This window comes from Lotus japonicus, chromosome 1 (assembly GCF_012489685.1).
Source record: "Lotus japonicus ecotype B-129 chromosome 1, LjGifu_v1.2".
Classification (NCBI taxonomy): Eukaryota; Viridiplantae; Streptophyta; class Magnoliopsida; order Fabales; family Fabaceae; genus Lotus; species Lotus japonicus.
Window position 1 is genome coordinate 108,581,908 of NC_080041.1, and position 70,368 is coordinate 108,652,275.

The following is a 70,368-nucleotide window of genomic DNA, read 5'->3' on the forward strand; positions in this document are numbered from 1 at the left end:
CTTCGGCTGCCATCTCTCCACAAACGCCGACAACATGGCCCTGTCCACCGAGGGAAAGTTGCATGTCATCAGAGGCAATAGACCAGCAGCCTCCACCCTTCCCTTTACGTACTTCGAAAAGCATTTTAACACATGTGGTTTCTTCTCCTTGTCGTTCCCAAGCAAAGCATTCCCATGGTGGTAAGTCTTGATGATACCCCGATCATGCATTTTATGTGGGTCTTTGTAATGCTTGACCGAAAAAGTATTATTTGATGAGGCAGGGAAAGACTTCGTTGACGTTTTATGCAGCTTCTTAACATTCCCTTTAGCAACCGTGGTAAGACTTGTGCAGGAGGAGTCGACCATAGGGCCAGTCACAATTGGTTGTCTCAATTCACTCTATTAAAGTTTGGAGGATCACAAACAGGAGTGTATGCTTGACCCTGTGGTAATTAAACAACTGCCATTGAAGCCGCCGCCATCACAATCTTATTGTACGAATCTGAAACTCAACATAGATGACACTGACCCCACGTACTTTACATGTCCCAAAGCTAAATGCACTTATAACCTGGTCACCACTTGTGAAGATAAAAAATGCTCGTGTGGGGAACTTTTGACCCATCAAGTTTTCATGATAAATTTCCGCGGAGGATTTGTTAACGATGATCTGACTTTTCTCATCACTGACGACTTGACTGTCATGCCCAACTCTATTGAACAGACAAATCTGCTCCTAAGCACTAGTTCGGTCAAGGAAGTGATTGTGGCAAGTTTATAGTAACCCAAATTCTCTACTTTGTCATGTGTTTAGGTCTGTTTATTACTTTATTTCTCTCATGGTAATATTCTGACAGCGAGGAAATCATACAAGTCAAGCTCTGGTTGGAGCAATATTTACAAAGCAGGTCAAGTTATGCATGAAGGGGGTTCTTGACGTATTTGCAATGGACGATGTGTAAAACCTTGGGAGAACTGTTGGTTACCCCAAGAAGCTTCTATGATCTATCGAGAGGAGGTCACCCAATTATTGAATATTATTTGGTTCACTGATTTATTGGCAACTTCTCTTACAGCTTGGAACCAGGATCTGGTGGAGTTTGTGTTATGGCCTCCTACAGGCTACATGCCATTGTGTGTTGACTATCCCTCTATTTTGCACTACGAGGATGATATTTTTTCTAACCCTATTATGTGGATGACCAGTATTCAACAAAAACAAGCTATCATTTCGTTAGGAAAAATGGGTGGGCGACCATGGCATCTTCGTTAGGATTGCTCTTCCTGTCGGCACATTGTTGGAAAAGTTGTGGAAAGCATATTCTTTCCCTCGGTACAAGGAGACAGCTTGTCGTCCTTGTTTGAGCCTTCTTCCAGTGCGATCTAACCTTATTGGCTGAGGGACGAAGATGAACTTAGTGTTCTCGTAGTGTCTTTCCTCTCTTGAAACAACAAATAATGCGCTTTTATTTGGAATTGTCTTACAACTAATGTGGTTTGCTTGGTTCCTTGGTATTAGAGTGGAGTGGATTGTATTAACTTTATGCATGAGTTTATATGTGAATTTTTTTTTTACTTTGGCTGATGTTGATAGTGCATGTACTCTTATCTCCTTGTTTTACTCTATTTGGGAGGACCAAATTAACATGTTGTTCCACCACCAACTTGTTGCATTACTGGATTCTCTGTTGCGAAGTTTTGCTACGCTACGTTTTTCTTTGATGGCTTCCAATCCTCCAATCTGACCGGTTTGAGGGAGCTTCCTTTGACGTGGGCACGACCTCCTTTAGACGTGGTGAAGGTCTCTTTGATGCTTCTGTTACTGCGTCTAGCTTAGATGGTTTTCATTTTATAGCACAGTATGTTTGTGGGGAGGTCCTTGCGGCGACATTTTATCTCTTTTGCTTGCTTAGACTATGTGTTTTCGATTGACTCCTTCAATGGTCATAATTTTGTGACGGATGGTTTGGCTGAATTTCTTTTTTGTATAGTGACTTTGTTTGGATTGAGGAAGCTTTGTCGGAGTATTTCCTTGATCCATGGTGATGTACTGACCTTTGTGCCTAACGTTTCTTTGTAATCCATCTCGATCAGTTTCAAAAAAATCATACATTTTGTTTGGATAGAAAATAATTAGATGATTTTCCGATGTATCAAAAAAGAAAATAATTAGATGATGAATATTTTTTTCAAAAAAAAATGAGTCCAAGAAAATAACAAAAAATCTACATGTCACTTGAGTAAATAAATAAAGAATATATTTTTTGTTTAATTAGATATAATAGTTTTTTTAAAGAAATTAGATATAATAGTTAAAAGAAAAAACATAAAATTGATATGATTTCTTTTTTATTGTAATAAAATGAAAAATATTCAAGTGACTCAACCTAAATACGTAGATAGATGTTTTCCAAATGTAACCAAAATACGTTGATAGATAAAAACATAAAACTTTTTTTTTGAAACTAGATAAAAGCATAAAACTAGCCATATATGATTTACAAAATACCTTCACTTATAACATATTTTCAAATAACATATTCTACAAATACTACTCTGATTAATCCACAATTATTCTTCAAATACTACAATTCTACAAATAACAAATTATACAATAACCTTCATTTTATACTACAGTCTTAGGGAAGGAAATGCCCCAACAGATTTTATGGCTAAGCTTGGTGCAGATATGTATGTGGTGTGAACGGTGTTGTTTACAGCTCCGCCTGCGGGCCTGGCCCCTCTCTTGTTGGCTGATAGTCTTGGTGTTCCTCACTTGAGGCCTTAGTTTTTCCATTCCTTTGCGTCATCTACCAAAAAAAAATAGAGTCATTTTAAACTTAATTATGAATTAAAGTAAAGCTAAGGATTAGAATAGAAAAGTGTAGAATAAGAATTATAAATTGAATATATAAAATAACATAAGGGTTAGATACTGAATAATAAATATGAGAGAGAATAAAAAAATTAAGAAAATGATTTGAAACTGAATAAAATTAGGGAAAGTAATAGAAATTGAATTGGAATAGGAATTGTATAAAAGATATTAGTATAGTTTATGCTTCGGAAAATAAAATAATGAGACAAGCACGACTCAGAGGAACAGACCGAGGATCTCTCAAGGTAAATGTGAGAGATCTTTAAGATATGAACATCTGAGGGAGGAGAGTGGGCATGCAATCTCGCAAGCCAATATGCAACATATCACACTATATCTAACTAGTGCAATTTAATTAAGATTATTTGATAATAGGTGATATTCTTTTTTTTTGTTACAAGGAGGGCTTAAGCCCACAATAGGTGATATTCTTGGTCAACCATAATAAGTGATATCCAAATAAAAAGTATACATGAATTCAGATAATTTTGATATTCTGTTAATCTCACTTTCATAAGTTGTGTGTAAATGAAGAAAATTAAATATTTAAGGTAAAAGGTTGTTGTGAGAAAGTATATGCGATCTTCCAAAGTGAATCTCAAATTCATGATTTAAGAAGAGTTAGCAAAAGAAGGAAAGGCAAGGACTAATTCCAACGTGTTATTGTATATAAATAAATGCATGCATTCCAGCCAACCATATATACAAAGAAGCTGTTACGGTATTCCATATATTTCTACCCCTTCTTTCCTTCAAATTTGATTAGTTTCACTAATTGGGCCGTTTCAAACGGGGAAGTCAAATTAAGACACGTTATTTTTGCTAACCAACCTTTTAGTCTCACCCTCACATTCATTATGGTAAAATTTCTATTTCTTTTGAATTTACTATAACTAAATTTACATTATACACTCATCATGATGATGATGATGATATTAAGGAATCTATTATAATTCAAACTTCCTCAGTCTCTCTTCTAATTAAGGCCATAAGTACCCCCCTTGATTTTCTAACTTATTGTAGACTTTAAAACTATATATTTCATTAGCTTAAGTTTCTTCATCATCATTCATTCCAATAAACAAAATATACAGAGTTTATTCTTAACCTTCTTCCTTAATGTCATTTGCATTATAGACCAATCCATTCACCATTCTCAGTTTACTCTTGGTAAGTCTATTTTCCCCCTCTTCCATTATTATATCAATCATTTTACCTCATTCACAAAACTAAAACTGTATCTTTAACATTCACATTCAACCTCTTTATGTAATGTTTCCCTGGGTTTGTTTATTTGTTGCTATATTCCTTTAAAAACAATGTCACATCATTTTTTAAAAATTAATGAACATTGTAAATTTTTATGGTAGATAATAATATATTTCCATTATCATCTCTTCTCTATTGCACTTTCCCTCTGAGTGCAGCAACAAATATTGGAGAAAAGAGAACAAGTTTCAGTTTCCTTGAACAGTGACAACTAAGAGAGAAACATGAAATTTTTATGGATATTATGCGTATTTATGTAAAGGTAAAAGATTTAGTATTCATGTAAGGTGATGTGGAATATCAATATCATGCTATGAATACAATATGAATGTCATGTCAGAAAGGACCTTTCAGCAATAGCCTCTACATAGGTCGATGAAGGGTCTTATGTTCATTTTTATTACCAATGCCTAAGAGGGTACCTGTGTTTTCACCCCTTTGTTTGGAAAGGCCTAAACTTTAATGGCTTCTTCTTCCTGTTACATTATAATAATTGTGGATTGTTTCAGTCCTCAACCTGCTTCTGCATGGTGATTTTAATGTTTTTTTTTGGAACATGTTCTCTCTTCTTGTCGGTGAAATTGTATATTTCTTTCCATTTTTTTAGGTGAGTGCTGATTAGTAGCACTGAACATTGCAGCATCTGTGCTTGTTTTCTTCTTTGTTTTTGTTTTTTTGTCTGAGTCATTTACTCCTTCACACGTCATGCATTGTTTCTAAACATCAAGGTTGTTCTTGTTGTTGAAGGATAAATGGTATCAACATCTTGTGTTAGCAATAGTCCATTTCCGATGAAAGAGGCAGCTCCGATCTCTCATTCGTATCCGGTACCTCTTGCAAAGTATGAGGAGGTTGTGGCAAATCCCAAGCTCTTCATATTTACCTTGGAGAAGCTACATGCTTCCATGGGTACCAAATTCATGTAAGTCATTTTCTTTTTTTTTTCCCTCAAAGTTACTCTTAGCACATTTGGGTCAACTTCATTTTAATCAGAATAAATTCTGAAACGCAGAACCTACTCATAGAAGCTTCTCCCCATAATTCATTCTTGCTTCAGAATCAATTGTAGAACAGTTTGCAAACATGCACTCTTTTGAGTTTGAGTTTCTCTGAAGTCTATTTGAGAGTTTATTTATGCTGTTACTCTGCCATTGTAGGTTCAGTTCACTATTTTTTCTTAGGAAAAAAAATGGGGTGGGGTTTTCTCAGTTTCATGTTTTCCCTGAGATTTATGATAATGCTATTCTTTTTTTGTTTTTTTTTTTGGTGGAGCTTTTTGAGATTCTATTCCATTGTCGAAGATTTGAAAACCTTTCTGCGCTACTGACTGACATTTTGTTTCAGGATTCCTATTATTGGTGGAAAAGAACTAGATCTGTGTCGCCTCTTCATTGAAGTGACTTCTCGTGGAGGGTTTGAGAAGGTGAGATGTGAATATTTAAAATTTGGCTTTCTGCTGTTGTCTTTACTAACTAATGTGTTCAATTGTTGAATGTTCTGTACTACTGTGTGTGATTTTTTTCTTTCTAAATCTCTTTCTATTTTGAATTCAAGATCAACATTTCTTCCTTTAAAGTATATGGCAATATGCTGAGCTAGAAATCATGGATTGTGTCCAAGTATGGACACATTAGGTGGTTTTGCTAATTGCTTGATTTTCAGACAGAACAACTTTTTAGCCAAAAGTTCTAACTGTGGCATTTTGATAACAAATTTTCTTAACACATATAAGCTCAAAGACATTCTATCTATCCTCAGCTGGATTGAAATTTGGAATCTGCGTTGATAGTTCAATTAAGATATTCTGTTTGTGCTTGTCTGCATTTTAGCATAGTAATTTAGGAATATATGCTAAATTTATGTGGTTTTGCTGGTTAGTAGACATTTTTTTTCTGATATAAACATCTTCATTTCTTCTGTTGATGGACAAACAAGTGTACTATAAAGTTCTCATTAATTCAATTCAGTGGTTATCAAAAGTTTGTTTGAGGGATAATTAATTCTTGAATAAGCATTTATATAGCTGACCACAAGCAATTGTTGGCATTTTGAGAAATATGGTTGGAGTGAGGTATGCTCTCAGGAGAGTTGATTGGGAGAGATTATTCTTTTGCAGCTGATCACAAAAAGTTTTGACTGATTAATATGTTATGGTGTTGGTTGTAGTTAGACTAATAGCATGTTTGGATCAACTTATTTTTCTTATTGATAGCTAGAAGCTGCTCATAGAAGATTCTCCCCATAATTGATTACGGCTTTAGAATCAATTGTATAAATATTTCCAAACATGTCTTAAGTTTTTTGGCCACAAACAAAGGAGGTTGTTGTTGGCTGCATATGTATAGAAACTGGAATCCACTCACAGTAAAGCTGGCCACAACAGACATATTTTACTGTTAAGGAAGGTTTCCTTTTAGTTTTTCCTCATATTGATGTTTATAGAGGGAGACAACTTTTCTAAACAGTCTGTCCTTTTCATCTTAATTGGGGCTGGTGAAATACAGAAGGTTGTATGAATGAATGAGAATTGGAATTCAAATCACACTCTCCCTCTTTCATGCTTTGCCATTTAGATAGTTTTATTTTTTTCACATCACACTCTTTGTCCTTCTATCTGATGTACCATGTTTTGGTGCCTTGTTTGTGAGATGAGCAGTGCTGGTTGCTCACCAGGACTTTTTTGTTATGTGGGTGTAGTGTTTAAAAGCAGTGTTTAACAGGTTTTGTGTATGTTGATTTGGTTCTGGTGTGGTTGTTATAACTTATAATAGCACTCTAATATGTCTTGCAGCTTATAAAAGAGAGAAGATGGAAAGAAGTAACTTCAGTTTTCAATTTTCCATCAACAGCCACAAATGCTTCTTTCGTGCTGCGGAAGTACTATGCTTCATTGCTTTACCACTATGAACAAATCTACTTTTTTAAAGCCAATCGATGGATCCCTCCAACTTCTGGTCCGTGCTTCTTCTATATGAAATTGCTTGTTTGAACATGAACTATTTCCACGGTATGTTTCTTATGAATAAAATGGAAAATGCACTTTTTGTCAGGTGCTCTGCAGAGTCACGCAGCCCCGCCAGTTCCTGCTCGAACGACACAATTTTTGCAGCCTTCTCCAGCAATTCAACCAGTTGTCTTTCATCAGTCAAGTGCTAATGCTGCTGAATTTTCTAAAGGTCATTTTTCAACTCAAAATACAATTGATACCACAAATAAAGGAAAGGGGAAAACTGGAGTATATATGATCGAATAATGATTCATAGACATTGATACGGTAAAAACACCTTCAAACACCCCTTTTTCCTGCGGATTTGGCCAAATAATACACTGAACTAACCACCTAAATACACATGACTAACCATAAAGCACATAACCGTGTAAAGTTGAAATTCCTAAATTAGGAATTTGGCCAAATAATACACTGAACTAACCACCTAAATACACATGACTAACCATAAAGCACATAACCGTATAAAGTTGAAATTCCTAAATTAGGGATTTGGCCAAATAATACACTGAACTAACCATAACCAGAACCGTATAAAGTTAAAATTCCTAAATTAGGGATTTGGCCAAATAATACACTGAACTAACCACCTAACCATAAAATATGGTTAGTCATGTGTATTTAGGTGGTTAGTTCAGTATATTATTTGGTCAAATCAGCAGGAAAAAGGGGTGTTTGAAGGTGTTTTTACTGTATCAATGTCTATGAATCATTATTGTATATGATCATAAGAATTTTTAGCCTCAGCTTTTAATCCTCTTAGTCATATTGGAGATTAGGAATTGCTTACGAAAAGGTGGAGTAAACATGATGACAAAAATATCAATCTAAGACCTTCTCACACACATGCTACCTGCAAAGTTAATTAATCAATCTGGTTAACTAGATTGGGTCTAGTGTCCTATCTTTGGAATGCAAGTGTTGTGTCTCATCTCCATGTGGGCTTGAAGGATAAATGAGAAAGATGAGGAGCATGGTTCCTAGAACCGGTTTTTAAATGATGAAATTGTTGAGCCTGAATAATGGATGACTTACAATCAAAGGTTTGTTTGAGACAGGTTGTAGGGATCCTCACCTGCACATTCTATCTCCACTCCAGCCTCTCAGTTGTTGGATACAACAAGCACACTAAAAATTTATTTATGTATTTATAATACATGTTAGTCAGTTAGTTTCTTTTGATTTTCTCCATTCTGTTAGTAAGTTGTTAGTTAGGTGCAGCATTAGTTTAGCTTTGATAAATGAATCAGACTTAGTGAATGGATCACTTGTCTTTTCTCCCACTAGTATGTATAGTGGCTATAAATATGAGAACTAGCAGAAAGTAAACTTATATAAAAAGAAGTAATAGAATAAGAAGCATCACAAGCATGATAGGTTGAAGGTGATTTATCAATTCATATCACTCATTTTCCAAGAATGAGAAAAAAATAGCACAAACCTTAGCTACAAATTACAATATATTCACTTCAACAAAATAAGCTCTATCCAATAAAAAAGAAGTTAATTGAAAAACTGTTCAACAACTGAGGAACGGTGACAGGTAGCTAACTAACATCCCTTCCCTTCTTAGTTCTTATGCAATCAAAAAGAAGTAATATGTGTCTGACCTTTGATAGATAAGATTCAAATTTAACTTCTCTAAAAGGAAAGTGCATTTAGAGCAGTCATAGACTCATAACAATCAATAGAAAAATGAACTATTAAATATTTCAATAAAACACTTGTAAGAATCTAACACCAGTATCATTGTGTTTTTAGCAGTTAAGCAGTTGAGCGAAAGAATGAACTGTATATGGTGGGTCTTTCTATTTATTTTTCTACAGTATTAATTTATGGCAACTGCGACATATCCTTCTATGGTGTTACATTTTTGTTTTTGTCTTGGTTTTGTTGATGACAAATGCACTACATAACTTTCTTGAATATATTTCATGGATCAGTTAAATAAGTAGTAGTGGTTGTTGTCAATTGTCTTTGGCAGGATCTTCAGTGGTTGGAGTCATTGATGGGAAATTTGAAAGTGGGTATCTAGTTTCAGTTTCTTTAGGTTCAGATATGGTCAAAGGTGTACTCTATGAATCTCCACAAACCCCTATGTTGCCTGCATCTGCATCACATCATCAAAGCATTATAGCTAAGAACAACAATACCCCTGCTGTATTGGGTGTCCAGCGTCGCCGTCGCAGGAAGAAATCAGAAATAAAAAGGAGGGATCCTGCTCATCCAAAACCCAACCGAAGCGGCTACAATTTCTTCTTTGCTGAGCAGCATGCAAGACTAAAACTACTAAACCAAGCCAAGGACAGGGATATTAGCAGGATGATTGGAGAACTATGGAACAAGTTAAAAGAGCCTGAAAGATCAGTAAGCAACTTGTTAAATCTTCATACTTCTTTTAGTATAAAACTACAAACCATTCTCCATTCATGCTTCAGTTCTTGAGTTTAGTAACATGTTTTGTTTTCACTGATATTAAGGTTTATCAAGAGAAGGCTATTAAGGATAAAGAGAGGTACCAAGCAGAAATGGAGGGTTACCGTGAGAGACTGAAGATGGGCAATGTCATCAGTGATGCTGTGCCACTGCAACAAAGGCTCCCTGAATCAGATGCATCTTTGGTGGATGTGGACATAAAATTGATTGGTTCTCCTCAAACTCCTGTGGAAAGCACTTCTAGTGGAAGTGACTATGAAGATGATGATATCAATATGGGTGCCACCTCTCCTGAAGTAGAAGTGGGTGTTGAAGCTACCTATGTGGGTTCAGACAAGCCATCACAGGATTATGAGCTTCTTCCCCAATGCCAGAGAGAAGGGGATGCTGGAGTTCAGGATGTGCAAACGATGAATGAGAGCAAGACTATGCTAGCATTAATTTAGTGCAGAGAACAGTTTTTTTCTTTATTCATGTAATAAGACCAGGTAGGATTTATTTCCAGTGTTTAGGTTTGTCACATTTAGTTTTGTCTTTTCAAGATTAATTCAGGAGTTCATATTCTCTGCATTTTAAAGTACACTAGGATTAGGATTGTACCCGTGCAATGCATGAAGAAACGACTCTTTTATTAAAATGAATTTCGTAATTTATTAAAATTAATTAATCAATTTACATACATACTCATTTTAATTCCTATCTTTTATTCATTTTAATATGCATGTATTACACACATATATACATATATAATTATATATACCTAACGGATGTCGACCGCAGTGGTAAAAAGTGATTGTTTGAACCCCTAGTCGAAAATTTGATTCTTAAGAGCCGCACTCTTCAACAAACATTTGGCCTTCAACACATCTGAGTCGAAATTGCGAGCCATGGATTTTGAAATAACAACTAACATTTTATAAAATAAATTGATAATAGTAATAATGTCCAATAGAACTCTTTACTATGTTTGCCACCAAGCCCACCATTATTTTCAACCTCCATCTTGGGCGAATTTAATTAGAGCTAAATTTCTTCCTCACCATATCTGTTTATTTTTTGGCATATCACATTACAAAAAAAAATTATTGACCATATTTAACTATGGGGAGTGAAAATAAATGTGTATTTAACTAATATTACTCTTACGGACATTTTTGCATATATCCTGACACCCATTGTCCCTCCAAGCCATGCTTTTTCATATGTCTGGACATTTTGTTTTCACAGGATTTCACTTAGATATAATTAAAAATCAAACTTGAGGAATAAAATGAGAAGAGGGTTTTTTTTTAGATAAGCCATAGAAGAGGGTTTGAAAGTAGTAACCTAAAGTTTAAAGACTTGCTGCATTAATTACTGCAACCGAAAGTGAACATACTTTAAATAGAATCCTATTATGTTCAGACTTACCAGGTCTCGTACTTGTCATCCTGAAGTAAAGAAAACCTAGTATCCTTTGTGTGATAAATTAAATTGTGTTAATTGAATTGTTTTCTTCCTTTTCTCTAACTCAGAAAAAAAATTAAAAAATGGAAAATAATCATAAATGGAGTGTTTGTGTTTACATAATCCTATAATAGTGAAAAAAGTTCCCTCATACCATTGAGAAATTTAAAGAGAAGTATGCCTTCAAGAGTTACAGACTCACAGCTTTTATGGAAATCCATATTTACACAAGCTCATGCCAATTGCTTGGACAAGCCTAACTCCTAATCATATTATCTCTATCATCCTCTCCATTCCCAACAATCATCTATGGATTTATTTTGATCCATTGTCAATATAAAATATGAGTAAACATTCAAGTTGATCTTCTAAAGTTACATTTGGTAATATTCCAAAAAAAATTGGTCAACAAATCAATCACTCAAATATTTCAGGGGTTGTCTAAATAACCCATGACACAAATTGGGTTAAATAACCCAAAGTTTAGGTGTTCCAATAACAATGTAACATGTGTCTTTATGAATTACAACTCATCTTATTATTCTTTTTATTTTATATTTTCATAATAGTGATTTTATCAAATAATCTATTTGCATAATAAACCAATTAATTAACATAGTTAAAATAGAGCCCCTTTTCCCAAAAAATAAAATAAAATTAGAACCCAGTCTTCTACGGCTTCTGGGCAAGGGGAAGAAGAAGATTCAAAACCAAACTGATGTAAACCTTAAAATTTATCTTTTTCTTTTCCATCATTGAAGAAATTAAACCTTCCAGAAAAATTTGGTCACTCTAAAAATCCTAAAACATCATTTTTTAACTACTACATGATCTAACAAAATCCAATCCACTACCAATAGTCTGAACAAGAGCACTTGCCATCATTAAAATGGTGAAACCTATATGCATCTCGTAATGTGATTTTCCTACCAATAATTTCACTAACTAGCTTGAAAACAGAGTGGCAATCACCACAAACACGGATATTCTTGAAAATTCTAATAGGTGAGCCTTCTGGACTATTGATCAACCCAAATGCAAGTGCAATTCTCTCACTATGATTCCAAAGATTATGCTCCTTTTGTTCTTCATCTGTATCTTGCAAAACATAGCTTGTGTCAGGCACATAGCCTGCCTCTCTAATCATCTTCTTGAGCTCCTCCAACTTTGCATCGATTTGTGCTACTTGTGGATGAAAATGGTCTCCCATTCCGAAAGAAGTAACCTTGTTTTTCAACTTGATCCAACTACAGGCAGGTTTCTTCTTAATGTTTTGTGTTTCCATTTGCTTTCTCACATTCTCTACATCTCCCCACCTTCTGGTAGATGCACAGACATTGGAGTAAAGAACATATGCTGAATCATCGGATGAGTCCAGCTCAAAAAGACGGTTAGCTGCTTTCCTTCCACGGTCCAAATCACCATGAGTTTTACACGCAGCTAACAGGCTACGCCACACGAGGTCATTTGGTGGAATCGGCATCTTGTTAATAAAAGTTTCAGCCTCCGCAAGCCTTCCAGAACGCCCAAGAAGATCAATTATGCATACACAATGCTCTATTCCAACGGGGACACCAAATTCAGTAGTCATTGAAGAGAAGTATGCAAGACCCTCATCCACCAACCCCCCATGGCTGCATGCAGACAGAAGAGAAACAAAAGTGACATGATCAGGTCTCAGTCCCAGATCAAGCATCTCATGAAAGGCCTTCCTAGCCTGGTGGAAAAGCCCATGTCTGGCTAATGCTGATATTATAATGTTCCAAGACCTCTGTGACCTGCTTCTTGGTGGGGGAAGGATTCTAAAGACATCATCAATTTCCCCACATTTTCCATACATATCCATTGTAGCATTTAGAACATAATCATTTGACTCAAGCCCAAGTTTAATAATCAAGCTATGAAGCTGCTGACCTTCATCCAGTACCGTCAAGTTACCGATAACAGCAAGAGCTGCAGAGAAGCTAAACTGGTCTAACTGAACACCATCATTTCGCATATTTGCAATAAGTTTTAGTGCCTCCTCACCAGGCCCAAAATGACAATGTGCTGAAAGAATGGCATTCCAAGTGCTAGAATTCTTATTAGTTAATACATCAAAAATGTAGTAACTAGAATTAAGATCACCGCATTGGGAATACATTGTAATTAGGGAGCTTTGGATATGTGTATCTAACTCAAAGCCTGCCACAACTATGTGTGCATGGATCGGCATTCCATGTCCTAAAAGATAGTTGGGAGACAAACAAGCACTGAGAAGATTAAGAATGGTGATGTAGTTTACAGGCATACCTTCTTCTCTCAATAAATTGAAAGCTTCAATTGCTGCATTTGGTTCTTCGTTATCAGCATGGCTACCAATCAATGCATTCCAAGTTACCACATCTCTCTTAGGCATAATTTTGCATACCCGACGTGCTTCAGCCATCGAGCCAAACTTCCCATACATGGTCACCAATGTGTTACCTATGATCGAATTGTGATGTAGCCCAAAAAGAATAACATAGGCGTGAGCATTCTTTACTTTTTCTAAACTGTAACAGGCAGATAATGCAGTGGTGAAAGTAACGTAGTTCATTGCCCTTTTTGTTTGGAGCATCTCAATTAAAAGTCGCATGGCACGCTGATGCTTTCCATCCTCAACGTAGCCTGCCATCATGGAATTCCATGAAATTAAATCTTTCTCTGGCATTGCATGAAATACAAACTCTGCATCCTCAGATTTTCCACCCTGAGAATACATACTCAAAAGACTATTGCATACACAAACATTTGATTCTAGTCCAGATTTTACTATTAGACCGTGAAGTCCTCTTCCCCACCTCAAATTTTGTGCAGAGCCACATGCAGATAACAAGGTTGACATGGTAATATAATTTGTTTCTGTGTGAGTATGACGCATCCGAAAAAAGTGCCCTAGAGATTCTTCAAAATGCCCATTATGTACACTTGCAGTAATGATTGAATTCCATGAAATAGTGTCACGTTCCTTCATGTTATCAAACACACAAGACGCCTCCTCTACATCATCGCAATTACCAAACATGGATATAAGGGAGTTTGCCACAGATACACTAGTTTCTAATCCAGATTTGATTACATTTCCCAGTATCTGATAGCCCAAGGTTTTATCCGCGAGCATTCCACAGGTTCTAATAACTGTAGCCATTGTATTTTGATTACAATGTAACCCACTGCGTCTCAAATGCTGGTAAGTATCTATAACTTCTTTTAGATGCCCTTTATCTGCATAGCCAACCATCAAAGTTGTCCACGAGACTATATTCGGTTCATCAATCTCTTCAAAGAGTTTGTTAGCCTCAGAAACGTCACCATAAGTACCGTAAAAGTGCAGCAGAGAAGTAGCAACGAACACATCAGACATCAAACCGCATTTGACAACATAGCCATGAATCTGAAGTGCCTCTTCAGTAATGTACCCTGATCTAGCAAAGGCAGACACCAAACTAGAAACAACATAACCGGTAGGCTTGACACCATATTGACACATGTAGCAGAAGAATTGCATTGCTTCATGGTAGCAACGAACTCGAACAAAGCCCGACATCATGTTATTCCAAGAAGCTTCATTTCTGTTTTGCATTTTATCGAATACGTGATGTGCATATTGAATGTTACCAAGCTTAGAGTACATGGTAACCAAGGTGTTTGCATCGAATGTAGAAAGTTGAATAACACCTTTGACACAAAAGGCATGCAATGCTTTGCCAAGAATTTGTTGAGTGATTTGTGAGAAACCCTTTTGAGGAAAGCATGAAAGTTGGGGGTTAGGGTGGTCTTTGAGAGGGCAATAGAAGCCACCTTTTTGTTTTGTACATGTATTGAACTGGTTCTGGTTCTGAGTGTGAACTAGAGCAAGAGTAGAAAGGTTTCTTCTACAATGCCTAGCCAAATAATGAAGCCTGGTAAATAAAAACTGCAAATGGGTCACTGCCAAATTATTTGTTGTCATCCCATCCCATAGTCTGATTGATCCAACAATGAATATCAGATAAGACAAGCAAGTTTGCAGAATGAAGCAACAGTAAATAACAGATAACAGAGAAGTTGGTTGAGCTGAGATTGATTTCAGGGAGGGGCGCGGGTTGCCTTGGTGTGGTACTGGTACTGGTACTGGTAAGCGGTAGCCGTGTGCTTTTCTTCTCTCTCTAAGGTTGACTAGGCAGTAGAAAAATTCAGAATTATTTTTTGTTCAATGGAAAATCTCTTTATTTTATTTTATTTTATTTTTGTCAATAATGGAAAATCACAGATCATGTCAAAAAAAAAAATCACAGGTGTTAAATTTGATACCCCACTCAACCAATTTAACACCACACTTTGAAGCTTCCGGGATTTAAATCCACGTAATTTTCGGGTTCTAATTCCCGGAACCTATTTTATATTTTTTCAGGTTTTAAAATTCGAAAAAATCATAATCTCAATTGAAAAGTGTTATGGGTTCTAAGTCTCATAACCTATTTTATGTTTTCCGGTTTATAAAACTCATAAACACCATAATCCAAGTTCCAATAACATTTCGGGTTCTATTTCCCGTAACGTTTCGCTTTCTAATTCTCAAAACGTTCTAGGTTCTAAAACTCGGAAAAAGCTTAAATCCCAGAAAAATTAATTAATTAATTAACAACGTGAACGAAAAGAAAGAGAAGAGGAAGATGAAAAGGGAATGAAGAGTGAGAGAGAATGGAGAATGAGAGGGAATGAAGAGCGAGAGTGTAAGATAGTAGGGTAAATTCAATCGGTGATTTTCTCATTCATTAAAATGGGTATAAATATACAAAGCATATGACCAGTCAACTCATAAATATATGAGACTAATTAACCTAATTACAGGAGAACAATTAGCTTAATTACAGGAGAATAATTCCTATTCTATCACACCCCCGTAGTTGAAGCGGGAGGTTCACGGACGCTGAGACTAGTCCTAAAATCATCAAATAGAACTCTAGGAAGGCCTTTGGTGAAGATGTCCGCAATCTGGTGACGAGAAGGAACATGAAGGATGCGCGCCTGACCACGGGTGACCTTCTCTCGAACAAAGTGAATGTCCATCTCAATGTGTTTAGTGCACTGATGTTGGACTGGATTGCCGGATAGGTAGATGGCACTAACATTGTCACAATACACCAAAGTAGCATGAGAAAGTGGAAAATGAAGCTCCAAAAGCAGGTTGCATAGCCAACATGATTCAGAGACCACATTAGCAACGCCTAGGTACTCAGCCTCAGCACTGGACCGGGAAAGAGTAGGTTGTCTCTTGGATGACCATGAAATGAGGTTGTCACCAAGAAACACATAATAACCAGAAGTAGACCGACGAGTGTCGGGACATCCACCCCAATCTGCATCAGTGTAGGAAATAAGCTTCTCGATAGGAGAAGGATATAGATGCAAGTCAAACTGTAAGGTGCCCTGAACATAACGCAGGATGCGCTTCAGTGCAAGCATATGCTCGGTGCGAGGGGCATGCATGTGAAGGCACACCTGCTGAACAACATAAGAGATGTCAGGACAGGTGAATGTGAGATACTGCAAGGCCCCAGCAAGACTCCGATATAAAGTAGGATCATCGCACGGAGTACCAACAGAAGTACTGAGTTTTTGCTTGGTGTCAACTGGAGTGGCAGAAGGATTGGACGAGGTCATACCGGCTCGAGCAATAATGTCACGTGCATATGTACTCTGACCGAGAAAAAGTCCACCGGCATGTCTGGTGACGGCAATGCCCAAAAAATAGCTCAACGGTCTCAAATCCTTCATAGCAAACTCTGAGGCGAGAAGAGTCATGATAGATTTGCGAAGGGCATGAGAGGAGCAGATGAGGATGATGTCATTAACATAAAGCAGGAGATAAGCCATGTCAGAGCCTCGTCTGTAAATGAAAAGAGAGTGATCGGAGGTGCTGTGCTGAAACCCAATGGTGGAGACATAGTCTGCAAAACGCTGGTACCATGCCCGAGGCGCTTGCATCAGCCCGTAAAGAGACTTCCGCAAGCGACACACATAGTAGGGATGGTTGGAGTCACGGAAACCCAAGGGCTGATGCATGTAGACTGTCTCATGTAGATCACCATGGAGGAAGGCATTCTGAACATCTAACTAGTGAATGGGCCAAGACCTGGAGAGGGCAATGGTGAGAAGAGTGCGAATGGTTGCTGGTTTCACCACAGGACTGAAAGTCTCGTCACAATCAACGCCTGCAATCTGTGACTTGCCCTCACCTACAAGGCGAGCCTTATATCGCTCAAAACAACCATTAGCGTTCGTCTTATGACGAAAAATCCACATGCAACGAATAATATTAACATCGCAAGGACGAGGAACCAAATCCCAAGTTTTATTTCTAATTAAAGCATCAAATTCAGACTGCATTGCGGATTTCCAATTTGGGTCTAAAAGAGCTGTCTTAGGGTTTTTGGGAAGAGGTGAGTTATGGGATCGTCAATGGTTACAGAAAGATTGAAGAGTTTTCTGGGTTTGTAGATACCACGCATGCTGCGAAGGAGGTGAAGGAGAAGATGAGAGGGAGTCAGAAGATGAGGAAGAGGATGGGGGGAGTTGTGGTGTGGTCACAGCGGGAGGCACTGTAGGAGTAAGGCTAGGGTTAGGTAAGGTGGATGGAGTAGTACACTGGTGAATGATAGAGGGATGTATAGGATCTGAGAAGCAATCATATGTGGAGGGAGGAGGTGTAGTCATGGTGGCAAAGGGAAACTGAGTCTCATCAAAAATGACATGTCGGGAGATAATGATTTTTCTGTGCGACAAATCAAAACACTTATAACCTCGGTGATGAAGTGGGTGCCCTAGGAAGACACACGGGGATGAGCGTGGTTGTAATTTGTTAATGGTAGTAGAGGGAACCAGAGGTGTAACGCCCCAATTTCTCAACTGAGGAGTCACATTAGTTACCTAACAAAATCTAAGGACTATTTCGTAATCCTAAGAAAACACAATATATTTTTTTCCTTTTCGAAACAACTGAACATAATTGAATACATGACATAGACTTTATTCAACAACCCGTTCCCGACATATAATAATAGTGTCATACAATATCGTAAGCAGGTTTCCAAAATAAGTACGCTCACTGGAACAGTGGCGGAGATAAAGTTTAAACAACAGAGTTTTCAGATGGGGAAAGAAACTCAGACATAGTCCACCAAAAGGAAGAAGCAACTGCTTCATCCATCTCTACTCGACCGCCCACGGTCACGGTCTCCAACTCGAACGGCTAAGCTTCAGCGGAAGGCTCACCATCGCCTAATAGCGTTAAGCGCCCAAACAACAAGTAGCAAATAGAAAGGGTTAACTCCATGCAAATACCATGTATGAAAGAGAAAATCATGCTATTCAAATTTAATTACCTATCATGGTAAATGAACTAGCAACATAACTAAACTCGTATATAAGCTAACAATATAATCAAAGATAGATATCAATAGAAGCAGCAACATAGAATTAGACCAGATATAAACAACTTCAACAATATAGAATCAAATCATATGACAATAATAACCTCAAATCAGATATAAACGATATCACTACATATCATCAAATCATATATAAACAAAATCACTTCTAATCAAATATCAAAAACCTCAACAATATAATACCAATAAACCAATAACCAAAATCCAACAACACAGGGTCAAGTGTTAGTTCCCTATAATGCAACTATATGTTGCTACCAAAATGGATCGATCAATAGTGTCTCTCAAGTCGGGACAGAGCGGGAAACGGACTCCCCTGAACTATCACCAAATAGCGCCCATAAAAGACGGGACAGACGGAGAACGAACCCCCCTAAATGCCACTTAATAACGCCCATGAAAGACGGGACAGTCCTGTGAAAATATCCACTCCACTGCCACTTAATAACGCCCATGAAAGACAGGACAATCACGTGGGACAATCACCACCACACTGCCACTTTAGGACATCCCGAAAGATTGGACGATCACGTGGGACAATCACCACCACACCGCCACTTTATAACACCTTAAAAGACGGGACAATCACGTGGGACAATCACCACCACATTGTCACTTCAAGACCAAGCCTTATATGCCAAGTCAATCAACAACAATGCCCAAACCAATGATTTATTCGGAGTAACCACATGTTATTCTTATTATCAACGAACATAAATCAATTCAATTACATACCAACTCAGTTCAATGACAGAAACCAGTAAACGACCGAAGCCTCTCAGAAAACGGAGACACACGTCTCAATAAGTTTACTCGGCCGAAGCCTTCAGAAAACATTTGGCACAAGCCTCAGAAACAGTCAACATAAGCAAGCATACAACATTGCAAGCATACTAATCATAATCCAATGACAATCAATATAAACATCTTCATCTCAAACGCAGGCAGTGCGATAAAAGCAGGCAAGACTCAAAGACACGCTAAAACTGAGTTACCCTTACCTTCGTGAGTAGAAGTTGGGCATGAAAGTTGTGAACCTAGAACAAGGAAACACAATCATCAACACAAGCTTCACTAGGAGCAACACGTTCTACTAATACTAATTGAAATCGTAAAGAAAACCTCTAAAGCTTCAGGGTTCCTATTTACGCACAAATTGACAACGGAGACTTCGTTCGCTAAAACGAGCATAACTCGAGCTACAGAACTCGGAATGACACAAAACCGGCGCCAAAATTTCGACAATTGGAAGAGCTACGCAATGGCATAGGTCATAGAGACTCAAAAATTATTTTTGGACACGGTACCCTAACAAATAGGTTTCGGCCACTATGGAAAATAGGGTTTTCGAACTTTTTCCTCGATTTAAATCAATTCCTAGGTATTCTTATGCGATATCTAGGCTAGGGAAACTCTCAGAAAAATTATCAGATCGAAAACTGTCGCAGGGGTATTTTGGTCAATATTTTTAGCTCGGAAACTCAAAATCAGAATTTCGAAAAACATATTAGATGGAATCGATACCAACGACGATTATGACGACTAATCCTACTAACGCTAAGCTCAGTCGAAAGTTTTAAGCCCAAAGGACGGAACTTTAGCCAAAAATTGGTTTTTCAAGCAAAATTGAAACTCGGCGGCCTTTCGGCGACATTCGGCAAAATGTAATCCGCTAAACATGCTCAGGGGCGCGTAGAGAATAAGTTTAGACACTAAAATCAAGTTATTTGGACAGTTTTACAAAAAGCTCAAAACTTGGAGCACAGAAAGACATAACAAAAAGCGACGGAATTTAAGATCAGAAGAAAGAAATAACATCAGTACCTTGAGGCCTACGCGTAGCAACGAACAGAGCAACGATCAGGCAAGAACTGGAAAAAACTCTTCCTCCTTTCTCCCTCAAGCTCACCCACGGCCAACAAAGAAAATGAAAAGGATGATGTGATTTTTTTTGAGTTTTTGAAGTCCTATTTATAGGAAATTGAAAACGTGAGAAAATGATTATTTCGCAATTCTGATTTTTCCTACTGATTCCAGCGTATTTTAGACACGATATTCTTCCCGCTGAATCTTCTAATTCTTCAAAGAAATATCAGTATGATTTTTGGTTTTCGAGGCTTGTTTTTAATGTTTACCGGCTTAAAATGCACTTTATGGTTTTGACCTCGGATGCAGAAACTTCCTTCTGAAGAAAGATTTGGAACGTCGATTAGAGTGGGCCTATGCGTGTGGAATCTTCGTTTGAAGCTCCGAATAGAAAAAGTCTTCGTCGTAGGTTAATTTAATAGCTCTAGAAAAAACCAGGGATTCAGTTTCGGCAAACCTCCCGATATCGGAAATGAGTGTTCGTAAATTCCAGGGTTTCGTATTAATCTTCTTGTCGTAGGAAGGATTAAGAGAAGTTCTAACACATCTCTGGAAATTTTTGGAATTAGTTTCCATCGTGTCTTTATGTGCAATATAGTCATTTACTAATGTTTTCGCCCTAAGGCGGAAGGGAATGAAATTCGTGCTATAGCCTATAACGACTATATTACTATTCTTAGTCATTTTCCTGAACTTTCCTCTTCATAATATTAATCCAAACATTAAACGAAAGTCAAGTTCCCCTCACGCTGACACAAAATCCTATGCGTGAGTTGGAAATTAATTATTAATTATTTAATTCTAAAATCCTGGGTCTTACAAGAGGGTAACAAAGACAACCAAAGACGCGGAGATGTGTGTAAGACGGGTCACGACGATACAGAAGTTGAGTGGGAGAAAGATTAGACAGAGCTTTCCGGGGAATGATATTAAGCAGATAGGTAGCCATTTGAAGAGCATGATGCCAAAAAGACGGAGGAACAGACGCATGAGCGAGAAGAATGCGAATCATGTTGTTAATGGTGCGTATTTTGCGCTCCGCCTTGCCATTTTGAGATGAGGTATGTGGGCAGGAGAAGCGAAAAACAAGACCACTAGCAGCACAATAAGCATGAAAAGATTTATTGTCAAATTCCCGTCCATTATCACATTGGAGACATTTTACGGTTTGAGAAAAGTGCGTGCGAATTTGATTGGACAGAGAGGTGAACATTTCAAAAACCTGAGATTTATGACTTAAAGGAAACGTCCACAAGAAATCCGTAAAATCATCTAAAAACAGGACATAATATCGATGACCAACGAAAGATAAAACAGGCGAAGTCCATAAATCACTGTGTAAAATGTCAAAAGGCATCACAGTAACATTATTAGAGGAAACAAAAGGCAACCTAACATGTTTGCCAAAAACACAAGACTCACAAACGGTGCTAGAATTCAAATGCTCATAACTAATAAACTTATTACTACGAAGAGACTGCAAGGCGGAAGAACCGGGATGACCAAGACGGTTGTACCAGAGACTCTGAGCTAGACCAGCAAATGGAAAGGACGGAGTGACTGGGTATAGGTCGCCAGAACTATTACATCTCATGAGTGGAATCCCCGTTTGAAAATCATTAACCGAGAAGCCATATGGGTCAAAACAAACAGAAACATTGTTATCAGTAGTGAGCTGTCGCACAAAAATCAAGTTTTTAACAATTTGTGGTGTGTGCAAGACATGGGAAAGGGTTAAAGGCTTGTGTTTATGGGAGGTGGGGAGGGTGGTGTGTCCAGAACCCTGAATTGGAATACCCTGTCCGCTACCAACATACAATTTCTGATTAAGATGACTTAAATTAGAATAAGACGTGAGATTACCTTGCGATGCTGCTACATGAGATGATGCTCCAGTGTCCATGTACCAGGTGCGGTCTGGAGGAGAAAGCGTCATGGTGTGCATGGCAGTGGCAATGTCAGTGGGCACGGGTGAGGCCGAAGCAGCATAAGCCTGAGGACGCGGGCCCAGAATGTCGGGCTGCCGAGGAGGAGCAGAGGGACGAGTCCACTGAGAGGTAGGGTACGGGCACGGAGGCATGGCCCATGGAGGTGGGGCTCATCCCCAATGTTGGTACGGGAAGTAGTGCGGCTGAGGTGGCATCGGAGGAGAGGAGCCCTGAGAGATGCCACTGCGGGATCCACCACCGTTGCCACGATTCCCACCACGACCTTTAGAGTTGTGGGATCGAGAACGGTTGGAGGACCGGCGATCAGAGCTCTAAGAAGAGACATCAGAAGGACGCAACTGAGTAGCAACATAGGCAGCAGGAGGCTCAGCAGGTTTCATCTTAGCCATACCGGCTTCCTCCAAGGTAAGCATGGAGCGAGCATGATGAAAGGAGGGAAGCGGATTGCTCTGGCGAATCAAAGTGGCAACACCCCTGTAAGCATTAGTGAGGCCGGAGATAAGCTGCAAAACCAGACGATGATCGTTCACAGGAGCACCGACATCACGAAGCTGGTCAGAAAGCGTCTTCAGACGCTGACAGCAGGCGGCGACGGACGGAAATGCCTCCATGCGAACAGTAGAGAACTCCTGCTCCAGGATGACAACACGAGCGTTCTGATTATCATGAAAGAGATCAGCCAAACGCGTCGAAGCCGAGAAAGCAGTGGAGCCAAGCTCCATGATGGTAGACATCAGGTCATTAGATATGGTGGAATAAATCCACTGAAGGACTGTGGCATAAAAAGGGGCCCACTGCTCATAAGTAGGGTCAGTGACTAGCAGAAGAGGCTTGTCCGCAGTAGGGACAATGTGATGCAGAACCCGGTGGGAACGAGCATGAATGCGGAAAATCTCCGCCCAAGTGCCATAGCGGTCAGTCTCCATGGCAAGCATAATAGGAATATTATTCCTAATGTTCGAAACAGCAAGTGCAGGGTGAAACTCAGGCTTGGCCGACAGGGCAGGAGGAGCCACCTGGGTGACCACCGTAGGAGTGGTGACGGTCACGGGGGTGCTGTCCGATGAGGCTGGAGAAGACATGACGGTAAGGAGGAAATGCCGAGAGTGAAGGAAAATAATTAAAAAAAAATAGGAGCGCGTGCTGGTCTAGGCTGAACCGGGTTGGGTGAACCGGATTGGTTCACTAATGTGCTGAACCGGACAGCAAGCAAGAAAACAGAACGTGTGCAGTTCTGGAAGAAGAACGCTGCACAGATCTGGAACGGTGCAGAGATGAGGGGAGCGGTGGAGAACAAGGGAAGCAGCAGGGGAGATAAAACGCGAAGGCAGTGGGCCTGTCACGTGGAGGAGGGAAGGTGAGGAGGTGCGGCGAAGGCAGTGGGCCTAGCGCGCGCGGAGATGCACAGCTGTAGCGACGGGGCTTGGAGAGGAAAGCACAGTGGCGGCTAGTGCAGGACAGCGGTGGCGGTGTGGAGAGAAAGAGCACGGCGACGGCTGAAGCGGAAAGAGGAGAGTAGGATCTTTAGAAAGCTGATACCATGTAAGATAGTAGGGTAAATTCAATCGGTGATTTTCTCATTCATTAGAATGGGTATAAATATACAAAGCATATGACCAAAGTCAACTCATAAATATATGAGACTAATTAACCTAATTACAGGAGAACAATTAGCTTAATTACAGGAGAATAATTCATATTCTATCAGAGAGTAATAGAAAGGGAGTTTGAAGAAGATGGAGTGGTGGGAGGAAAACAGTTGTTTCACGAAGATGAAGAGTGGGGTGAGAAGTTATAAGTCGAAGGAGATAGTTTTAAAAATGAGGTATTTTGGGGTATTAAATTTAGGGGTGGGGTGGAAAATTGGTTGTTTGGGGTGAGAAATTTAATCTCCGAAAACCACTTATCATTACTAAGACAAGCATAAAGCTTGGGAGCCCAAGGCCCATAACAACAACCAAAAAATTGAAATTAAAATTATTAGACAAATCTTATACTATATACTATTTTCGAAATAAAAAAGTGGCAACTCCGACAAGTGTCACCCCCTTACTCTATGTATTTCTTCATAAGTTTTTTCTCTCATACTATAATTAGTAGGTAGATGATGTCATATTTATATTTTCTGATTTTTTAGTAATTTAAATATTAAATAGTTTCATATTAAAAAAACAATTAATGTATTAATATTGCCTTTACTAGTTATTAATGACATTAGAATAATTAAAAAAATAAATTGTGACATTTTCCGAAAGTAATTAATGTATTATTATTCCATTTAATAGTTATTAATGACATTAGAATAATTAAAAAAATGTCAATTGTGTCTTTTTTCCAAAATAATTATTACATTAATTTGACATTTAATGATTTTTAATAACATTAAAATAATTAATAAAAATCAATTGTGACAATTCTATCATTAAGATTTGTGCTGACAAAGTCTTTTTGTTTTAATAATTATGGTTATATTTTATATTACAAAATAAACAAAATTAAATGTAATTTCTCACGTTCAAAATGATATCAAATATGTCATCAAAATAATTGATATCAAATAGTTTTAAATGATTGATTTGAAAATTAACTCAAAAAAATTATATTTTATGTTTTTGTATATACATCTAGAAGATTAAAATGGTTTTGATATATAGAATGTAACTAGAATTAGAGAAAAAAAAAAGAGAGTTAAAGAGGTGATATACATATTTAAAAAATAAGAACGAGAGATGAAATATGAAAAAAGTATGATGTATGCCAGCAAAGTACTCTTAGTCAAGCCGTGCATGAAGCAAGATTAATATAGTTTTTAAAAGTATTTTTATTTAACTCACATGTACGTTACCGATAATCGTGACTAACTCCTTCTCACATGTGTCACAATTCTATATTTTTCTTTTAAATGAAAGCATTGTCATACTTGTATGCCTGTGTATGTTTGAACATTTTATTTAAAATTAATATAAGGGTCATTAAGGTCATTATATTCTTTTGATTTTAAAGATGAAATAAAATATAAAATTATAAATAAAGTATTTATAATAATTATATATAATTGTTTTACATTTTGTGAATTTTATTTTAAAACTCACACCGGTCGTAAGCAGCATTTCCTGTATCCGCAGTGATCGCAATTTAAAACCCTGCTTGAAGGCAAAGGGAACACATCTGAGCCGAGTTTGGAGTGTTTTCGTTAGTTAAACCTTATTTTATTTGGTATGTGAGATTCATCCTATAGTGGATATTGATTTTAATGATATTTTCCTATGATTTAATACTTTTATTTATATGAAACGCTGGATTGATCTATCACTTAAAAAACTGCACGAGGGAGTGTTGGTATCAGAGTGACGCAACGAAAAAAATTAGGAACGCAAAAAACTCATTTTCACTTAAAGTGAAGCCAGGCATAACATAGGTCAGAATTGCTTCGGCCACAACCTTAATAAGTACTTCACATAAAAATATTCCTCTCCTCGTTTCAGTTTCTTCTAAACTCATGGACCATGACAAAGTAAATAGTTTGAATCTTGGACTTGACAATAATATATGGAAGACCCAAACATACATCATATATATTCAAAATTTTATATATTTTAAATTGAAAATTATCTTCCAAAATAAAAATCATCTATATCTCTCCTAATATTTTACTAAAATGTCGCATATCTTTTAAAGTGTTTGATGAGGTATTTTAAGTCAAATTAAGGTGTGATACATGAAATGATGTGTGCCAGTAAAAATTATATGATTGAGTTAACATTCATGTATTTGTATTTATATTTTATTTATCAATTTTAAATGTTAATACTATTATCATTATTTGCTAAATAATTCTTCATAAGATTCCTGACCCTTCATCTTCCCTGCATCACTAAAATTTTGTTTCAGAGCACTGGCTCTGCAACTGTATCACTATTTTCTTTATTTGCTGGCCACAATCTCCAGATATCGTCTTCCCTCCTTGTCGACGACCAAAACTTTATCGCTTTCGTTCATCGATCATGATAATTTATTAAAACACTTAATGTGAGTACTAAAGTCAAAATAATGTATGGGTGTGACAAAATTCACAATCTCTTTGTTTTGTAATTTGTATATCATAAAACTTGATTCTAATAAAAAAGAAGTTTTTTTTTTTGAAGGAACAAAACTTGATTTTAATAAGGCTTAATACATCAGAAGGCCCCTGTAATTGTAAAGGGAATCAAATCCAGGGCCTAGAAAATTTTTGCATCAAATTGGGTCCCTAGAATTTTTTTTTTAATTCAATTAAGGCCAAAGTGTGCCAGCTCTCAATTTTATCCCAGTCAGCATTTCCACGTGGCTTTTATTATTATTTTTTAATTTAAAAAAATAATTAAAAATTATTTTTAATTCCATCTCAGTTAAGTAATCAGAAAAAAAAATTAAAAAACTTAATAAATAACCTAATCTAACTAATAAACTAATCTAACCTATTCTAACCTAATCCCAAATCTAATAATCTAACCTAATCTAATCTAATAATCTAACCTAAAACAAAGCATCAAATTGAACCCAATCCCAAATTCCCAATTGAACCCTAACTGAGGAGAACGAAGAACACGACTGAGAGAGAGAGAGAGCGAAGAACACCTTGATAACATCGAAGAACAACCACCACCATCACGATCGAAGAAGGCAAAGAAAACGAACTCCAACCGAGAGAGCGAAGAAGAAGGTGAAGATCAACAAACTCGAAGAAGCTGGTGCTGTATTTAGAAAGGTCGAACCAGGTATTACGAATATAGTTGTTGATTTGCGTATTAAAATGCTGTCTGGGATGTTCTTACTTCTTGTTGGGGATGAATGGTTGCTTACTTGTTCTTTGTTGGGGATGAATACTTGCTTAGTTGTTATTGGTTTGAATACTTGCTTAGTTGTTATGGGTTTGACTACTTGCTTACTTGCTATGAGTTTGAATACTTACAAGTTAGGTTTTCTTTTGCAGGAATGGCAGAAGGTTTGATCAAAACCAGAATCCACCATAAGGGTCATTTCAGAGGCATACCTTTGAGATATGTTGGGGGAGAGTCCATTGAAATTGATGGGGATGTTGATTTATTCTGTTACTTTTCCATCAAATCTACTGTGAAGGGACTTCTGGGATATCCTGATGATGAGTACAAATTGTGGTGGTCCTCAGAAGTGAATTTAGCAAAGGGCTTGAAGAAGATACTTGATGATAAGGATGCTATGGAAGTTGCTAGGTATGCAATGGATACTGGGGGGGTGGTTGATATATACCTGGAACATACTGTGGAATTGCCTGAAGTTGTTAGGAATGAGATGCAAAAAGAAGATGCTGTGTTGGATGATGAAGATGATGTGTTTGTGGAAGTGACTGAAGTGGAAGTGATTCCTATGACTCAGGAAGCTCCTACTGTTGCAGTGCCTGAAGTGGAAGTGCCTGAAGTGGAAGTGACTGAAGTGGGAGTGATTCCTATGACTCAGGAAGCTCCTCTTACTGTGCCTGAAGTGGAAGTGAATCCTGCCACTAAAGAAGCAAAGGGAAAATGTCTTGCTGACAGTGATTCTGATGACATTAGGATAGTATACTCTAGTGACAGTGACATTGAATGGAGCGGTGCTAGCAACATAGACAGTGAGGATGAAATCTGTAAAAACCTGGCCAATGATGGGTTTGATGATGTGGATGAACCATTTGATGTACAACAGGATGGTGATGGAAGAGATGATGTGAACAGAAACAGTGGGCCCAACAATGGTGTTCAAGATGGTGATGAAAGTGATAATAATGTTGGTTTCATTCCCTCTGAGGTTGCAGCCCAACATAACATTGATATGGAGTATGAGAGTGATGACCTTCTGAGTGATTATTCTTGTGATGAGGAAGATAATGGTTCCAGGGTCAGATACCAGAGGTTCAGGCAAGAGGACTTTGACAAAGACTATAAGTTCAGACTGGGAATGGAGTTTGCTTCCACAGAAGAGTTTAAGAAAGCTATCCTTGCACACTCTGTGATGAATGGGAAGGCTGTGATATACAAGAAGAATGACAAGAATAGGGTGAGGTTTGCTTGCAAACAAGAAGAATGTAGGTTCATTGCATACTGTGCCAATATAAAAGGGACTTCAACATACAGGATTAAGACACTTAATCCTGATCACACATGTGGAAGAACATTCAAGAATAGGGCAGCAACAACTAAGTGGATTGCAAAGGTCATTGAGGACAGAATGAGGAACTCTAATGGGGTAATGCAAGTCAAGGAGATTATTCATGAGATGAGGACAAGGTACAGTGTTGGTGTCAGTTGGGGGACTGCTTGGAATGCAAGAAAAATTGCTAAGGAGGCTGTTGAGGGAGATGCCCTAAAGCAGTTCACCTTGATAACATCTTATGCAGCTGAGCTCATGAGGGTGAATCATGAAAACACAGCAGCTATCATTCTGAGATATATTCCCACCACACTTCAGCCTAGATTTGGTTGTTTTTATATGTGTTTGGAGGGATGCAAATCTGCTTTTAAGCTCGCTTGCAGACCATTTATTGGGATTGATGGATGTCACCTCAAAACCAAATATGGTGGCATCCTTCTCATTGCTGTGGGAAGGGACCCAAATGATCAATACTTCCCACTGGCATTTGCAGTGGTTGAAGCTGAGTGCAAAGAATCTTGGAGATGGTTTTTGAACCATTTGATGCGGGATATTGGGGATAATGGTGAGAAAAAATGGGTGTTCATCAGTGATAAGCAAAAGGTAACCTAAATTAACATATTATATTTACAGCCTATATTAAACCCGAGTCATCATGCCTTACTTAACTTACATTACAATCTGATTGTGTTGGCTAGGGGTTGCTACAAGTGTTTGCTGAGGACTTTCCTGGTATAGAGCACCGCTATTGTGTGAGACATTTGTACGCAAACTTCAAGCAGAAGTTTGGTGGAGGAACTGAGGTTAGAGACCTGCTGATGTGGGCATCCAAAGCAACATATAAGGAGCTGTGGGAGGAGAAAATGCAAGAAATCAAAAAAATCAATGAAGCTGCTTACTGGTGGCTGATGGCAATCCCTACAATACATTGGTGCAGGCATGCTTTTTCTTATTTCCCTAAATGTGATGTAACCATGAATAATTTGGCTGAGGCTTTCAACTGTACCATTTTAGTTGCTAGGGACAAACCCCTTATCACAATGTTTGAATGGATTAGGAAGTATTTAATGACCAGATTTGCTACTTTGAGAGAAAAAAGTAAAAAATGGAAGGGTAATGTGATGCCTAAACCTAGGAAGAGGCTAGATAGAGAGATAAAGTATAGTGGTAATTGGGTAGCAACTTGGGTTGCTCAAGGTCTATTCCAAGTTGAGCATGCTGGTTTTGAAGACCAGTTTATAGTTGATATAGATAAGCAATCATGTACCTGCAACTATTGGGAATTAAATGGAATTCCCTGTAGACATGCTGTGGCTTGCTTCAATGATAAGGGTCTTAAGCCTGAGAATTATGTGCATCAATATTACCTTAGAGCAACTTATGAAATTTGCTATGGGCACATGATTTCCCCAATTAATGGTGAGAATAAATGGCCAAAGATGAGTCAAGATGACATCCTTCCTCCTGAGATTAAAAGAGGGCCAGGAAGGCCCAAAAAATTAAGGAGAAGGGAACCTGATGAACCAGATAAGAAGAATCCAACCAAATTAAAAAGGGGAGGCAGTTCTTACACATGTGGTAGGTGCCACCAAAAAGGACACAACCAGAGGAAGTGCCCTTTGCCTCCGTCATCTCCACCACTTGATGATGAGCACATTGAAGAAGAGAATGAACCACAAAGAGAGGATCTCTCACAGGTAATAAAATTAAGCCATGTTGCATCTGATTGTGCAACCCCTGGGTAAAAATGTCTAAGTATGGTCTTTGTTTCTGTACAGGTCTTTGGCTCTATTACATCACAAGATGTGTCTGCTTCTGCTCCATCAACTCAAGAAGCTCCACCACCTCCAGTGCTAGTGCAACCTGATTCAAGGGCAAAAAAACAAGCTCCACCACCTGCCACTGGAAAAGCCAAAAAACAACCAACACCATCTCAGCCTGCTGCAGCTGCCATAGCTACAAATCAAGCACCACAACCTCCACCATCTCCAGCTGCAGCTGCCAGAGCTAGACATCAAGCACCTCCAGCATCTCCAGCTGCAGCTGCCAGAGCTAGACATCAAGCACCACAACCACCTCCAGCATCTCCAGCTGCAGCCGCCAGAGCTAGACATCAAGCACCACAACCACCTCCACCATCTCCAGCTGCAGCTGCTAGGGCAAGACATGAAGGAGAACCTGCTGCTAGATCTGCATCACAACCAAAGAAACCTGCTGTCCAGCCCTCAAAGCCTGTTGCTCAGCCCACCAAAAAGCCTGCTACTAAGCCCTCCAAGCCTGCTGCTCAGCCCTCAAAGCCTGCAACACAACCCAAGAAACCTGTTGTTGCTGCTCCTAATCAAAGGGGAAAAAAGAGAGGGCCAGACAATGAGATTGGTCATTGGATTCCAGGAGACCAAGGAAAGAAGAGAGTTATCAAAAGGAGAAGATGGATCTGAAGAAAAAGAGGAGCACATGATGCTGCAGGACAACAAAAGATGCTCATATCTGTCTTTTTTTGTAATAGTTATGTTAGATATAGTTATTTAGTGGAACATGGGACCACATCACCAACTATTGTAATGAAATGCTTGGATGACATTACTTTGGCTCCATTCCTTTTGTATTAGCTTTATGGCTCACATTTGCTATGTTCAAGACTCACATGTTTTGAGGTTGTGTTTTCTATAACAATTTGGCTTTTGTTTATTAAGCATTTACTTTACAATTATGCATCATGTGCATATACTGCCAAAACAGGGCAGCAAGTATACTTTATTGTGTGCATGAGTTATGGAACATTGCAGGGGAAAACATAACAAAATTGAAGACCATACTTTATGTTCAAAACAACCAGAACACATTGCATTTAATCATGCTGGATGTTGCATTCATTACATAGGACCTTTTGCATTCAATTCAATCCTGGCAAAATACAAAAGCCATACAATGCAGACAAAAGAAGTTCAACTTGGACAACACATAAGAACCTAAGCCCTAAATCCACCACACCCCATTCCTAGAAAAACTTTGACACTGCTACAGCCAAAGTAATGCCTAAAAAGAACAAGAGCACATTAATCTTCAATCCCTCTGTTTCCAGCTTCATCTTCATCATCTCAATTTTGTTGTCCTTCTCATTCATGTCTTCACATAACTTAATAATTGCCCTGTGCACTATTTCCTTAACATCTTCCCTCAAACTAGCAATCCTTTTTTCCATAATGTCATTTATGTCTTCATTCAGATTTGAAGAACCCTGCATACCATCTTCAGCAGCAACACCTTTATCCCATTCGAAAAAACCACAAGTCCCTTTCTCCTGGAACAATTGAAAAATCAAACATTACAAGCAGAACCACAGCCAATCAGATGAATAATTATACATGAATCAGTAGAGAAGAAATTACCTTCCAATCAGGGCACCTCCAAAATAGCTTTCCTGGGTTATTCTTGGAATTGGATCGGTAGAGAATTACCTCTTTCCCACAGCCACAAGTCTTGCATGAAAGTGAGGGTGAAGGACAAGATGTGGATGAACGACCACTGAGCCTTGGGTTCTTCGATGCTTCGTGGTTCTGAGAATTCATCTCAGTCGACCCAACAAGCTTCGTTCGCTTCTCTTCTTGTCGTTCTTCACCCTTCGCTCAGCTCCTTCCTCCCTCCTGCAACTCTCTCGTTCGTGGAGCTGTCTCTCAATCGTGTTCTTCGTTCTCCTCAGTTAGGGTTCAATTGGGAATTTGGGATTGGGTTCAATTTGATGCTTTGTTTTAGGTTAGATTATTAGATTAGATTAGGTTAGATTATTAGATTTGGGATTAGGTTAGAATAGGTTAGATTAGTTTATTAGTTAGATTAGGTTATTTATTAAGTTTTTTAATTTTTTTTTCTGATTACTTAACTGAGATGGAATTAAAAATAATTTTTAATTATTTTTTTAAATTAAAAAATAATAATAAAAGCCACGTGGAAATGCTGACTGGGATAAAATTGAGAGCTGGCACACTTTGGCCTTAATTGAATTAAAAAAAATTTTCTAGGGACCCAATTTGATGCAAAAATTTTCTAGGCCCTGGATTTGATTCCCTTTACAATTACAGGGGCCTTCTGATGTATTAAGCCTTTTAATAAAGAACAAAATTTGATTCTAATAAAGGAAAATGTAATACTCCCTCCGTTCCTAATTATAAGACATAGTTTCAAAATTTTCATGTTCCTAAATATAAGACCTCTTACAATAATCTTGCAAAAAGTTTTTTTACTCTTCCATATTTACCCCTCACATTAATTGTATGTTTTCAATTCCAAAATTACCACCTACCATTAATCACCACTAATCCAACTAACTATGACTTTTGGTATAAATGCAATGATTATTAGTGAGATAAAATGACAAAAGATAAAAAGGGAAGAATATATGCATTTTTTAAAAATCAATGCACTAATTAGTTACATTAAGTGCTTTCTTAATAAGCGCAATTTTTTGGAATATGTCTTTTATTTAGGAACGGGAACGGAGGGAATATTTTATAAAAAACAAAAATATTAGATGAATTGTAATCATTTAATGAGAGGACACGATAACAAGAGACACAAATTCTACCACATATCTTATTAACAGAAAAACCCTATAATCTAATCTATGTAGCTCCTACATTTACAGAAAAGTGGGCTCATGCATGTGACTAGAATATTTCATGGAATAGAAGATTTATTTATTAAATATAATTTGGAATCTCTCTATCCGGAAGCATGATCCTATACAGAAAAGTGGGCTCATGTGACTAGTTGTGAAGCATGATCCCAGTGGCAGGGTCGTTATATAGAAGAATATCTCGTCCCTTTTGGACATATTAACACCGAAATTGCAGAACAAAAAGCAGAGCGCGAGTACCCATGCTGACCAGAGAAGACAATGTTACGTTTGGTTTTAATATTTCCACCTTAGAACATAATAAAGAAAAATAAGTAAATTGGGGTGTAATGTGATGAAAAATTCCAAAATATAGAGAAATAGAAAGAAAAATAAATAAAACTTAAGTTCAGATAATTTATTTTGTCTTAACCATAACCCTCCGTTGAGGTAATTCTATTTAATTTATATGTGATAAATATTAAAAATCTTCCCAAAAATGCTTCTCTTAAAAATCCAACACTCACCTCACATAAATTTACTTTTTAAGTTACATTAAAAAGGTATTAAAGACATGTTTATTAGAGTTAAAAAAAACATATTTATTAGATAACTTCCATTTTAAAGTAATTCCATATAATTTTATCTATATTATCTCGAGTTTATTTAAACTTATCTTATAACACAAAACTCTTATAGAAGTATTTTACAGATTTATATAAATAACTCATGACTAGCTGAGAAGTTATTTTAAAGTTATTTTAATAATTTATTTACATGGATAAACATAGTTTATGGATAAGAATCTATGCTTATCCATAACTTATTTTCAGCTCACTTGAATACATTTCTAAAATCAAATTACAAAATAAGCGTTTATACAACGTTTATTGCCAATTTGCCATACAAAACTCACCTTAGAGAGTGTGTGTGAGTTAATAATCACACAGGGGTAATTAGGTAAAATACAAATAATGATAATACTAGTATTAATTAGTAATGACTGTAAAATATATGATAAAGAAATGAAAAGAAAAGAAAAGAAAATGAAAAGAAAGGAAAAGCGTCTTTGTGAGTGGTACTGCTACTGCGCTTCGTATGTCCGCAACCAGCAATATTTAGTAACTCTCACTCTCTCTTTCTCTCTCTTGTTGTTACTCACTAGTCACTCACTCATTGCTTCGCTTCGAAGTAGCTTTAGCTTTTCCACTCTCTTCCTCTTTCTGCATCTGCTAGGGTTTCTTTCCTCACCCAATGCCATCTTCACATGCTTGAATCAGAATCAGAATCTAAATCAAAATCTAAGTTGCATGTGAATGCATTGTAGGATTTGAAGAGAGAGAGAGAATGTCGTCGTCTTCCTCAAGGGGGCCGTCGGAACCACCGCCTCCACGGCGGATCACGCGGACGCAGACTGCAGGGAACTTGGGAGAGGCCATTTTTGACAGTGAGGTCGTTCCTTCCTCTCTCGTCGAGATTGCACCCATTCTTCGTGTTGCTAATGAGGTTGAGAAGACCCATCCCAGAGTTGCTTATCTATGTAAGGAAACCGGAATCAATTAACTCATCATACTAGTTACTTATGTATGTTATTTATTTATGTTTACTGATCTCTGAGTTTTGTTCTTGTTTTTAGGTCGCTTTTACGCCTTTGAGAAAGCTCACAGATTGGACCCTACCTCCAGCGGTCGCGGTGTTCGCCAATTCAAAACCGCGCTTCTTCAACGCCTTGAAAGAGTAACCATTTCTCATCCAATTTACTTTATTTGGCACCCAGCTTGGGTTTTAGCCTATAGGAGCTTGTTAGTCGAGATATTTATTTGAATCCTAACTTCTCTCATAAGTTGAAATTAGCATCCTCACCTAACTTCTCCAATAGCACCTGTAAACTTGTGAAGTCTTTTCATAAGTAAGGAAGCCAAATACTTATCTCATTTGAGAAGCTCCTATACACTCGAAGCTAATCTAAACTGAGCATTGATGGTATATAGAATGAATAGTTTGCTTAGTGAGATTGGATGGTCCTTGTATTAATTCTAACTCTATATTTTTCTTTTGGTCAATTTGTTCTTTAATTGTTAGGAAAATGATCCGACCCTGAAGGGAAGGGTGAAGAAAAGCGATGCTCGTGAAATGCAGAGTTTTTATCAGCATTACTACAAAAAATATATACAAGCTTTACAAAATGCTGCTGATAAAGCTGACCGGTATGTTCCCTAGATAATTTCAATTTGATATTATCTGGCTATTGTATGAACTATAGTTTGTCTGTTCTTGCAGTGCACAGCTTACCAAGGCATATCAAACTGCTAATGTTCTTTTTGAGGTTTTGAAGGCTGTTAACATGACCCAATCTATGGAAGTTGACCGTGAGGTTACTTTCTATGGCTCCTGGTGTTCCCTTTTATGTGAACCTTTATTGTTTATCATATTTAAATAACTTGGTTGATTTTACATGACACATGATTGATTTGAAATTGTAATAGATTTTGGAGACTCAAGATAAAGTTGCTCAGAAAACAGAGATCTTAGTCCCTTACAATCTTCTACCTCTTGATCCCGATAGTGCAAATCAGGCGATAATGAGATTTCCTGAGGCATGTTATTTACTTACATACATATGTGGTTCTGATCCCACCTTACTTTCAATGAAAATGCTTATTCATGATTCTTTATAGATCCAAGCTTCTGTATATGCTCTTCGTAACACTAGGGGTCTTCCTTGGCCTAAGGACTACAAGAAGAAAAAGGATGAAGATATTCTGGATTGGCTTGGGTCGATGTTTGGATTTCAGGTAATCAATAGTAGGACTGCAAGGTTATTTATTTGTTTGAACAATCATTTATTTTGAAATGCAAAGTGGCTTGATAATTTCTAATGGATTGAATTGAACTTTTTTGCCTTTTCTTGCTTAGTATATATAATTTTATTCGTAATGCAGAGGCACAATGTTGCTAATCAGAGAGAGCATTTGATCTTATTACTAGCTAATGTTCACATAAGACAATTTCCAAAGCCTGATCAGCAACCGAAGGTCAGTTTTGAGTTTAAGAGATATTTTGTATTTGAAATTCAGTAAAAAGCATGGCTTATTTTTATTTAATCTTGTACAAGGAAAATGAAGGAAAAAACGGATGGAAAAATGTTTTAGGTGATTAAACCTATGGTAGAATTATAAACTACTGTGCAGCATTTGCTTCTGTTATAATTGCCACCTAGTCTATTGTTCCTGATCATATGTAGCATGAGAGTTTTACCATTTTATTTACGGTTTAACCTTGAAGGTTGCTTCTGGTTTTGACGTTCCATTTAATTCTTAAAATTGAATGTTTCTTTAAAATGCGTGGTGATCTCTTTTGCTGGTAGGATGCTGTGCAGCAACTTATTTCTTTCTCTGTGCTGTAAATATCCGCCTGTTGTGTTTTATTTTTAAGTAGCTTAATATCCATTACATTCTGAATCTCTTATTACATTGTATCTTCATTTTGGAACTATGTGCTTAAAAACTAAGGTGTGGCGTTTGGTTTGTTTTATGTTGATATGTTTTTATTTATAATTTTAAAAAATGTTGCCTTTTTTTTGGAGTGTATTTTTTTCCATGATATTGTGAAGATAATGGTAGAAACTAGATATTGTTCTTTATGCTATTTCTTTTCCAAATTCTTGATAACAAAAAAAAAGTGAAAGCATGGTGGCACTTTTTTAATTATAAGTGAAAACATATCAAATGGAAAATTAACCAATCACACAACCTAGTCCTTTTCTTCGCAGTTTTCTTCAGCACAAATTCACACACTAATTTTTATTAGATCTGCTTGTGACTAGTACTTCTTGTTTGATTAGTTGGATGAACGTGCTCTGACAGAAGTGATGAAGAAACTTTTCAAGAATTACAAAAAATGGTGCAAATATTTGGGTCGGAAAAGTAGCCTTTGGTGAGTGTTTCTGTTTTCCTAATGTTGAAAGATACTATAACTGCTTTCGTGCTGACAAGCTGTTTGTTATGTCCACACGGTGACCAGAAATATTGTGAAACTGTGCTCTTTTGTAGCAAGAGTTTGACCCGTGTTAAGGTTAAATATGTATATGGGCATTTAAATTGATTTGAAGTTTGAGTCTTAATTCAGTATCTGGGTCCTTATTTGTAGAATGTAGTATTAACAACTCATTAACCAACTCTTTAACAGAATACAACTAGCTCATAAGTCATAACAGAACCAAGACTATAGTCTATTATGCAGAATCTATTAACTGTCCTATCTGTCAAGGAATATGTATTTTTGAGTTTTTCATGTAAACATATCTCGTGGATGCACATTGCAGGTTACCTACCATACAGCAAGAAGTGCAGCAGCGCAAACTACTATATATGGGTCTATATCTTCTAATATGGGGTGAAGCCGCCAACCTAAGATTCATGCCAGAATGCCTTTGTTACATATATCACCATGTATGTTTTGTAACTTAAACTAATCTATGATGTTTATTTACTTTTCCAGGAACATTTGAATCATCTTTGTTTTTGCTGCTATTTACTTTTGTTTGTGCTGTTCATTTGTTTCTCCTTATCCTTCTATCCATTGATCTTTTTGTTCCCCTTTATTCCAAACTATTTTAACAGAGAAGGAAATTCAAATAACCCCATTTTGAAACTTTTTCTCATTATCACTTTGATTAGTTGGAGTTTGACCCGTTATTGGATTGGATAACTCTTAGTTAGAAGCACTCCATCACACATCATTATCAATAGTGCGCTATAGCAGCAGAGGGCCGCATGTAGTGTCTTGATTTGCTACAATGGGAGTTGTGGCCACAGTTTTGTGGCTCGTATCCTGGAAACTAGTGGCCGTGCCAGCCACTACTTTTCACGGTGACAAAATCCCCTGTTTACCATCTCTCGTCCTCCATTTTTGTGCATAACTGTACCCTCTTTTGGGTACAACTTTTGCTACATCCTCTCGTTTTATCTCAATATAGTGCAGAAACACTTCTCTTTTCTTTTTACCAACATTGATCTGGCTATTTTGAATTCATTGTCTTTTATACAAAACATTCTAATGTCCTTACCAATGGCTTTATAATTCCTAACCAAGTGTACATGCTTTTTTTTCTGTGAGAAGTTATTTTAAATTTGAAAAAGAATGTTTTTTTTTAGAGCTTGTCTTTGTTCTTTCTTGATGTTTAAACCTAAACAGGATGCATATTAAGAGCATCACAATCTCCCTTTCCTGATCGAGTCACTCGCATTACAAAATTAATGGATATAAACTTTCAGTCTTAAAAGATACGAAATTATTATTATTATTATTGTAATTTTGAACCTTCGTGACATAATTTTGAATCTTTGTGACATGTACTATGCTGTTCATGGCTCCTAGTGTTGGGAAATGAAGTTCTCAGGTTTAGATAATTTTTTTTTCTCTGTATTTTTTCATTTTTGTTTCCTAGTGTTACATAATCTTCCTTCATGCTTGTGTGTGGCAATTGGCAATGTGTGAGTCTGTATTCTCCCAATGGTGTTGGCACAACTATTTGTTTGTGCCAAATGAAATTTTTCGATGTCAACTTATTTCTTTTACTGAATATTATTGACACAAGATCTTTTCACGTGACTTGTAGATGGCTTTTGAATTGTATGGTATGCTTGCGGGTAGTGTTAGTCCAATGACTGGAGAGAATGTCAAGCCAGCATATGGAGGTGAAGAGGAGGCTTTCTTAAGGAAAGTGGTTACTCCTATCTATAATGTGATCGCACAGGTTTTTCTCCCATTAATCATAACCTTCTTGTCCTCCTTTCTATTTTTTTATTTTTTGGCCATCTCATCAATATAATATTCATTCTTTTGTATTGAATATGAAAATAAATTTATATTTATTTGCTCAAAGGAAGCTGCAAGGAGCAAAAAGGGAAGGTCAAAGCATTCCGAATGGAGGAACTATGATGATTTAAATGAATATTTCTGGTACAACCTATGCCTTTCATCTTTATCTTGTGTTCATTTTTAATACCTGTCCAGGAATTAATTTTTAATGATATGGTTGCAGGTCTGCTGATTGTTTTCGGTTAGGTTGGCCCATGCGTGCTGAAGCTGATTTCTTTTGCCTGCGAGATGAGCTGTTGGTTTTTGACAAATCTAATGTAAGCATTGATTATTAGTCTCTCATTTCCTCTAAATATGGTGATTATTAAGCATTTACTTTGTTCCCAAAATTTAAAATGTGATGTTACATATTTAATTTTATTGGGATTCATCTGCAAAGCTTATAGGTTATGGGGTCTCTTGGGATTTTTGTTTAACTCTGGATCTTTTGCAGATATTTATTATTTTTGGAATAAAACAAAAAATATTAAGAAAGAAGTATATAAAGAGGAGGATAAGATATCCTCCACAAGAATGAAATTGAAAGAGAAAAATACAAGAACAACAACAAACTGGGTCACAACTTCACAAGATTAAAGATATAGTGGTGATCAGTGACAGCTAACTCTCAGTACAATAATACTTTTCATTTATCAGTATCATTTTCAGCTGTCTATTATCCTGCTGAGACGATTTCTTGTGTGTATATTGTGGGAATGGGGCATTATTTCTACTATGATCTGTCAGCTACTTTTGAGTTCTGGGATTGAACTTCCCTTTTTGTTTACTATTTATTGTATTATACTCCTACTTTTGTTTCTACATAGAAGAGTTTGCCATATCTATGAAAAATTGTATTGAGGGGCTGTTTTTGTCTGGGGTTTCAGTAATTTTCAGACGTATGATACGTCATATCTTTCATGGAGTCAAGCTTTTGGGCTTAAGCTGAGAATGTTATATTCAGTGAAATATTAAATAATGCTGTTAAAGAAGCAACCATTTTGGCCCTCAAATTTCATATTTACTTAATTTGGTTTCTCAGTTTCTTATTTTATCAATGACATACTTTTTTTTGGACAATATCAATGACATACTTGTATGTATGAATAATCAATTCATCTCTGTTTTGTTCTGCCATACACATTATGGTATATGGAATTTATCTGACGGAATCAATTTAGAACTCACATAACATCGGAGAACTCAATCGATGACATTAGAGGATGGGGGGGGGGGGGGCATGTTTTGGGAAAATGTAATCTTTAATGACCATATTTTGACTTTAAAGTCTCCCCTGCTTTAGAAGGCGCTTTTTCCCGCCATCCTCACCCGTCAGATTGGTTTTGTTTGGCACTTACATATAATTTTAGCGTCAGAGCAGAAATTTTTATGCAAATTGACTGAGGTTACATATTAGTTAGATATGCCCTTCTTCTATCTGAAAGACAGAGTCAGGATATGCCGTTTCTCTATGCTTGGAATTTTAGCTGAAAATGGGAAGGATAAATTTTCTGCTTAATAATGATTGATGTGAATGTTTATAAACTTATATATTTCACTTAAATGCATAGGATGACAAGCCACCTAACAAAGACAGATGGGTTGGGAAAACAAATTTTGTCGAGATAAGGTCGTTTTGGCATATTTTCAGAAGTTTTGATCGCATGTGGAGCTTTTCGATTCTGTGTTTACAGGTATTAAGTCTATTTTTACATTTTGTCGCCCTCCTTCCATTGAATTTCCCCCCGCCCTTTATTGCTATGGAAAATAAAATCTACCTATGAAAACTGTTAATTTGTTATTAGGCTATGATTATTGTTGCTTGGAATGGATCTGGGGATCCAACTGTAATCTTTAAAGGTGATGTATTCAAGAAGGTGTTGAGTGTGTTTATAACAGCCGCTATATTGAAGCTTGGACAAGGTTGGTAATATCTTATTATATTTACAAGTATATTCAATATCAATTATGGTATTGCTATTGCAGCTATACCTTGCTACTTTAAGATTATGCCTTATCCTTTCTGCGTTTAGTCTTACTTGTCAGGATTTTCCTCCTATTTTTAATTGTATGCTCTTGTCTTGTTAATGGTTTTTTGGAGAAATTTCTACATTTGATAGAGACGAGGATGGCTCGTTGAGCAAATGGGAAATGATTATGAAGTGAACTTACAAAGTAACTAATTTTTAAATTCAAAGCAGTTTCCTTATCACCTTACTATGGTTGATAAAATTCAGAGAGAGAGAGAGAGAGAGAGGGATTGAAGGGAAAATTGTCTTCTGTATTCACTGATACAAGTATGTGTACAAGAGATGGAGTCTTAGTGACTTAAAAGTTAAAACTGATACAACATTGTTAACCACTATCACTGCAGTGTTCGCAACCACTCTATCGACATAAAACTGATGACTAATTCAGTTGCTAGTTACTACTGACAGTACAATATATACTCTAATATAGGTCCCTAGATGTGTGCTTTGTATGGATCAGTGTAACATCAATCCATTATGGCATATCTCATATCTGGTGTTCTGGTTCTCCAATTAATTTGAGACAGTTCAGCTAGAAACACCTTTAAAGTAAACCATATTGTGACTTTGATGTGAACCATCATGCTTACTCTACTCTATCTTCATCATGTTCTGCCTTGTTGCCTTGTTGGAGATTTGAATTTCTGTCAATACTATCCTAATCCTGAATATAACTTCCTGATTGCGATTGGAAATGTTCAGCTACTTTGTCATGGTCTCATTAGTATTACGATATACTACTTCATTTAATAACAACTTAGTTGTTTATGTAAGTACTGTGGCAAACCGAAGGTGCAGTATTTAAGATGTCAGATTGAAATTTATTTTGGGAAGCTATTATGAAAGACTGAAACCAATAAACATGATTTGTTTCCTTGGCTTGGTCATTAGTGCGGTTATATCATTTGAACTCTTAGGATTTGGTTTAATTTTAAAATGAAAATAATGATTTCTAAGTGAAACTATTTCCTTTGTTACCATATTTTTTTTCTTGTAAACATATATTTTATGAATGTTCTGTCATTTCATAAAGTAGAGGTTACTCATGTTAATCTTTCCCCCCCCACTTGAACAGCTTTTCTTGATGTGATCCTAAGTTGGAAAGCACAACGGAGTATGTCGCTGTATGTTAAGTTAAGATACATCCTAAAAGTTATTTCAGCTGCAGCATGGGTGATTGTTCTGTCTGTTACTTATGCTTATACTTGGGCTCACCCTCCTGGGTTTGCTAAAACCATCAAAAGTTGGTTTGGAAGCAACAATTCAAGTGCCCCTTCATTATTTATTTTGGCCGTTGTTGTTTACCTGTCACCAAATATGCTTGCTGCGGTACTCTTTTTGATCCCGTTCATTCGTCGTTTTCTCGAGAGATCAAACTATAGGATTGTGATGCTAATGATGTGGTGGTCACAGGTAGGCAGTAATTTAACCATTTTCCCTCATACTCTTCAGTTTTGTTTGCCGTACAAATAGTTTTGTGCCTCCTATTCAACTGGGATATATAGATTCTAATTTGGTGTTTCTAATGCCTAAAATTTGGCAGCCTCGTCTGTATGTTGGTAGGGGAATGCACGAGAGTACATTTTGCCTTTTCAAGTAAGAATATAAAGTTGATATATATATATATATTTATTTATTTCCATTGAGTGGTATGATATTCTTATTTCCTAGGCATCTGATATTTATTTGTCATTACTTATAATGTCAGGTACACGATGTTTTGGGTTCTCCTTATTATTACAAAGTTGGCTTTCAGTTACTATATAGAGGTGATGTGCTTTCATTTTTCATTTATTCTGAAATTGAACATAAACTTCCATTTCTCTCAGATGACTCTGATTGTTAATTGCTTGTTAATATTCATTTCCACTATTTCACACAAGGTGGTTATGGATATATTCAACATTCTTTTGGGGTATTGTTTTTAACCCCTATTAGAGTATAATTTTGAATTGTGATGATCTATTAGCTATTGCTGTAAGTTTGACTTGAGTTTTAATCATATGTTACTTGTTCTTACCTTGATTTCTTCAGAACAATCATAATTTATTTTCTCTTCTTTATTGAAGAGGTTCTCGTAGCCTCCATTCTCTTTCATATCTGCTCCTTGTATCGTAATGAAACTCTTCTTTTATCTTTTATAATTTTCTTACTCGTTTTAACTTGCATCCATTTGATAGATAAAACCTCTGGTGGCACCTACAAAAGCTATAATGAGTGTCAAAATCACGACTTATCAGTGGCATGAATTCTTTCCCCATGGTAGTAAGCTTGAATTTTCAGGCTCATGTTAGTTTATCTTCTCAGATAAGATTTTTAAGTGGTTGAATGCTTTGCAGCTAGGAACAATATTGGCGTTGTAGTTGCACTTTGGGCTCCAATTATTCTGGTAAGGGTTTATAATGTAACTGCTTCAATCCTACTTTTATTATCTGTAACATCATCATTTAACTCCTTTGCCTTTTATTTCAGGTATACTTTATGGATACCCAAATTTGGTATGCCATATTCTCAACATTATTTGGTGGGATTTATGGTGCATTTCGTCGCCTTGGGGAGGTTAGCAGATTTTCCACTACTATGATTACTTATATTATGGTTTCTTCTGGATCTTTATTTTTCTTGTTTATTTGTTGTTTTTATTTTTGGGGTATACTTGGGTGTGGAATCTAGGAAACTTGAAGGCATTGTTGCTGTAATAGATATGCTTAATCTTATTCCTTCACTCCTGTAGCTCCTTTTAGCCAAATTATCTTCCATTGTTGGGCTGTAATATTGTGTGTGCATAACACAAACAATTATTTCTGTTACGCCGTCTTTATCCACCAATTGTCTATATCCACTAATTTTTTTTCCTTGCACGCTAGAAATCTGACATGATCTGAATTATAATCCTGAACACCAAAATGATGTATTCCTACTATGCTTGGCTGTATTCTTCTGAACTCCATTGAAAATTTCATAGAACAACTATATTTTAAAGTAGATTCCTAATATATGAGTGGATTCTAAAGTAGTGAAAAGAATGATTTTTTACTACCGTTTGGTCTGCACTCAATTCCCTAATTTTGAGATTGCACTTTTCTATTTTTTGTAAACTTTTGAAGCTATACATCTTGATTTGTTGTAGACTTAGGTCCATGGAAGAATGTCTCTTGAATTCAATATCTATTTCTCTAATCAAGAACACCAAAAGCTTTCCCACTAGATGTGGTGTGGTTGGCTGTTTAGATCAAACAACACCATAACGTCTTACAGCATAAATCATTTTAATGACAGGCCATTTAAATTCAAATTGTCATAAAAAATATCTATTTCTCTTGAATAAATTTATTTTTCTGTAATGTAACTGCTTGCCCTGGTTTCAGATACGTACATTAGGAATGCTTAGGTCTCGTTTTCAATCATTGCCTGGTGCTTTCAATGCCAGTTTGATCCCAGAGGAAGCAAATGAGCGAAGGAAAAAAGGATTAAAAGCCACCTTATCTCGCAGATTTAGTCAGGTTAACTGTTTAACTTTTATCATTGCTAACTTGAGCTAGTAATCGGAGATTAAAGTATCTTCACTCTGGATTAAATTACTTTTGCTGATTGATACAGGTCATATCTAACAAGGGGAAGGAAGCTGCAAGGTTTGCTCAATTGTGGAACCAAATAATCACTAGTTTCAGAGAGGAAGATCTTATCAGTGATAGGTAGTGTGAGGGATGATTTTATGTTTCTGGGTTCATGATCTGCTCTCTCTCTCGATCGAACACTGTATATTTTCTATATAGTGTGCTGAGGTGGTTGTGCTATTCAGGGAAATGGACCTTTTGCTTGTACCTTACTGGGCTGATACTCAATTGGACCTTGTACAATGGCCCCCCTTTCTACTTGCTAGCAAGGTTTGTTTATTTAGACTTATCTATGAGACTTTGCTATCACCACTGCATCTACATTTAGTAATTCTATTTATGGCTATATGCCCTTTAGATCCCAATTGCATTAGATATGGCAAAGGACAGCAATGGGAAGGATCGAGAGCTAAAGAAAAGAATTGAGGCTGACAACTACATGTCTTGTGCTGTCCGTGAGTGCTATGCTTCATTTAAAAGCATTATTATGCACTTGGTTCAAGGGGAACGGGAGACACTGTAAGTCACTTGATGCTATCTGGTGTTGTTTTTTATATAAGGAGTTATGAATTGTTTATATAGGTAGAAGTATTTTTTGGGTGATAGTCCAGTTTAACATTCGTACCTAGCTCTAAATTATTAAGAGGTTGTTAGTCTCTTGATAAAATGGCTTGGTAACACTTAAAAGCTAGATTTTTCATCTTTGATGATATATCTTTGCAAGTTCAAACTGACTTGTGAAAGGTTCTTTGTTTATCGAATTCATTTTTAATTTTGTTGGTATCTTTCATTTCAGAGTTATAGAGCAAATGTTCAAAGTAGTAGACGATCATATTGAAGAAGGTAAACTGATTAGTGAATTCAGAATGAGTGCTCTTCCTAGCCTCTATGGACAGTTTGTTCAGCTAATAAAATATTTGGTAATATTTTATCACTCTTTTATGCGATTGAGAATCCATTTAGTTTCTCTTCAGCATGGTTGTCTAAGTCTTACTTAATTACTTAAATTGTTGCAGTTGGAAAATAATCAGAAAGATAGGGACCAAGTTGTGATTCTATTCCAGGACATGCTGGAGGTTGTGACAAGAGATATAATGATGGAGGTTCAGGACCAGGAGATATTCAGGTGGCAGATGTGTAGATTCATGTGTCTCTACATCTTAAGAAAGCATATTCCTCCTCCCTCTGTTTTTTTTTTTTTGAAATATATGAGATGGGTGTTGTAATTTTGGGTGTTGTATTGCTTTAATAGTTTGGTTGATTCAAGTCATGGTGGTGCTGGACATGAGGGGATGCTTCACCTTGAGCGTGAACCACAGCACCAGTTATTTGCATCTGAAGGAGCTATCAGGTTTCCAATTGAACCTGTTACAGCAGCTTGGACAGAGAAGGTTTGTTAATAATTGAATTTTTCTGCTTAAAGTTTGATCAGTGAAGTACATTTTTATTGATTTGTTTACAATTTTTTGGGGATAGATTAAACGACTTTACTTGCTGCTTACGACAAAGGAATCTGCCATGGACGTACCATCTAACTTAGAAGCAAGAAGGCGTATTTCTTTCTTCTCAAATTCACTGTTTATGGTCATGCCAATGGCACCAAAAGTTCGCAACATGCTTTCATTCTCGTAAGCTTTCTTTTTGTCCCTAATCATGTGTTTTCTCTCCCTGTTGGAGTTTGTGAATCAATTACATCAAAGATTGCAGAACTTCCCCGCCCCCGCCAAATCACCAGCACACATGCTCGCACAAAAATAAATAAATAGGAGAAACACTTTTCCTTATCTTAATCAGTTCCTCCCGTGTCTTCGTGTTGACTTAACTCTTAAGATTAAAAGCTGTGAGATTTTGTAAAATTTTCACAGTATGCATAATTAACTCTGGTTTGGTATGTGAAGCATAACAATTTAAGATGTTAATTCTATCAACTCAGGTACTTTTCGTGACAAAAAGTTTTAGTTGGTAAATTTTATGAACGATGCTAATTCTGTGAAAGACATCATAAAATTGAATTTTGGTTTAGGGCCTGTTTCTTTGCAGTTTTCAAAACAGTTTTCAGTTTTTAAAAACTGAACCTGTTTGATATACCGTATACGACCTGTTTTAAAAAACTGTCTTTGAGAACAGTTCTCATTTTCAGTTTTTAGAACTAAAAATCAAAACAGCTAAAAGATGTTTTCAGTTTCTTTTTTAAGTTTTCTAATAGAGATAATAAAGTGGTGACTCAAAGAAGTCCCACATTGCCAAGATTAGCAAGTGTACAAGTGCATATATAATAAAGAACACACACACCCATTGCCTTAAGCCTAAGGTTTTGTGGTGGTGTGTGGTTCTAACTTAGGATTTCTAACATGCTCAAATTGAGGGGGAGTAATAGAGATAATAAAGTGGTGACTCAAAGAAGTCCCACATTGTGGTGTTGTGGTTCTAACTTAGGATTTCTAACATGGTATCAGAGCTGGTCTGATCCAAGCCATGATTTCCGCTTCCCAAAAAAAAATGAAAAAAAAAGTAAAAAAAAAAGATTGAAAAAAAAAGCAAAAATGGCAGTCCCATTTGCGCAAGCCAAGGCCTCAGACTTGACGAAGGAGCACAAGTCCAAGGAACTCCGATGTTCCCGCTAGAGTACCAGCCCAGACAAAGAAAGTCGAAAGGCAGACTCAGACGAAGGAGCACAAGTCCGACGGCCACTGATGTTCCCGTTGGAGTGCAAGGCACAGGCAAAAAAAAAAAATGGAGTCCCAATTGAGGGGGAGTAATAGAGATAAGGTGACTCAAAGAAGTCCCACTTGCCTAGATTAGCAAGTGCACAAGTTCATATATAATAAAGAACACACACACCAATTGCCTTAAGCCTAAGGTTTTGTGGTGTTGTGTGGTTCTAACTTAGGATTTCTAACATTTTCAGATATCAGTTTTCTAAATGTTGGAAAACATGTCATTCAAATTGTTTTCTTCTTCTGAAAACTGTTTTTAAAAATTGTTTCTGAAAACTAAAACTGCAATCAAACAGGCCCTTAGTTTTCTAGAAGATATCATTAAGTGTTTTTCTGACTAAAAACTGCTGAACTTTCATTTCTTGTATCAGCTTGAGATCATACCCCATAAAAAAATTTAATGGGTAGATCAACTGAGTTATTCATTTAAAATGATTAAATCCCTATGGTTAGGTGTGTTTATTATTAATTGTCTGTTATTGCGGATTTTGGTTATAGGGTCTTAACACCATACTACACAGAAGAGGTTCTCTTCTCCTTACATGATTTAGATTCACCCAATGAAGATGGCGTTTCAATACTGTTTTACTTGCAAAAGATATTTCCAGGTTCACTTTTCCCCCCAAATCTCTTTGCTGCATCAATGTGCAAATTCACGAGTTCAGATAGCTAATGCATTTCCTGTTACCTTTTTGGTTACTGGTACACAGATGAGTGGAACAACTTTCTTGAGCGAGTGAAGTGCTCTAGTGAGGAGGAACTTAAAGGGAATGAATCTGATGAGTTAGAAGAAGAACTTCGTCTTTGGGCTTCATATAGAGGGCAAACTTTGACTAGAACTGGTTCTCTCTCTCTCTCTCACACACACACACACACACACACACACACACCCACAAACACACGCATACGTGCGCACAAGTACATGTACAAGTTCAAGTGCTTATGTAGTTATTATTAAATTTATCTAGAGTTCTAGCCTCAGTTTAGACTGTAATTTCTCATTGCAATATTGATCAAGTATTCTTATTGATGCAGTTAGGGGTATGATGTACTACAGAAAAGCTTTGGAGCTTCAAGCTTTTCTTGATATGGCTGAAGATGGAGGTGAGTGGTCCTTCTCTTGGGAACATTTCAGTGAATTTTTTTTAGTTACATGTACTTTGGTTGCCAATTTATTAGTTAATGAAACTTACAGGTTGAAGCATTTTTTTTGGTTCATGTGGTTTTTATGTTATAAATGGCAGATTTGATGGAAGGTTACAAAGCCATGGAAAACTCGGATGACAACTCAAAAGGGGAAAGGTCATTGTGGACTCAGTGCCAAGCAGTGGCTGATATGAAATTCACATATGTGGTATCATGCCAACAATATGGTATTGACAAGCGCTCTGGATCTCCTCGTGCACAAGGCATACTAAGGCTTATGACAAGGTAAGCATTGATCTCACTAGTTATAGTCTTGTTCTCTTGGAGGCTGGAGCTTACTTTACCTGTTTTTTAAGTTGTAGAATATTCTGCCTATTCATTGGTTTGTATATTTGCAACTTGCAGATATCCTTCACTTCGCGTTGCCTATATTGATGAGGTAGAAGAACCTGTCAAAGACAGTAAGAAAAAGATCAACAAGGTTTACTACTCTTGCTTGGTGAGGGCTATGCCAAAATCCAGTAGTTCTTCAGAGCCTGAGCAGAATCTGGACCAGGTATTTGAATTTTGATGAATGAGGCATGTGAATGTTGCTTTCGTTTCATGCTAGTTGTGTTTTTGTTTTGATAAGAGAATAAAATTTGAAGTTGGGAAAGTTCAACAAGATGGTCGATAGGAAATCCTCCAGAATGAGGAAAAGAGGAACTATAAGAACTAGCAGAGTAGCAAAGGATGATCAGTCTCTCTTTATATCAGAGATAGAAGCTCCGTTGTAGTAGATCCATGAGCAAAACCTCAAATAGAAAATCAATTGATCCCATAACAAGTTTAGGGTCGTAGGACAGAGGATATGCTGAATGTCACAATTCTCAAAGACTGAGCTTCTTGTGTTTATATTTCTGAACTTTAATCACATGAATATATCAATGTATGTCCAGCTGACCTATAACATCCCAACTTGAAACTGTCATATTCTCAATCCATCATCACAAGCTGGAGATTGATAGTTATCATACCAAGCCTGTTACTTTTGAAGTTAGTTTCAACTCTGATAAGAGACATCATAAGAGAATATCCTTCTTCTCTCTGGTTTCTCAATTCTCAGTAGGCCTTTGGACTATTCAAGAGAAATTGATGAAGTTAATCTAGTCTGGTAGATATTTCATGTTGCGGATAATAACATTTTGATAAACATGGAGCATGTGATCTCCACACTCCAGATGTCCAAGGACGTGGGGGGGGGGGGGGTTGTTCAGGTCAAAGGCCAATCCTCACCCATGAGCTAGCTTTTGGCTAGAGTTAAGCCTAGCCCAGATTCTTAAGAATGTCAAGACTTTTTGAAAAGCCTATTTAACTAAAAAACTAGGATTTTGTTTAGGCTTAATTGCAACTTTGGTCCCTGACATTTACCAATTCCACGATTTTAGTCCCCCACCTAATTTAATTACACAGATGGTCCCTGACTTTGCTTGCAGTTTGCAACGTTTGTCCTACCGTTTGTTTGTTTATGGAGGAGGTTTACGTGGATGGTCACTTAGCTGATGTGGAAGTTGAATTGGAGAGAGAAAGAGACCAGAAACTGATTCAACCTTCTCCCTCGCCTCTAGGGACTCATTCGTTCTTTATCTCTTCCCTTTTCGCTCAATCTCAAGCTTCGAAACATCTTCCTCACGGTGCTATGTTTTTTAAGGAGGCAGAGGGTAGAAGATAACCATTGCAGGTCTCACGTGCTTCCCTCTCACTTCAGTCCTTCTTTCTCTCTCCAATTGGACATCCACGTAAGCCTCCTCCTTTAACAAATAAACGACAGGACCAACATTGCAAACGAGCAGCAAAGTCAGGGACCATTTGTGTAATTAAATTAAGTGGGGGACTAAAATTATGGAATTGGTAAACGTTAGGGACCAAAGTTGCAATTAAGCCTTTTGTTTATCAATAAAACTGAATACTATTAGAGTAGAGTACACATTACTCTGATTAAGAAGTTAGTTACTGTTAGTAGTATAGTTAATATTTGAGTTAGTTACATTCTGTTAGAATGAGCTGTCAATACAGCTGTCATGTGAGCTGTCATGTGAGCTGTCACATAACTGATTCTGTTAGAGTTGATAGCTTGCTTAGCAAGCCTTGTATTCTCTATAAATACTGAGATCACTCATTGTAATCTTTAGCTTTTCAATAATGAAATTCAGTTACATATCTTAGAGAGTTTAACATGGTATCAAGAGCGCTGAACGATCCTTGGGATCTTTCTCTCTGATTTTTCTCGCTTTTTCCTCTTCTTCTTCATCATCGCCATGGCTGATGAAGCTTCTGCACCTGCAACTGCAGCTGCAACTCCTGCAACTCCAGTTCCGCTTGCGGTTGCTCAACCGCAACTGAGTTCTACTTCTCTCGTTCACAAGCTTATCCTGAAGCTTGATGATTCTAACTTCCTTTCATGGAAGCAGCACGTTGAAGGCATCGTGCGCACGCACAGGTTGCAGAGCTTTCTTGCTCATCCAGAGATTCCACCTCGCTGGCTCAGTGAGGATGATCGGGTGAATGCAGTGGAAAATCCTGCATATCAGATCTGGGAACAACAAGATTCTGCACTGTTTACATGGCTTCTCTCGTCTCTTTCTCCATCAGTGCTTCCAACCGTGGTCAACTGCACTCAGTCTTGGCAGATTTGGGAAGCAGTGCTCGACTTCTTCCAAGCACAATCGCTTGCTCAATCCACGCAACTACGTTCCGAGTTGCGATCGATAACCAAGGGCTCGAAGACTTCATCGGAGTTTCTCAAGAGAATCAAGTCCATTGTGAACGCGCTTGTCTCCATCGGAGATCCAGTTACCTATCGCGAGCACCTTGTCTCCATCGGAGATCCAGTTACCTATCGCGAGCTGCAGCAAATCTCAGCTCCTGGTTTCCTGACTCTGGAGCAACACATCATGTTACCAATGATGCATCTGTGATTTCTGATAGTGTCTCTCTCACTGGTAATGATCACATTCTAATGGGGAATGGACAAGGTTTGCCAATCCACTCTATTGGTTCAGCTTCTTTTCCTTCTCCTTATCACAAAAATACTACACTCACTCTTAGTGATCTTCTTTTAGTTCCTAATATCACAAAGAATCTAGTCAGTGTTAGTAAATTTGCAAAGGATAATAATGTCTATTTTGAGTTTCACTCATCCTATTGTGTTGTGAAATCTCAGGAAACTTCTAGAGTTCTACTCAAGGGTACTGTTGGTCCAGATGGTCTATACATCTTTGAGGGGATGCATACTCCAACCTTTCCTCCAGCCAGTTCTGTTAAAGCTTCCTCAGTTCCAATTCCAGTTGATGTTTCCTCTGTTAATACTGCTTCTTTACCTATTTCTAATGTACCTAGTCCTAGTATTTCTACTCATAATACTACCTCTGATGTAACTACTACTTCTTATGCCTTGTGGCACAATAGGCTAGGTCATCCTCATCATGAGGCTTTGCATTCTGCTTTAACTGTTTGTAAGATACCAGTACCTAATAAAGCAAAGTTTTCAGTATGTTCAGCTTGTTGTTTGGCAAAGTCTCACAAATTACCTTCTTCCTCTCATACTGTTTATACTGCACCTCTAGAACTTGTCTTTGCTGATCTATGGGGTCCTGCCTCTACTGTTTCTTCATGTGGATATTCTTATTTTTTGACTTGTGTGGATGCTTATTCTAGGTTCACTTGGATTTTTCCCCTAAGACAAAAATCTGAAACCTATTCTGTTTTTCTTCAGTTTCAAGCCATGGTTGAATTAAAGTTTAGCTTGAAACTGAAATCTGTCCAAACAGATAATGGCACTGAGTTCAAACCTCTTACCCCTCATTTTACCAAACTTGGCATTGTCCATAGGCTCACTTGCCCCTACACACACCATCAAAATGGTAGTGTTGAAAGGAAGCATAGCCATATCATAGAAACTGGTTTATCTTTGCTGGCTTATGCTAACATGCCATCCCAATACTGGGATCATGCTTTCTTGGCTGCTGTTTTTCTAATTAATAGGCTTCCTACTGTGGTTTTGGGCAATGAGAGTCCTTATTCTAAGTTGTTTAAGACTCTCCCTGATTATAAGATTCTCAAAGTGTTTGGCTGTGCATGTTACCCTCATTTAAGACCTTACACTCACAACAAGCTCTCCTTGAGGTCTAAGGAATGTGTGTTTATTGGATATTCTTCCTCTCATCAAGGGTACAAATGCATGGACAGTGATGGCAGAATTTTTATCTCTCGATATGTGATTTTTGATGAAGTAAAGTTTCCTTCTCCTGCCATGTTTACCTCCACTGACTCTGACCTCCCAGATAGTGGCATTCTTTCAACAATACCTATTGTTCCAGTTCCAGTTGCTGCTCAGCCTACAACCTCCAATTCAGACTCTGATTTGTCTTCAGGACCTGTCTCTCTGGCTCAGGTTTCTGCACAAGAGCAAGTCCAAGCTTCTCCTGCAGCCTCAGGCACAGCTTCAGCACCCTCTTCTCCTGTTGAGCCTTCACCTCCAGTGGGCAATATTCATCCTATGCAGACAAGAGCAAAATCTGGCATAATCATGCCCAGATTGCATCCAACCTTGCTCCTCACTCAGGCAGAACCTACTACAGCCAAGCAAGCGCTCAAAGACCCTAAGTGGTTGGCAGCCATGAAGGCTGAGTATGATGCATTACTAGCTAATGATACCTGGACATTGGTTCCTCTACCCAAAGATCGGACACCAATAGGATGCAAATGGGTGTTTAGAGTAAAGGAGAATGCAGATGGTTCTATCAATAGATATAAAGCAAGGCTTGTAGCCAAAGGTTATCATCAAGTGAAGGGTTTTGATTATTCTGAGACATTTCCCCTGTGGTCAAACCTATTACTATTAGGCTCATTCTTTCTCTTGCAATCACTAAACAGTGGCATATTCATCAGCTTGATGTCAATAATGCCTTTCTCAATGGTGCACTTCAGGAGGAGGTGTACATGACACAACCTTCTGGATTTCAGAACGAGGATAAGACTCTTGTTTGCAAGTTGAACAAAGCTCTCTATGGCCTCAAACAGGCCCCTAGAGCTTGGTTTGAAAGGTTAAAGTCAGCTCTTGTGAAGTATGGCTTCAAACCTAGTAGATGTGACCCCTCTTTGTTCACTTTCCACAATGCAACTTGCTGCATTTACATCCTAGTCTATGTAGATGATATCATCATTACAGGCAACTCTTTGCCTCTTGTGCAGAAAGTGGTTGAGAATCTCAATTCTGAGTTCTCTTTGAAGCAGCTAGGACTGCTAGATTATTTCCTTGGTGTTCAGGTGCATCATCTTCAGGACAGGTCATTATTGTTGACCCAGACAAAGTACATTACTGATCTACTTGAAAGAGCAGATATGGGAGAAGCAAAGGGCATCTCTACTCCTATGGTTGGTGGTGCCAAATTGAGCAAATATGGAGCAGATTACTTTGCTGATCCTACCCTTTACAGATCCATTGTAGGAGCACTTCAATATGCCACCTTAACCAGACCTGAGATAAGCTTTGCTGTGAACAAAGTTTGTCAATTTCTAAGTCAGCCTTTGGAAGATCATTGGAAGGCTGTTAAGAGAATATTAAGGTATCTTAAGGGTACTCTTCATCATGGGCTGCATCTTAAGCCTTGTTCTCTTCATTCTCCTGTTTCTCTAGTGGCCTTTTGTGATGCTGATTGGGCATCAGATCCTGATGACAGAAGGTCAACATCAGGATCATGTGTTTTCTTTGGCCCTAATCTTGTGTCTTGGAGCTCCAAGAAGCAGACCTTAGTGGCTCGTTCTAGTACTGAGGCAGAATACAGAAGCCTAGCCAATACTTCTGCTGAGCTGCTATGGGTTCAGTCACTTTTGCAGGAGTTGCAGATTCCTTTTTCTCCTCCTACAATCTTTTGTGACAACATGGGTGCAGTGGCTTTGACCCATAATCCAGTTCTACACACCCGCACTAAACACATGGAGCTTGACATCTTCTTTGTGAGTGAAAAAGTTCTCAACAAGTCTCTTTTTGTGCATCACATTCCTTCAGTTGATCAACTGGCAGATCTCTTTACAAAGGCTCTTTCACCTCTTCGTTTTGAAACTCTTCGTGACAAACTCAATGTGATTGAGAAATCCATTTCTCACCCACCTTGAGTTTGAGGGGGCACACATTACTCTGATTAAGAAGTTAGTTACTGTTAGTAGTATAGTTAATATTTGAGTTAGTTACATTCTGTTAGAATGAGCTGTCAATACAGCTGTCATGTGAGCTGTCATTACAGCTGTCACATAACTGATTCTGTTAGAGTTGATAGCTTGCTTAGCAAGCCTTGTATTCTCTATAAATACTGAGATCACTCATTGTAATCTTTAGCTTTTCAATAATGAAATTCAGTTACATATCTTAGAGAGTTTAACAAATACTCTCACTACAAGTGATGATCTCTCTATTTATAGAGAGTTACAAGCTTGCATAAGAAGCTAACTAATTCTGTTATGTCAGCTCAGCTTTGACAGCTAAGCTTAACAGCTAAGCTACTAGAACAACTAACTCTAACAGTAACTAACAGTTACTCAATCAGAAACTATATCTGATTATATAGTATACTCTAATAGAGTGATTCATACGACTTCAGTAGAACTAAATAAAGTTTGTGACATAGTTAGAACCACACACCACAAAACCTTAGGCTTAAGGCAATGGGTGTGTGTGTTCTTTATTATATATGCACTTGTGCACTTGCTAATCTTGGCAATGTGGGACTTCTTTGAGTCACAACTTTATTATCTCTATTACTCCCCCTCAATTGGGACCCCATTTTTTTTTTTTGCCTGTGCCTTGCACTCCAGCGGGAACATCAGTGGTCGTCGGACTTGTGCTCCTTCGTCTGAGTCTGCCTTTCGACTTTCTTTGTCTGGGCTAGTACTCTAGCTGGAACATCAGAGTTCCTTGGACTTGTGCTCCTTCGTCTGAGTCTGAGGCCTTGGCTTGCGCAAATGGGACTGTCATTTTTGCTTTTTTTTTCTCGGATTTTTTTTTCTTTTTTTTTTTCGTTTCTTTTTTTTTTTGGGAAGCGGAAGTCATGGCTTGGATCAGACCAGCTCTGATACCATATTGAAAATGTTTAACTGAATTTCATTGATTGTGAAAACTGAAGAGTACAAGTGATGATCTCTCTATTTATAGAGAGTTACAAGCTTGCATAAGAAGCTAACTAATTCTGTTATGCCAGCTCAGCTTTGACAGATAAGCTTAACAGCTAAGATAACTAACTTGACAGCTAAGCTACTAGAACAACTAACTCTATAACAGTAATTAACAGTTACTCAATCAGAAACTATATCTGATTATATAGTATACTCTAATAGAGTGATTCATACGACTTCAGTAGAACTAAATAAAGTTTGTGACATGACTGTCCCTAAGATGCCTTATTATTGTCTCAAATCTCAATCAGGTCATATATAAGATAAAGCTTCCTGGACCAGCAATTTTAGGTGAGGGTAAGCCTGAAAATCAGAATCATGCCATAATTTTCACACGTGGAGAAGGCTTGCAAACAATAGACATGAATCAGGTATGTTGATGATATGAGAATAGCTCCACTCTGAAGTCTCTTCATGCCACATGTGATTAAGTTGCATCTTTTGTAGGATAACTATATGGAAGAAGCATTAAAAATGAGAAATTTGTTGCAAGAATTTCTTAAGAAGCATGATGGGGTGAGGTTCCCAAGTATTCTTGGACTTAGGGAGCATATATTTACTGGAAGGTAAATCCATAATTCAAAATCATTGTATTTCTTATTACAAAGCCATAGTTTCTGTGTTTCTGACTATCTTGCTTTGGTCTTAGTGTTTCTTCCCTTGCATGGTTCATGTCAAATCAGGAGACAAGTTTCGTGACAATTGGTCAAAGATTGTTGGCTAATCCCCTGAAGTAAGTTGTTCTACCAGTTCTTTCCAAGTGCAGGATAATATGGACACAAAGTCGGAATAAACCTACTGCTTTCTACTGTTAGATAATTGCTGAGTTGCAGAGAGAGCGCGGAGGACAGATCTTAAATATGAACACAAAACATATACTAAGTCTATTAGAAATTGGTGGATTGACCTTGTTAGAAATAAACATTTGAGATTGATTTCATCTCCATTGAAATAGGGTGGCAAATTAATTTAGTCTTCAGTCCATTTTAATTTAAAGCTGTGCTTTTGACTGATTTTTGGTCTACTAACTAATACATAAGGCTGTAGGAAGCATAAATTGTCACTAATTTGGACAGCCCGAGTACTGAGTACCTATAGATAAAAATAAATGTATAACCTGCTCTCTGTTTTCTGCTTACGCAGGGTTCGTTTCCACTATGGTCATCCCGATGTCTTCGATAGGCTTTTTCACCTGACAAGAGGGGGTGTCAGTAAAGCCTCCAAGGTTATCAATCTAAGTGAAGATATTTTTGCTGGTACAGTGTAGTCCAATCCCTCTTAGTATGCTTTGAATTTGAGTATATTTTAATTGGTGTTTTTCCATTATTTCCATTTATCAGGCTTCAACTCTACACTCCGGGAAGGAAATGTTACCCATCATGAGTACATACAGGTTGGGAAGGGAAGAGATGTGGGTCTCAACCAAATTTCTATGTTTGAAGCAAAGATAGCTAATGGCAATGGAGAGCAAACACTAAGTCGAGATGTATACCGACTTGGGCACCGCTTTGACTTCTTCAGAATGTTGTCCTGCTATTTCACCACAGTTGGATTTTATTTTAGCACTCTTGTATGTTATCACCAGAGTTGACGTTTACTTGCATATTACTTAGGTTTTCCTTTTTTTATTTTCAATTAGGAAGATCCCTAGTGGGATCTAATGGGTAATAGGAAATGGCAGGTGGAGGGGATTGAAACCCTTACCTAACAGCTGCCCCCTGATCTTAAAGTCCAGGGACGTACCCTGTGAGCTAAAGAACCCTGTTATATTTTTAGTTTTTATATGATTGACTTCTGAATCTCTTCTTTTCCTCTTCAATTTTGTGCAGATAACTGTTCTCACTGTATATGTATTCCTTTATGGTCGGCTCTATCTTGTTCTCAGTGGGCTTGAAGAGGGTTTGAGTACTCAAAAAGCCATTCGGGACAATAAGCCCCTTCAAGTGGCTCTTGCTTCTCAGTCATTCGTTCAGATTGGGTTTTTAATGGCGTTACCCATGCTGATGGAAATTGGCTTGGAAAGGGGCTTCCGAACTGCACTTAGTGAGTTCATATTAATGCAGTTGCAGCTGGCCCCAGTATTCTTCACATTTTCACTCGGGACAAAGACTCACTATTTTGGAAGGACATTGCTTCATGGAGGTGCAAAATATAGATCCACAGGTCGAGGGTTTGTGGTTTTCCATGCTAAATTTGCAGACAATTATAGACTTTACTCCCGTAGCCACTTTGTCAAGGGTATTGAGCTCATGATATTGCTTGTTGTATATCAAATTTTTGGTCAAAGTTATAGAAGTTCTGTTGCATATGTATTGATTACCATATCGATGTGGTTTATGGTGGGCACGTGGCTGTTTGCTCCCTTCTTGTTCAATCCCTCTGGGTTTGAATGGCAAAAAATTGTTGATGATTGGACTGATTGGAATAAATGGATTAGTAACCGAGGAGGTATAGGTGTACCACCTGAAAAAAGTTGGGAATCTTGGTGGGAAGAGGAACAAGATCATCTCCACTATTCAGGATTGCGTGGAATCATAGTGGAGATATTGTTATCATTGCGATTCTTTATCTACCAGTATGGTCTTGTATATCACTTGAAATTTACAAAGAAGGGCGACAAAAGTTTTCTGGTAAGTCTTAACCTATGTTGCCCCTTTTTTCCTACTTTTTATGTGACCATAATTTGGTAAGTTTAGTGGTATAATGGATATCTTTTCCTTGGTTAACAGGTATATGGCATTTCGTGGTTGGTGATCTTTGTAATATTGTTTGTGATGAAGGTTGGTGACAAACTACTGCTTATTAGGGACATGTCATAATTTTACATTTATGCTTCATTATTATACACATTATATTTTCTCACTGGAGTCTTTGCGCACCTGTCTATGGTGTGGGTTGGAGGAGTTTTCTTATATTGAGTTTAGTAATATAAGGACAGCCCTGTTCATTTTCTTGCCTACAAAATGTAGACACTACTTTCTTTTGGTCTAACAAATTCCATTTTTCCTTTTTTTGTTGTTGTCTCAGACTGTGTCCGTTGGGAGGCGGAAATTCAGTGCAAATTTTCAACTTGTCTTCCGGCTAATCAAGGGAATGATATTCCTAACTTTTGTCTCTATTCTTGTTACTTTGATTGCCCTTCCACATATGACATTGCAGGACATTGTTGTTTGCATTCTTGCGTTCATGCCAACTGGTTGGGGAATGCTACAGGTAGATTCTCTTTCCACTTCTTTAGTAAATTAATGAATGTTATTTTGAGGCCCCCTCTGCTTTATCCCCAATTATTATCATTTTTTAATTTAGTTATTTGTGAAATTTTGGTAACAACAAAGCACAACCTAGAAGGTGAAAGATCGGCTCATGTTATATCCCCCATCTATTAGTTTGAATGTGAGCCAAAGAGACTGAACTGTTGGTTGGACTTGTAAACTCACATTAGCATTAGCTTTTGATTTTAAAAAATCTGATTATGTCTCAAATTAGGGACATATTTGTGTATAATCTTAGTAGTGTGGTATAAGATAAATTGTACTATTGAGTTATCTTTATTTCCTTCAATTTGTTTTTGGTTTTAGTCTTTGTTTATCATTGCTATTTCTTTTTGCAGATTGCTCAAGCATTAAAACCCCTTGTACGCCGTGCTGGATTTTGGGGATCAGTAAAAACTCTTGCTCGCGGATATGAGATTGTGATGGGTTTGCTTTTGTTCACTCCTGTTGCTTTTCTGGCTTGGTTTCCTTTTGTTTCAGAGTTTCAAACCCGTATGCTGTTCAACCAAGCGTTCAGCAGAGGTTTGCAAATTTCTCGTATTCTTGGAGGTCAAAGGAAGGAGCGATCATCTCGCAACAAGGAATAGTTTGTCTATAAGTGGTTTAATTATTAGGAGCCCAAAAACCTTTGTTGCAGTAATAGCTTCAAAGGATTGTAAGTTTGTCTGTAACAATTGTAAGTAGTAGTAACTATGTACGAGTGAGACTAATTCTAGGCAGCATCTGATTATTAGTCAAACGTGAATGGACGTTATTTTAAATTAAATTTTGCTTCACTACGATTTTGCCTAAGACTTCATCAACTTGGATGTAAATTGGCCGGTAATGATTGAACTCGAAGAGAAAAACACGATGTATTAAATTAATGAGTAATTTAATAAAAATAAACCAAAGTATAAATATGGATATTAAAAACTTTTGATTTAAAAAGATCTTATAATTTGGTCTATTTATTAAAGAAAGCCATTTCAAAATGATTTATAAGTATATAACTATATATAATAGCTCTCATATTGGGACAAGATGAAAGTATTCCTCTAAATACATGACTATTTGGGTATACCTCCGTTATGCTAAGTCACAGATTTCGTTTAGTAGTATGTTATGTACATTACATTATACGGCTGATATGTATAGACTTTAGTTTAAGATGATTGTTTTATCAATTGTGATACACAACACGCACGTCATCTGATGTTTGTTCAATTTTGATTGTTTAATACTTTGGTGACTGTTAATCTATATCATTCTTTATATACTTAATTATATTATAATTCTGTCACACACACACATATACATTTATATATCTGAGATTGCATGGTAGCATTTCATTCTCTTGTTTTTTACTCGGTGTACCTTGACAATTAACAATCATTATTTTTCTCTGAACACGGTTTTGTTAGAGCTTGATGTTTCCATGTGACACCTAGAGACAGTGGAAAAATCCAAATAAGTTTGGTCACCATGTTAGAAATCCTTAGTTAGAACTACACAACACCACAAAACCTTAGGCTTAAGGCAATGGGTGTGTGTGTTCTTTATTATATATGCACTTGTGCACTTGCTAATCTTGGCAATGTGGGACTTCTTTGAGTTACCACTTCATTATCTCTATTAAATGAAGTGGTAACTCAAAGAAGTCCCACATTGCCAAGATTAGCAAGTGCACAAGTGCATATATAATAAAGAACACACACACCCATTGCCTTAAGCCTAAGGTTTTGTGGTGTTGTGTGGTTCTAACTAAGGATTTCTAACATGGTATCAGAGCTGGTCTGATCCAAGCCATGACTTCCGCTTTCAAAAAAAAAAAAAAAAAACGTAAAAAAAAAAAAGTAAAAAAAAAAAAGATTGAAAAAAAAAAGCAAAAATGGCAGTCCCATTTGCGCAAGCCAAGACCTCAGACTCAGATGAAGGAGCACAAGTCCAAGGAACTCCGATGTTCCCGCTAGAGTACTAGCCCAGACAAAGAAAGTCGAAAGGCAGACTCAGACGAAGGAGCACAAGTCCGACGACCACTGATGTTCCCGCTGGAGTTCAAGGCACAGGCAAAAAAAAAAAAAAAAAAAAAAAAAATTGGAGTCCCAATTGAGGGGGAGTAATAGAGATAATGAAGTGGTAACTCAAAGAAGTCCCACATTGCCAAGATTAGCAAGTGCACAAGTGCATATATAATAAAGAACACACACACCCATTGCCTTAAGCCTAAGGTTTTGTGGTGTTGTGTGGTTCTAACTAAGGATTTCTAACACACCAGAGAGAGTGAGAGAGAGACATGGTGGTTGGAGATAGATAGATAGTGCTTAGCATATTAATATGAATATGGATATGATTAACCAAACGGCCTGCAAATACCTAAACAAAAAATAAAGGGAAAGACAATGTGTGTCTACCGTCCTTGAAACATTCAAAATATTGGCCTTTCACTTGTCAAATGCGTTCTCTTGCTGCCAAATGTTCTTTTTCACTCCACTTTCTGTTTGTCATTTTGTTTTTAAATCAACCCCATTAGTTTATATGATGGTCTTTCACCAATCAGTATCTCTATCATTCTTCTTTACTCTCTTCTCCCCTTATTTTTTCATTTCTCTCAAGACTACACACACACACATACCACAAGACTAGACTAAACCTGGTTTTCATATCACAGTTTCAGTTGGAGTTTTCTTCTAACAAGCTTGATTCTTTTGCCAGAGATGTTTCAAACCAAGACCAACAACAACAAAATCTCAGGTAAATTCATTTTTCACTCTCTAGTTTACTTATATTCAAATAATGTGATATGGTGAGACATGCTTAAGTATCAATATATTGTTAAGGTATTCTGATGATATATTACTTCCCTTTTGCCTGGAAATTCATCTATAATAATTTTGAACTTGTTTTAGACCTAACACTAGCAGGGTTGTTATAATTGTTCCTTTTTCCTTTTCACTCTTCACCCCACCTCACTTCCATTAACCTCTTTTTGTTTGGTTTTCACCTTTGAATGTTTCAGTTACAATTTGGTGAAAACAATTCACTTTTTGTGAGGGGATTGATTAATTTCATATAAATGGCTTCATCTTTAGAGGAGCTTCTTGCAAAGGAAGGGTTCAAAGGAAGCAGAAGAGTCACAAAGGCTCGATCTTCCTTCCACCATGGTGCTTCAAGTGAGCCACTCCACTCTTTGGAAGATAGACTTTGTGTATCAGGTGATAGAATTAAAACACACAGAACAAAGTCCAATGACTCACTACATCAGTTTAGAAGTAGATTGTCAAAAAGTGATACTCACTCTGCTAAGAACCAGAGGCCAAGAGATAATGATTTTACAGGAGACAAAAATGATGAACCGTTGAAGAACGAGACTGAGAAGAAATCTTCAAGGGACTCAAACGCAGGCAAAAGATTTGATAAAAAATCATCAGAAGACAAGTCAAGGTATGGGGTGAGTGGGAAAGAAGATGGTAGATTTGATGATGTTTATTCAAACCGAGTGTCTAATGCAAAAAGAGGCAATGAAGAATATTTCAATGAACTTGTGGAAAAGGAAAAGATAGGCAAGATGCATAGCAGAAGTTCTAGTATACATATGCTTAGACTCTCGAGTGCAATTAGAACACAAGACTCGAACACGAGATCTAATAGCAAAGGCTTTGAAGATAGCAGGAGTAAAAATGGCCATCTTGCTATGAAAGCAGATTCTAATCTTCCTCTTGATGAAGTTGCTGTCCAAGCAGTAGTTTCCATTCTAAATGGATATATAAATAGTTTTCAAAAGGATGAAGATTTTCGGACTACTTTGCGCCACAACTGTTTCTCCTCCTTGAATTTTATTGAACTGGGTGAAGAGAACAATAGTGAGACCAAAGTCATTAGAAGTCTTGAGCAAGCAATTGAAACCATAGAAAAATCTGCTGAGGAACCTATTTCTGCCACATATCTGAAAAGAGCCACCATGCAGCTTAGCATTATTACAGGTTTGAGTTTAAATGATTTAAAGTATGCATGTACATGTGGGATCCCAAATTATAAGTTGTCAGCTTGTGCTCATCTTTATCTCAGTGTGGTGTATATGACACAAAGAAAAAACAAAGTGTCAGCAAAGCATCTCTTGCAAGTGTTTTGTGATTCACCTTTGCAGGCAAGGACAATTTTGTTGCCTGAACTGTGGGAGCATCTATTTGCTCCACAGTTTTCCCATTTGAAGGCATGGTTTAATAAAGAAGCTGGAATTCTAGTAGATACACCAAGCAAAACAAGAAAGCTAAGGCTTCTTCAGAAAGTGTATAATGAACATTTGGATTCTGGAACTCATATATTTGCGGTGTATTACAAAGACTGGCTCACTGAAGGGGTAGAATCTCCAACTATTCCTTCTATTTGCATTCCATCAATATCTTCTAGTGGAAGCCAGCAGGGAAGTTCACTTGGTAATTCTTCAGAGTCGTCTAGCTCTACTGAACCATTCTCACCACAGCCAATGGTCAGCAAGAAACTGTATGAATCTGTCTTTGCTAGCTCTAGTAGGCCAGAAGCCTGTGAAGTTGGTGATAATCAGGATGAAGATAGCCTAGAAAATTGTGTGAGAGGCTCTTATGGTTCAACTATTGTCAAACAAACATTAATATATGAGTCTGAAACTGTTAGATTTACAGATCAAGAAACTGAAGATTTCACTCAAAGTGGTGCACCAACTGATGCATTACATCCGGTAAGTAATTTAGTGTTTATATGCTCTTGATTACTTGCTATAATTAATAGTTAATATTTCTGATCACCTTCTCTATTTTATCTGCTTTTATGTGCAGCTAAATAAGGAAAGTTCTACTTCTGAAGGTGAGAAAAATAAATTTTGATTAATGTAGTTTCCATGTATAGTATATTCTCTAGAATACTGGATTTCCTAGCAGATAGATAAATTAAATGCATTTCATAAATACTTGGTGCAGGATCATATTTTCCGAGCATTCCACAGGAATTTATCTGTCCTCTGACTGGAAATATCTTTGAAGAACCCGTCACTCTAGAGACTGGTCAAACCTTTGAAAGAGAAGCCATGAAAGCATGGTTTGAAAATGGAAACAGAACATGCCCGATAACAAGAAATACTTTAGAATGTGTAGCCATGCCATTGACCAACCTTATTTTGAAGCGTTTGATAGATGATTGGAAGTCCGAACGGTTTAATCTCCTTCTGGATTTCGCTTCTCAAACAGTGGAAATTTCGGAGATGCTTAGGTTGAAAAAGAAGGATGAAGCTGCTGTTTTCAAGTTAGAGGGTCTTCTCTCCTCTTTGAAAGAAGAGGATAAATCCACTTATGCAAAGCATCTCATCTCTATAGGTGTTCTTTCATTTCTCTTTAGGAGGTTTGAACTGGGAAATATGGAGGAGAAATCACATGTCATAGCACTCTTGCTAAATTTTATTCGTGCAGACTCTAGTTGCATATATCAGATAGCAAGAAGTGTTAACAGAAAATGTCTTCTAGAGCTTCTTCATAGCAAGGTTACCCCAATAACAAACGCAATACTACTCCTTACTGAACTTGTATCTATGAAGAGGTGAGTGTTACCAAATTTGGTATTTAATTTCAGAAGGGTCCTTTTGATTGTTTAATAGCCAAGTTCAACTTATTTGTCATAAAGACAACTAATATCTATTACTCTTATCATGATATGTTATTTACTAGATTTCATTTTTGTAGGAGAACAGATGTTACTTCATTCATAAGTGGCTTGGTGGGTGAAGATGTATTTAGTACAATGCATGTTCTGCTCACGTATCTCGAGAATCCTTCTCTACTTGAAAAGCCTCTAATTGCTGTCCTTTTGTTACACTTTGGTCTACTGGTATGCTGAAATAGTGTTAAAAATGTTGCTCAGTTTTACTAGTATGATCAATTTTCTTACTAGTATGTATGAAACATGTTTGTGCTGCAGGTTGAGCCTGATAGGTTTAGCATATACAGAGAAGTGGCTGTGAATGCCATTGCAGTGGCACTTGACGCCAGCTTAAACGATGAGAAGGCCCGAAAAAAGTGTTGCAGAGCACTTCTAATCTTATGTGGCCATTTTTCTTCTGAAGGGAAGACAACGACCAAGACTAGCATCTTAAAGCATGCAGGCTATAATAATGATGACTCAGAATTAAAACCTCCTAGACATAAAGAAGAGGGTCAACAATCATATGTAACCATTTCATCAGTAAGTTCTCTTCATTATTAGCGAATTGTCATCTCCTAATGTCTTTCTTTGCATCATTTATGAAAAAATATGTTTATTTGAATGTATCTTTGATAATAAATTAATTAAAATCACAGGAAGATGACGAAGAAAGGGGTGAAGAGTTGCTAATGAACTTGTTAGAATCATTAATTGGTGATGGGGAAAGCCCATTTCTAAAGACCATATCAAGATGTTTAGATTCTAGACACCTAGACTTGGTGAGGACATGCCTAATAACTGTTACATGGTTGAGCTCCTCACTATCAACACTATTTCATGCTGGATTTCATCTTCGCGCCTTCTTAGCTATCAGCTCTCAGTTGAAAAGAATCTTGGAAAATGGAGAAATTGAACTCAAGATTCTTTCATCTGTGTCCTTGCTTAACTTCAGTAAAATATCAGGTTTGGCACCTTAAGCTTTTTTTTGGTTAATTTTTTTAGAAAACCTTGCAAGTTGTGAGAACTACTGAAGATGATCTCATTCTAAATGCAAAAGGGAGAGAAAATATAAAATTATATGAAAGACTAATGTTGATACCTCTGTAACTACACTATTGATTGATCTACCTTATCACATGCTTATTGATAGCCTGTTTCTTTTTTCTTAACAATGAAACTTAATTTTCCTGAACTACATCTTCTAGGACCTTTGAGCAAGACTAATTAATAATTTTTAAAATGCATTTTGCTTATTAAGTGTTTTTAATAACTTTGTAAATTAATTGTTGTGTGTAGAATGCAGAATGATTTTGAAGACAATGGCAGAAGATATTGCTCCCCTTCTTTGTGGACTTGTTGATGTAACATGGACTGCAAAACAGTTGCATGCCATTGTGTCTAGGGAGAATCTGTAGCATTATACAAAGTACATCTAGCAAATTTTTCTTTTTTCAAAATTTGTTCTGTCATAGTCTCATAGATTGTGTTAGAAAAAGCAAATATTTAACATTGTACATTCTTGTCTAGAAACATTGTAAACATGGCTTCCCCACACATACCTTATTAGACAAAGACATGCACAAAAATACGAGTATTACTTAGAAAGTGTCCAATTCCTAGAAATCAATATAGACAAGTCACACTAAGCTTCTTTCTTGTTTGCATGGAACTATTAGTTACTGTAAACAGTTTTTATGCACATATCTTTCTACACAAACACACGTACTAGACTGGACACGACCTTAAGATTCATTTTTATCTCCTTTCATAATAACTCTTATTCATGAACCCTTGCCTCTTGCGCTGCAATTGGAAATTTGGAACCCTAGCTGCACCATCACTCACTTCCAGAGCGGTAAGTAGAGGGAGATTTAGAGCAATATTCAGGTCTTGCGCTTTGATCACTATTACTCACAGGTACCACAACTTTGATGATTGGTAAACCATCGAGTCAGCATCAACTCGTTATACATGAAAAGCAGCGTAAGTGCTAAAAAATGCAACCTAAAAAAACATAGATAATATAGAGAACTGAGATTGTAGATGCATACTATCTTTCACTAACCACCTTTGGGTATGAAGTCAAAATTGATCACCGGTATACAGAGATGATGATGGGACTTTGTAAGACCTGGATTTTCAGAACAAGCTAATTTCCGACTCACGCGTAGAATCAGTGTAAGCGTGACAGGAGTTTGATATTTGAGAAAGATTAATGAAGAAGAAAGTTCAGGAATTGCTTGAGGAATGTTGCGTAGTCATTTTAGGAATTAGAGCGAGTCGTCTGCACACCCGCCTTATGGCAAGCGTGTCCAGAATAGGCTAATTTCGCTTTAGAGCAACGTTTTAAGTGAGATTTCGAATCCTTGGAAAATTTAAAGATTTTCTTTATTTTTCCTTCGACCAGCGTTTCATTTCGGAACTCTGGACTGTACGCACGATAGGTTTCACTTTTCGGATGTCCGCCGACGCTAATTTCTTTGCTTCGAAACCCTATTTTCGAGCAATGGATGAAGACTTTTTCTATTCGGGACTTCTAACGAAGATTCCGTCCATGTTGCCAGACTTGTTTCGACGTTTCCAATCTTTCTTCAGTTGGAAGTTTTGTCGTTTGAGCATCACAGCAAAAAGTAGTTTTTCGGGGCAGATTAACCGACACCGCTTTTGAGTTTTTCGATATCGTTTTTCCCAAATCCTAGATATTTGTTTTGAGTTCTGGAATTCTGACGCCAGAATCTCTCTTAGAATTTCTCGGTGATCGTGCTGCAAAAATCGGAATCGCGAAATTTTCATTTTCCCGCGATTTCACCCGCCTATAAATAGCGCGAAAAAGCAAAATCCTCTCATTTTCTTTCCATTTGTGGCTGATTTCGTGGGGAGCAAGGGGGGAGGAGATTTCCGCGAAAACTTGACCAATCTTCGTGCAGTTCGTCCCTACTTCTAGGTATCGAGGTAACTATCATGAATCCTGCCTCTGATTTCTGTTTCTGCTGAGTTTCTGAAGTCGTTTCTGTGCTCTAAGTTTTGAGCTTTTTCTAAAATTGTCCGATTTCTCTGATTTCTCGCTTGGGTTATGTTCCTTATGTTCCCCTGAGTCTAAAACCTCTGTCAGTAAACTCTGATTGCGATTCAGTTGTCCAGGATCTGAAAAATTGACTCAAAACTCTTTTTGTCTCACATTTCGAAACTTTATTGTCGAAAAGACTTAATCTGACTTCGTGCCTTTAGGATTTGTTGTCACGGATATCATGAGGATCGTTGCTGTCAAATTTGTTTTCCGAACTGATAACTTTGAAGTTTTGAGCCTTTATTTTGGACCAAAATGCCCCTGGATAGTCGTATTTCGACCCGATTGTCCGAAAATTGTTCCGACAATTTCTTTGCCTTAGTTTTACCCTAAAACTACCTTGTGAATTGATTTAGATCGAAGAAAAAGTTCGAAAACCCTATTTTCCATAGTGGCCGAAACCTAATTGCTTGGGTACCGTGTCCAAAAATAATTTTTGGGTCTCTATGACTTGAGCCATTGCGTAGCTCTTTCAATTGTCGAAATTTTGGCGCCGGTTTCGTGTCATTCTGAGTTCTGTAGCTCGAGTTATGCTCGTTTTAGCGAACGAAGTCTCCGTTGTCAATTTGTGCCTAAATAGGAACTCTGAAGCTTTAGAGGCTTTCTTTACGATTTCGATTAGTATTAGTAGATCGTGTTGCTCCTAGTGAAGCTTGTGTTGATGATTGTGTTTTCTTTGTTCTAGGTTCGCAATTTCCATGCCCAACTTCTACTCACGAAGGTAAGGGTAACTCGGTTTTAGAGCGTCTTTGAGTCTTGCATGCTTTTATCGCACTGCCTGTGTTTGAGATGAAGATGTTTATATTGATTGGCAGATGATTATGATTATTATGCTGAATTTGGAAAATGTTTTCTGAGAGGCTTCGGCCGTTTACTGGTTTCTGTCGTTACTGCTTCCTCGTGGATGAAACATGTGGTTACTTTGGATTGGTCCTTGGGTGGGCTTTGTTATTGTCTGACTTGGCATATAGGGCTTGAGTCAAGTGGCGATGAGGAGGTGTGTCCTATCATTGTCCCATCTTGCGAGATGCTAAGTGGCGATCAGGAGGTGTGTCCTATGATTGTCCCGTCTTGTGTGACGTTAAGTGGCGATTAGGAGGTGTGTCCTATGATTGTCCCGTCATGTATGACGTTATAAGTGGCGATGAGGAGGTGTGTCCTATCATTGTCCCGTCTTGAGAGACGATATTGATCGATCCATTTTGTTAGCAGCATATAGTTGCATTATAGGGAACTAACACCTGACCCTATGTTGTTGGATTTTCGTATTGGTTTATTGATATCTGATTTGATGTTACATTGTTGAGGTTATTATTATCTGAGTCCAATTTATGTTTAAGTTGTTGATATATGAGTTGAGTTATGTTGCTAGTTATTTACCATGCCAGGTAATTAAATTCGAACAGCATGATTTTTCTCTTTTATACATGGTAATTGCATGGAGTTAACCCTTTCTATTTGCTACTTGTTGTTTGGGCGCTTAACGCTATTAGGCGATGGAGATCCTTCCGCCGATGCATAGCTACTCGAGTTGGAGATCGAGTTGTAAGCGGTGGAGTAGAGGTATGAGAAGCAGCTTTGCTTCTCTTCTTGTGGATTATGTTGGAGTCTCTTTCACTTTATGAGAACTCTGTTATTAAAGTCTTGCTTCCGCCACTGTTAAAGTGCGCATGTTTATTCTGAACCTTACTTATGGTATTGTAAACTATTATTACTGTATATCGGGAAACAAGTTATCTAAATAAAGTTATGGTATGTTTCCAACCTTTTAGCCGAAGTGTTTAGTTGTTTTACAGAAAAAAAATTCCCTTGGTTTTTAGGGATTGCAGATTGGTCCTTAGACTTTGTTAGGTTACTAATGTGACTCCTCAGTTGAGAAATTGGGGTGTTACAATTGTGGTATCAGAGCTTTGGTCTAGAAAACCAGAGCTTTTGGGTAGAGTGCCTGCTTAAGATGTTTGAACTCTGAGACCGATTGATGGGGTGTCAATCGGAGGAAGAGTGTGCTTGATTACTGTTTATATAGATTATTTTTGAAGGTTATTCGTAAGTGAATAACCTTATGCTAGTTATTGTTAATTATACATTTGATATAAGTATATACATAGTTAGTTATTATAGAACTTTGTGTTGTTCTGGCCTGAGTATCTGTTGTGGTCTTTGACTGTTCATGAAAACGGGAGCAGGAGGTTTCCACAACCGATCGAGACTCAAGGTTCAGACAGCATGAATCCGATGGAGCAAGCTATTGCTAATCTGACTGCCCTTATGGCACAACAAGTTACTAACACTGCTGCAAGGGAGGAAGCTGAAGCTCAACGTGCTGCTACTGCTGCTTTGGTGGCTGCACAAAACCAAGCTGAAGAGAATGCTCGCCGTGTTCAGCGGGAGGAACGTGAATTAGCTGCTGCTCAGACCAGGGGTCTGAATGATTTCAAGCGTCAGGATCCGCCGAAGTTCTCTGGGGGCTTCGATCCGGAAGAAGCTGACTTATGGCTCCAAGAGTTGGAGAAGATCTTTACCTTCTTGCGTACAACTGCAGAGATGAAAGTTGATTATGCAACCTACCTGCTAACGGGTGAAGCTGAGTATTGGTGGCGTGGGGCTAGGGCTATGATGGAGGCTGACCATCAAGCCATCACTTGGGAGTGTTTCCGTGGAGCTTTCTTGGACAAGTACTTTCCTAGAAGTGCTAGAGCCGCTAAGGAAGCACAATTTCTGAGACTCCGTCAAGGAGGCATGACCGTTGCTGAGTA

The 70,368-nt window shown here is 37.5% G+C and overlaps 7 protein-coding genes and 1 long non-coding RNA gene across 10 annotated transcripts; 4 read left to right on the forward strand and 4 right to left on the reverse strand.

The window, feature by feature from the left end:
- Positions 1-3,853: 3,853 nt before the first annotated feature.
- LOC130729024 (high mobility group B protein 15-like) lies at positions 3,854-10,187 on the forward strand. Of its 2 annotated transcripts, none has more exons than XM_057580638.1 (7): positions 3,854-4,030; positions 4,877-5,051; positions 5,474-5,552; positions 6,921-7,083; positions 7,180-7,305; positions 9,121-9,503; positions 9,617-10,187. In XM_057580638.1, exons 2-7 carry the CDS (start codon positions 4,882-4,884, stop codon positions 10,016-10,018), a joined length of 1,323 nt encoding a protein of 440 aa, XP_057436621.1. In that variant the 5' UTR covers positions 3,854-4,030; positions 4,877-4,881; the 3' UTR covers positions 10,019-10,187. The 2 variants fall into 2 exon arrangements, with proteins under 2 accessions (XP_057436621.1, XP_057436622.1); XM_057580639.1 differs by lacking the exon at positions 3,854-4,030 and adding an exon at positions 4,100-4,391.
- Positions 10,188-11,737: 1,550 nt separating this feature from the next.
- On the reverse strand, positions 11,738-15,186 carry LOC130729025 (pentatricopeptide repeat-containing protein At3g24000, mitochondrial). Its single transcript, XM_057580640.1, has one exon. The coding sequence runs from the start codon at positions 14,989-14,991 to the stop codon at positions 11,869-11,871; it is 3,123 nt and encodes a 1,040-aa protein (XP_057436623.1). The 5' UTR covers positions 14,992-15,186; the 3' UTR covers positions 11,738-11,868.
- A 728-nt stretch (positions 15,187-15,914) lies between these two features.
- LOC130718200 (uncharacterized mitochondrial protein AtMg00810-like) lies at positions 15,915-17,087 on the reverse strand. The gene has a single exon (XM_057568720.1). The coding sequence runs from the start codon at positions 17,085-17,087 to the stop codon at positions 15,915-15,917; it is 1,173 nt and encodes a 390-aa protein (XP_057424703.1).
- Positions 17,088-22,598: 5,511 nt separating this feature from the next.
- On the reverse strand, positions 22,599-23,369 carry LOC130718213 (uncharacterized). Its single transcript, XM_057568739.1, has one exon. It carries the CDS (start codon positions 23,367-23,369, stop codon positions 22,599-22,601), a length of 771 nt encoding a protein of 256 aa, XP_057424722.1.
- Positions 23,370-31,184: 7,815 nt separating this feature from the next.
- LOC130729027 (uncharacterized) lies at positions 31,185-32,214 on the reverse strand. Its single transcript, XM_057580642.1, has 2 exons — positions 31,821-32,214; positions 31,185-31,732 (listed from the first exon to the last, which is right to left on the reverse strand). The coding sequence occupies exons 1-2, from the start codon at positions 31,998-32,000 to the stop codon at positions 31,430-31,432; spliced, it is 483 nt and encodes a 160-aa protein (XP_057436625.1). The 5' UTR covers positions 32,001-32,214; the 3' UTR covers positions 31,185-31,429.
- A 1,950-nt stretch (positions 32,215-34,164) lies between these two features.
- On the forward strand, positions 34,165-59,675 carry LOC130729026 (callose synthase 3-like). Its single transcript, XM_057580641.1, has 42 exons — positions 34,165-34,583; positions 34,680-34,780; positions 35,126-35,250; positions 35,324-35,417; positions 35,530-35,640; positions 35,722-35,838; positions 35,986-36,078; positions 36,888-36,979; positions 37,368-37,494; positions 38,664-38,801; positions 38,931-39,007; positions 39,090-39,183; positions 40,477-40,599; positions 40,711-40,828; positions 42,011-42,348; positions 42,479-42,531; positions 42,644-42,704; positions 43,116-43,197; positions 43,275-43,324; positions 43,408-43,494; positions 44,304-44,438; positions 44,536-44,630; positions 44,738-44,822; positions 44,911-45,071; positions 45,349-45,472; positions 45,569-45,678; positions 45,805-45,943; positions 46,029-46,180; positions 47,768-47,877; positions 47,980-48,111; positions 48,305-48,373; positions 48,514-48,700; positions 48,821-48,971; positions 55,876-55,995; positions 56,072-56,190; positions 56,274-56,357; positions 56,768-56,880; positions 56,965-57,194; positions 57,454-58,254; positions 58,354-58,404; positions 58,652-58,837; positions 59,235-59,675. Exons 1-42 carry the CDS (start codon positions 34,391-34,393, stop codon positions 59,481-59,483), a joined length of 5,877 nt encoding a protein of 1,958 aa, XP_057436624.1. The 5' UTR covers positions 34,165-34,390; the 3' UTR covers positions 59,484-59,675.
- Positions 59,676-61,222: 1,547 nt separating this feature from the next.
- LOC130729028 (putative E3 ubiquitin-protein ligase LIN-2) lies at positions 61,223-66,196 on the forward strand. 2 transcript variants are annotated; one of them, XM_057580643.1, is made up of 8 exons: positions 61,223-61,629; positions 61,968-63,592; positions 63,690-63,717; positions 63,831-64,443; positions 64,587-64,731; positions 64,822-65,085; positions 65,202-65,508; positions 65,842-66,196. In XM_057580643.1, exons 1-8 carry the CDS (start codon positions 61,593-61,595, stop codon positions 65,958-65,960), a joined length of 3,138 nt encoding a protein of 1,045 aa, XP_057436626.1. In that variant the 5' UTR covers positions 61,223-61,592; the 3' UTR covers positions 65,961-66,196. The 2 variants fall into 2 exon arrangements, with proteins under 2 accessions (XP_057436626.1, XP_057436627.1); XM_057580644.1 differs by having other exon boundaries at positions 61,225-61,629; positions 61,895-63,592.
- Positions 66,197-67,403: 1,207 nt separating this feature from the next.
- On the forward strand, positions 67,404-69,784 carry LOC130732404 (uncharacterized). Its single transcript, XR_009017029.1, has 3 exons — positions 67,404-67,497; positions 68,298-68,333; positions 69,106-69,784. It is a non-coding gene; the product is annotated as an uncharacterized LOC130732404 (long non-coding RNA).
- The last annotated feature ends 584 nt before the right edge of the window (positions 69,785-70,368 follow it).

Excerpts from the sequence above, each read along its gene's own strand:
- LOC130729024 (XM_057580638.1), top strand. The coding sequence starts at position 4,882 with ATGGTATCAACATCTTGTGTTAGCAATAGTCCATTTCCGATGAAAGAG. Across the intron at positions 5,052-5,473 it reads TCCATGGGTACCAAATTCAT|GATTCCTATTATTGGTGGAA; the intron begins GTAAGTCATTTT and ends ATTTTGTTTCAG. Across the intron at positions 5,553-6,920 it reads CTCGTGGAGGGTTTGAGAAG|CTTATAAAAGAGAGAAGATG; the intron begins GTGAGATGTGAA and ends TATGTCTTGCAG.
- LOC130729025 (XM_057580640.1), bottom strand. The coding sequence starts at position 14,991 with ATGACAACAAATAATTTGGCAGTGACCCATTTGCAGTTTTTATTTACC.
- LOC130718200 (XM_057568720.1), bottom strand. The coding sequence starts at position 17,087 with ATGCATCAGCCCTTGGGTTTCCGTGACTCCAACCATCCCTACTATGTG.
- LOC130718213 (XM_057568739.1), bottom strand. The coding sequence starts at position 23,369 with ATGTCTTCTCCAGCCTCATCGGACAGCACCCCCGTGACCGTCACCACT.
- LOC130729027 (XM_057580642.1), bottom strand. The coding sequence starts at position 32,000 with ATGAATTCTCAGAACCACGAAGCATCGAAGAACCCAAGGCTCAGTGGT. Across the intron at positions 31,733-31,820 it reads GGAGGTGCCCTGATTGGAAG|GAGAAAGGGACTTGTGGTTT; the intron begins GTAATTTCTTCT and ends CAATTGTTCCAG.
- LOC130729026 (XM_057580641.1), top strand. The coding sequence starts at position 34,391 with ATGTCGTCGTCTTCCTCAAGGGGGCCGTCGGAACCACCGCCTCCACGG. Across the intron at positions 35,251-35,323 it reads GCTGCTGATAAAGCTGACCG|TGCACAGCTTACCAAGGCAT; the intron begins GTATGTTCCCTA and ends CTGTTCTTGCAG. Across the intron at positions 42,532-42,643 it reads AGTACATTTTGCCTTTTCAA|GTACACGATGTTTTGGGTTC; the intron begins GTAAGAATATAA and ends TTATAATGTCAG.
- LOC130729028 (XM_057580643.1), top strand. The coding sequence starts at position 61,593 with ATGTTTCAAACCAAGACCAACAACAACAAAATCTCAG. Across the intron at positions 64,444-64,586 it reads GAACTTGTATCTATGAAGAG|GAGAACAGATGTTACTTCAT; the intron begins GTGAGTGTTACC and ends TCATTTTTGTAG. Across the intron at positions 64,732-64,821 it reads TGTTACACTTTGGTCTACTG|GTTGAGCCTGATAGGTTTAG; the intron begins GTATGCTGAAAT and ends TTTGTGCTGCAG.